The sequence below is a fragment of the Embiotoca jacksoni genome, unplaced genomic scaffold (genome assembly GCF_022577435.1).
Source record: "Embiotoca jacksoni isolate LCO1_2020_lvr unplaced genomic scaffold, fEmbJac1.0.p SCAF_23, whole genome shotgun sequence".
Taxonomy (NCBI): domain Eukaryota; kingdom Metazoa; phylum Chordata; class Actinopteri; family Embiotocidae; genus Embiotoca; species Embiotoca jacksoni.
Window position 1 is genome coordinate 6,184,973 of NW_027185374.1, and position 72,089 is coordinate 6,257,061.

General features: G+C 39.2%; 1 protein-coding gene across 1 annotated transcript; it reads left to right on the top strand.

Moving 5' to 3' along the window:
• The first annotated feature begins 16,758 nt into the window (after nucleotides 1-16,758).
• syndig1l (synapse differentiation inducing 1-like) lies at nucleotides 16,759-53,717 on the top strand. Its single transcript, XM_069158498.1, has 4 exons — nucleotides 16,759-17,311; nucleotides 23,072-23,746; nucleotides 41,433-41,570; nucleotides 50,811-53,717. Exons 2-4 carry the CDS (start codon nucleotides 23,213-23,215, stop codon nucleotides 50,967-50,969), a joined length of 831 nt encoding a protein of 276 aa, XP_069014599.1. The 5' UTR covers nucleotides 16,759-17,311; nucleotides 23,072-23,212; the 3' UTR covers nucleotides 50,970-53,717.
• Nucleotides 53,718-72,089: the final 18,372 nt, after the last annotated feature.

Genomic DNA, 72,089 nt, shown 5'->3' on the forward strand with positions numbered 1-72,089 from the left:
TAATCCTGCTTTATCAGCACAACAAAGCAATTCTAAAAATGTCAGTTGCTTTTTTATTTATCGTTCCTCTGATAATAAGTCGCAGGAAAAGGTAAAACGTGTTACAGTACATCTCCCTTTGGGAGAATGTGTGTTGAACTTGTCCCCTGAATGCTTGAGTTGAATGGGAGGGCACGTGTTCTTTCCTTTTAATACTTTTTGTGGCTGTTTGTGGGTTTCTGGGCCATTGGAAGTGCACCAAGCATGTGTCAATGCATTTGTTGTGTATGATGAATTGCTCAACTCCCCTGTTTCTAGGAGTTTAGAGTGAGAATAAAAAAAAAGAAAAATAAGAAACTCATCCATGCAGGAGCAGGGGCTTCAAAATGACTCTGAAGTGCTTTATTCACTCGGGGAAAGCCACATAGCCCCACTTTTCCTCTTCCGTCTGCTTGATTTAGTTTGTCTTTTGATTTGTTTTCCTTTCACAAATTGTAATGAACATATGAGGGAATACATAAAAGGGTAGTTTGTTAGCTTTATCTCCAGGCAGGCTCAGTGTTATCATGCCACTGATAATGCAAACTACCTCAGAGGCAAATGAAACCAATCCATTTTGTAAACCTTTTCACAGTCTCTGTGTTTGCGTGCCCACCTGACAATAGTTCATCCAAAAATAGGCTTACAGTACCCTTCACAGTCTGCTGTGCCTTTTAATAATTTGCTTGAAATCACTGTAAGAATACCACTTGTTGTTGTTGCTTTCTGTCTGCCTCTCACATCAGATGATTTTGACGGAGGTGGGTGGTTAGTAGGGAGACTTGGAGACAGCAGCAGATGCATGTAAACAACTCATCTCGCTTGCGTTTATTGTTGAAAAGCATTATAAGAGGAGGAGAGAGGGAAAAAATGAAAAACTAGGGGGGATGTGCGTGTGCATTCATTAAAAATGATTTGTAAGCTTTGTTGCCTTCCCTACTATCTGTCCCTACAGACATGAAATGCCTTCGGGCATATTACAGACACAGGGGGAGGATGTGATATATTGAATGTCCTGTCCAGTGGATCCATAGATGGACAAACAGATAGACAGGGAAGCACCAACCACCTGTAATCACTTTTAATGTACCACTACCTGCCCGTGGTATGAAAACCTGGAGTACATGCACAAATATGAAAATGTCCAGTCTGGAGCCGCGCATGCCTACAACCATCAAACAGTGGCTGTGTCCCTTGACCATTTGTCCAGACTCGCATAAATAATCATGAATAATAATTTTTTGTTTGTCTTTGATATCTTTATGAGTCCAGTCAGACCTCGCCATTTAATCACAGAGGAAACTATATTTGGCCACCTTGTCACACCATGAATTTCATCCAGGGACATATTGCCATCGTCTTTATGCTAATATTCCATTAAACTAATCAGTGTGGTGTATTAAGTGCAAGCAGACTTGTATAAAAAATAAAAAAAAAACTCCTGTCTCAACATGTTGCAAAAGAGATGAACTCATTGTACCCCATTTGTGGCTGATATGGATATAGTATTTCTAATATGTTAAATGTAACTCCCTGTCTCTTTATTCTAGCACAAGTGTTGATGTAGTCTAGTTGATTCATTGGCAAATGAAGATTGATCAGCTAATTAAAAGTTCTCATCATTTAAATTAAATTAATTTCCTTAGCTGACATGCTTGGCTCTGCCAGCCTACTCCTCACAGCTTCAGTTTTCTTCACTGTGACAGTAGTGGTAGAGTTTTAATGCATATAGTGGCCAATGCTGATTGGTTAAAGGCTGCTCTAATGGTTTGAAAAATAATCTGAGGCCAATAGTATGCTACAATTGGAAACTATTCCTTTTGGAGCGTGAACAGACCCATGTATTCACACAGTGCATTTAGCAGTCACTGCAATCACTGCATTTATCCTAAGAATGTCCTTACAGCTCTACAACTCTCACATAACAATTGAAATTATACCTCACATCCCATGAGGAATCATGACAGGAAAATAGATTTTGGATAAAACGTCTGAAAAATTCACATGAATGTGGTTCTTTTTTCGCAACACTGCCGGAAGATTGGAGCACTACAAAGACCTTGTAAAAGGTTGTTTCTTTCTTCTGCATGCTCTACCATGAGACTCTGCTTCAGCCTCACCTTCACATCTCAGATGCATTTCAAATTGACCACAAAACAGAAGTTGACATTTTCCCTCTTAATTTATCTCCCTGCACAGAGACTCCTGCCTCTTGTTCCAGACACAGAACACTAGAGGCTCATTCATTTCTGCAGAAGTATGTCAGTTCCCGCAACATGCCCCCCATGACTTAGTTAAAATGCCAAGCAAAGGAAAAAGGTACTGAAAAAACACCTCCTTTGTTGTAATCATAGACTTGGCAGATGGAGAAAATGAAAATGAAACCATCAGGTATCCTACTGTGTGTCCAGTTGGGCTGTAAGAGACTGTAGAAAATGTTTGGAGAAAATAATATGTCGGTAGGTATAGCATAAGTACCTCATGCCAATAAATCGATGATGACATCCTGCGAAAGACATAATTTTTGAATTGTTGTCAAAGTAAACTGAACATCTGTTTGATAGCAAAATCAAAGTGGTAATAAAAAATAATGATGTTTCCTGAAAGATGACAGATTATACACACCCAACAACATATTTCAGTGGTTTGACAGCTGTACAGTATCTGCAATGAAATAGAGGTTTTATTTCGGCAATTATGTTTTGATTTATTGCTAAGATTACACTTTTTGAAGCATGCCCCTGATTATTTTTGCATTCAACTGTGAACACTAGTTTCATGCTTTCAAGTCTGTAATGTTCAGCACTCTATTAGTGCTGTAACGTCAAGTCATCGATTCCATTATTCACTTCCTAGCCGTTCACCATAAAAATGTGTGATATGGATAGAATAATAGAGACTATTGTGAAGAACAAGGCAAATGCATGTGACGTCAGTGTCAGGTGAATGACTATTCGAATAGCTGGCATCACTAGCAATTCCTCCGAGGAGTGTCTGCAATGAAAACACATCTCCTCGAAAAAAAAAAAAAGGCAAAGACACAAAGATCCAGACGGGAGAGAGAGACAAAACAAATCAAACCCCAATGCCAAAAATGTTGCTGCTCATAACATCTTTTTCAAACTATTTTAACAGGCACTGTCAATCTTTATCTGTCACTCAGAAAAGCCGGCATTTATGTGTCTTTTCCTGGCTGTTGTGATTATTTTGGTGAAAGAGAAAGAGAGAGACAGAGAGGCGGGAAGAAAACACATTATTTTAGGTAAGGCTAAGATGTTCTCATATCCCCATGTGCATTTGCAGCCTGGATAAACGCTGGTGAAATACAGCGTGAGAAGACAACAAGATGATTTATACAGCCAATTTAGTCCACAATGATGTGCTGTTTTAAAAATAGCCTTACATGTAAAGCCATTTAAATGGCTTGGCTTGTTCTGGGCTTGTTCATTTAGCCTGTTCAGCGTTCCACAGCATAATGGAGCGAAAATTGCCTGCTCGGGGCCGGGCATTTTGGAAGGCACGAGCAGAGTGGCATTTTGTTGACATACATAAGCAAACATCCTGCTATTTTTGGCTGTATTTCTCTAGATCCATATTGTGCTGATTTTGGAAAACGCTATATATAACTCCAGCATCTGAAAATATGACATACACATAAAAATAGACTAAGCTCGAGTGGTTTTTGCAAGCATTGCATTCAAACTGCACAGTGTGGTCTAACAGCTGTGTGCGTGCAATATATTTTGAAAAAAACATATATAAAAAACATATATATATATATATATATATATATATATATATATATGTTTTTTTTATATATATATTTCTTGTCACCACAGTTTTCAAAGAAGAGGATAAAATAAATTATGTCTCTGATTTGTCCATCTGTTTGTCCATCTGTCCAGTCTGGTCAAGAAAGAGATACAGTGTTACTTCACTACTGGTCATATTGGGATGACAGTTTGTGTTCTTGGCTCCTAAATGACAAATCTTGATGATTTATGGTCGCCACATGGCCTTTTCCTTAAAGTTTCAAATGACATCAATATATGATCTGTTGTAAATATTCCCCAGAGGGTGGTTCATCATGTTGTCAGTGGTGGTACTTACTAATGTCTCATTTCTTCTTTCAAAAAGAACAAAATCAACCTCTGAGCATTTGTACTGTTCAGTAGCACTGAACATGGTATTAGTTGTTTGTTTAAAAGGGATTGCCATACAATTTTTATCTGACTCTTTTCCGAGGGAAGAGGAAATAAAATGTTTCCTGTTCTCTTAATACAGTTGAAATTCATTTACATTGTTTAAGTGTTTGTAGATCCGATCATCTGCAAAGTCATGCAAGAGAGACAATAAACTCACGTCCTCTCAAAACCTCTTTTTGATCTGCTTCCATTTGCCCTGTTAAAGTTACTATATTATTCCCAAACTCAACTTTTCCTGTATGTGTTTCAAATGAAAAGCCCTTGGCGTTTCAATAGACAGAACCCTTCATTTCTTAACAATCTTGTTATTGTGAACCATTTTCAGGACTGAAATGGATTGGATGAGTGATCTAAAGTAATGTGTACTATACAATAACTAAATGTTATCCAATAAATAAACATTATTGACTTTTTAATGTAAACCTGCCACCATAGGAACAGTGCTTACACACCCTTAAAAACCAGCCTCAGCTGAACTGTCAATGCGCCCATACAAACAACATTACACCCTTCATGCTACTGTATAAAAACATAGTTCATTACACATCTGTCCTTTATATGTCTTGTTCTGGTAGGTGATCTTTCATCAAGTTGTCCCTTTCTCCCAACACATGATACAGACCTTATTAATTCAGCAATGTCCAAGCCAGTATTGCTTAAGTTATATTTCTTTTGCTTGTATTCTATGCCTGTTATGGGGTCTAAGCCTGGGGACCCATGGAGGCCTTCCCGGAGCGGGATTTGAACCGGGATGAAGTCTCTCCCACTATATTGAGAAAGTTCGAGTAACAACATAGTTAATATATTATCTGCAACAAATAACATATTTGTCCAACAGTTTCATAAAGAACACTGCAGCCCTTCGGGGCAACAGCAGAGCTTTGGACTTTGAGTCTTGTTTGTCTGTATATCCTGTTCTCTCACACAGAAAATTAGTCAGAGTGTGAGTCACTCCCTGTATGTATTATCAGAAATAGTGTTGGTGCACTCAGGATCATTTCAGGGACTATCAACAATATACCCAGAGCAGGGTGGTGGTGCTGGAACACTGATAACCTCTGATTGTTATGAAATAACAACAAAACAACACAGATGAATAAATCTCCCTTATGACAAGACTAATGATTTGGCATCTGAATTAATCAACCTTCATCGGTTAAAAAAAAAAATGCATATTTATAATATTCACGGAGAGCTTTGCTTTGTCTCTGTCTCCTGAACCAGAGATGATATGCGAACAAAATTGCAATTGATTACTTTCCTTGCATATACTCAGGTTAGTGTGTGTTTTTTTAATTGAATTATGATATTGAACAGTAATGTGAAAAAAAAAAAAAAACTAAGTGTGTTGTAAAAAATTTTTTACTCAAGTCTCTTTGACTTTTATTTGAAATTTTCTTATGTTAGTGTTTAGTGGAAAAATAAGAGATCCCATGTCAAAAGATTTTCATGTTTGTGCCACTTGCCCAATGTGTGCAAGTTAAGTGGACCCACAGTATTGATAGATTTTGAAAAAAAACACAACCATATGGTTTTAGCGAGCCAAAGTAGCAGCTTCACACACACACACACACACACACACACACACACACACACACACACACACACACACACACACACACACACACACACACACACACACACACACACACACACACACATACATACATACATACATCAGGTAGCCTACCGGAGGTGATTATTCTGTGGTTTGGACATATAGGGCACCAGCAGCCTCCTGAGTCGTCCTTGCACTGGCAGCAGAGATTGGGGTCCTTAGAATGTGTTTTCTCCAACGGTTGAGAGTTCTCACCAAAACCTTGGCCAGCTCCTCAAGAAATGCATGTCTCATATGCAGCTACATGTGTTTTTGCAGAATATTACAAATGGTCAGCATTGGGTTCTTCTTTTGCTGCTGTTGCCAATCACCTGTAATTACTATGGCAACAGGAAAGTGGGGTCAAAATGAAACCTAACCGTGGGCTGTACTGAGCTACTGGCACAAACAACATAAGGGATTTTATTTTATTTTTTTAAATATAAGGACAGTTGTTTTTACCTGTTCACATGTTTGCCTGTTTTCACCCACAGTTTCCACATTTTTATTATCCTCTCGAATCTAGTGGACCTAATCAATGTGAGTCTCAGGGTGAAAAATCATTCAATCAACCATTTTTGTGCTACTAAACACTAAAAGCAGGCCCCACAGACCTTAACACTGCACATAAATAAAACATGGAGTAACCTGCAACAAAGCTCATTGTTATTTAGTTAAATAAACAATTTTCACAAAATGTGTTAATAAAATAATGCTCTTTTTTTTTAAATACACTTTACCTGAAGAAATTTGCTCCCTGGACACTGTCCACCACATTGTGAAAAGTCAACCAAGCTTCCCTTCCGTCTCCTGGCTGCTATTCCATATTTCTACCTTGCTACAAAGCTTGTTGGAAGCTGTTTTTATAGCAAAAGTAATTTACTTACAGAGCTCCTCCACTCCACACTTCAACCTTCCCAACCAACTGCTCAACTCTCTCTCAGAAAATATATAATACACTCCAGTGTTATGCATGGACCAACACAAAGTCTGATATTGTAATTTAATTCACAGAGAAAAAAACCTTGACAGCTAGATTCTCCAAGCATGGTATAGCAACCCCAAGTTAAGTTTTATTTCCTAAATCCACCTCTAGCTGACTCATTCAGTCATAATCTCAGTAGCTAGAGGGTGTTACGACTCTCTGCAAAGTGAAAGGAAATGTATTGCTCCATACCTAACCCCTCTTAGCCGTCAGTGTCTTTTGCAAAGAGATTATGCTATAAGACATGCTAAATGAAGCTTTATTTGAATTGGGCTATTAACAAGAAGCATGTGCAATCTTTTCATCACTATTAACCCCACATTTGATGTCATTCAGTTGTGAGTGCATCGTGTTAAAACTGTGACTGCTCTGCGGACCTTACAGTGATGTAAATGTGTCACAATATTAATGAATAGGGCCTCATATTTAAATATACATCATGGTGGTAACTCTGTAATACTTAATGCTATTAATTGGTTTTCACCAGGGTATTTAACAAGCTAATACAGGTATAAGCACCTCTGATATAGAACAAGTCATTTTCTGTTAAGGCAAACAGGGGAAACAAAAGGGAAAATGACTAATTATAATATATTCTAATATACTTTTGTTTAAATAAGTAAAATATCAAAGTTGGAGGGAAAATTTCTCCTAAGTAAAGCTCATATTTTTTGCATTAATGTCAACATGAGCTCAGAGCTCTGAGGTGTTTGAGCTAAAAAAAACAGTGAAGTATAGTCCTGATTCGGTGCCTTGTTTAGTAGTAATTCCGGTCTCTCGTGTGTGTGTGTGTGTGTGTGTGTGTGTGTGTGTGTGTGTGTGTGTGTGTGTGTGTGTGTGTGTGTGTGTGTGTGTGTGTGTGTGTGTGTGTGAACTCAGTTTTGGCTGGTGATTTGACTCCCTTGTCTCCTTCTGCAGTGCCTCATTGTGCATTCTGACTCATCTAGAGATTTCCTCAGATGTCTGCCCACAATGAAGGTGACTCCAATAACCACCTCTCGACACAAGCAAGGCAGGTTTGCACTGCCGGTCAGGGAACTCTTGTATTTTTCTGAAAATGTTACAAATATGCAGATCTCTTGAACCTCTACATTCTTTTTTGTTTTGTTTTTAAATGTCAATTCACGAATCAAGTATTTACAATACACTCACTATGACATACAACTTTCAATATTTACTGACATTACCTGAAATATTCTCAGACTTTTTCAAATGAATTGATACATTTAAACTAAATTCCATAGGATCTATGGATTATTATTGTCATTATTTTGTATTATTATGCACCTATATGTCTTTGAGTTGATCTGCAGGAGGAGGCTTTTCACCATAGTTTAAGTAATCACAAAAAAACATGCTTGGTTGGCAACAGAATGGAAAATGATCAACGGGGAAAGAAATACAAAGGACTCTGAAAGTATGCCCTACAAAAGTAAAAGATAAGGTTTGCATGAAAGATTTCCTAGTTCTACCCAGAGTCCAAGTTACGGGGAGAAGCACATAGTCTGTAACTGTCAAAGAGACATGTGGAAGCCAGTTACAAGTTTATAAATGTGCCTTGTGTGTGCAGGCATGTTGAATGAGCAGGATTGATTAACATGCAATTGAAATCTGTTGAGTTACTGTATATGGTTGAGCTCAAGATACCGTAATTCTTTATGTAATGCCGTAAAGTAACGGGCCACACCCAGCGTTGGCGTGGGCACATGATCGTTGTGGATCATTTTGCTGACACAGACGCAGAGATGAGTGAACAACCCCAAGCTAGACTAATTCTGCACCTGGTCCAAGAGGTGCACACGGTAAATTGTTTATTTGTTCATATATTTATGTATATTGTTGTTGACTTGCATTTATATTGACGTGTTGCATTTTTGAGAGATTGTAGTTTTGTGACATTGTTAACGTGCTAACGTGTGAACCTGTTTGGCAAGGGACATTTGCATGAAAGACTCTAGAAAGAGCTCGCAATACATGTCAACATGTTTATGTTTGTTTATAGTTTCCACGTTGTCCGAGGTGTCGAGAGAGAGAGAGAGAGAGAGAGAGAGAGAGAGAGAGAGAGAGAGAGAGAGAGAACGCGTCAATAAAAGTTCATCAAAGACATCAGTACGAAGTGTTGCCATTTTGTTGGACCAGTTTAGCTACAACCTTGAGGCACAGATGTACAACCCATGTGAGTCAGACAGGTCTGAGCAACCAGTGGGATGAATAGCAGCATAGAGTTGTGTGTCATCTGCATACACACGGATATTTATGCCAAAGCTGAAAATATTTTTTATAGGATTTTTTATGAGTTAACGTTATTCATATTTTTGTATTTAAAACTACAACTCTAAAGGCATGAAGTACCTTGAACCCTAAGAAAGGCATAATATTTAATGGGTAACTGGGTTTGATCGGTGACAATCACCCCTCCTACCAGGCCAACATAACAACAGCACTATGGAGATAGATGTTCAGTCTCTCTGCTTTTCAGCCTAAGTTTAAACTATACGTCAAACTATATATGTGTGTCAGTTCTACAAAAGAGAAAAAAAAGAAAAGAAACAAAAGAAACGTAAAAAAAAAGAAAGAAAAGAAACAAAATGAAAAAAGGAAAGAAAAGAAAAGAAAAGCATAATGTCAGCAACTTTGTTAATGTGTGTTATAGATATTGGAAAGGGATCAGTCAGTACCATGCTAGAATAGCATGTGTTAAAATGTGTTCCAGCCTCTCGCACAGAGCAGATAACATTACCCCAGAGAGATAATATCTAAAAGTTTGAATTTATTATTCAAATTTTCCACAGGGAACTGCATGAAATACCAAGTGAGCCCTTTGACTGGCATTTCGACATGCTGCTCCACTGATTATCCAGGTTAGCCAGGACTGTATTCTCTGCTAATAGGGCAAAACTGACATGCTGTTCATTAGTGGGGTCTAGTAATCAAAGGTACGCAGGCCCTCATTAAACAGTTGCCAATCATGTATCCAGGATCTTCACAAGTCAGACACTGCCAGAGCAGGGCTGGTTGAGCATTAAGGGACAGTGAAATTAAGCCTGGCATTCTGACAGGCACACTTTTTTATGATAACATGCCAAATGATACCATTAATGAGAAATTTATACCAAATATACTGTATATGGTTTCGGTTTGATTTTTTTACTTCAGTGCCGAGTCTTAATCCCAGAAGCAGTTTTTTTTCTTCCTTCAGAAGAAACTGAAGTTGATACATACATTATATGATTCAGGTCCTTTGAATAAAAAAGGAAATAAAAAAAAGGTATATTTGTTTACACAACATATTTGCATTAAGATAATTAGAATTGCAGTTTAATTAGTTGCCAAGGAAACTGTGCTGCTGCTGAGACTCAGTTTCAAACATTGATGGCTCTCTTGTTCAGTATTCACTGGTGGGTGGGTCGTATGATTGTACAGCGGTCTTTGGGGGTTATGCTCACACAAGGCTGATGCGCGGACTGGCTGGTAGTTGAAACAGTCATGGACAGGCATAGGACGACAAGCGCAAGCAGGTGGTGGAATCAAAGAACAAGAGAGGGACACTTAATAGGACACCCAAAGGCTTGCAGTGATGCAGCAGAGATGGAGTGGGTCCTGATCAAAGAGGTGGATGAGCTGAAAGCAGTCATCAGAGGGATATGGTCCATGTACATAGCCATGTATTTGGTATATACAGCATAAAATACAGTCAGGAAGAGAGTAAAATTGCTTCACCTGTAGGACTTTGCATTATTATACATCTTAGATGAGAACGCATACAAAAACATACACACATATACCGTAAGACCCACATAAGAAAAAAGCCTCGAGCCATGCCAAGAGCCGCGTAGCTTCACCTACAGGCCAACCCTGCACCTTTTTTTTTTTTACCCTCCTTTTCTATCATTAAAGGGTTTTCCAGCATACCAACCTTTTATTCTATGTTCAACTTCCAGGCAGCATAATGGGCACAATTTCAAGTGACTTGCTATTTTACTGTTATCAGTCATAAGACAAGGAACCTGTCTTGCAAGTTACACACTGTGAAGGCTTATTCCATTGGTGACTGAACAAATCTGTGATTTCTTAATTCACTTATCTTGAAAACTATTCATTACAGCAACTGACAGTGAAAAATTGCCATGCACAGTTTAACCGAGCAAACCATGTTCACTGTGGTCTGACAAGTGGCTTTGTGATTAAGAATTAGTGTCATTCTAAAAGTCTATGTCCCTGAATTAAGTGTTTTTCTTTGGGTGTTTTATGTCTACTACTGTTTTTATACACCCAAATCCATTTATCTTAACAGTTAAAAAAAAAAAAAGACATCAAAATTTGAATGGCTTTCTGCCTTTTCTATGTGTAGATAAGAGAGAAATAATTGCATATCCTCCATACAAGGCCATTTTAGAAGGGAAATTAGGGTTATATTATGACTATGATTGTAATACCAATTAACAATATCTATTAAATACTCAAGTGGTTATTTATCTTTCTATCTTTTGAGACCAAGACCCATTAAATAGCTGGAGGAAGGATGTTGAGTAGACCAGAACACTGAAGAGCTTTAATTTTGTAGCAGTCTAATAGAGAAAGAAAGAATGGATCTCTGGTGGAAAGTTAAATACTGCTGTGTGATTTTTAGAGGCAGCAAATGCTAAAAATGTCAATCTGAACAAGGAAGCAAATAACTATTAAAATGAGAGGCTTGATGGATTCCCTGTCAAGCTTATTAGTAAAAGACTAGAGACTATAAACAGAGGTTTGCTTACAAGCGTAAAAAACAATTAATGTTTGACATGGGGGCGGGCAAGAAAGCACACTGGAGGAGCATTATTGATGATTCATCTCTAAATCAAACCGTGGTCACGAATGTACATTAAAGACCGAGCTGGGGTAGAGAGATATGTCTAGACACCGTCTGCTTTGACAGCCCTTAATGCTTTCTCTCATAATCTGCTATGACTGCTCTCTTCTTATTCAAACGAGAACAAAATTCATGAAAGACCTTCAAAGTCCTTTCAGAGCAGTGTGTGTTCAGCACCGAGGATAGGCCCACTTCTAGCTTGATTATTCTCAGACCTTTTTTTGTTCTGTTTTGTTTGCTGAAGAGAACACAAAGCGTTGTTTGTCATTCTGATTGTAAAATCCAGTGAATGTTCAAACAAAGTTCAGACCTGACATTTTAATTTCTGAAGGAAATGCCCTGGATCTGCACAGGATGGAACAGCAATTAAGAAAAGTTCTCAACGTTTTATTTTGGTTTTCTTTGTGTACAAAGTTCAGAGAGATTATAATGGTGTTGATAGCATGCACGCTTTAATTCTGTCTCTCCACAGCAGAAAATTATCTTAAAGGCTCCTTTACACTATGCAATTTTGGGGTACCTACTACAGTCACAAGAGACACTTGGTAAAATCTGTGGTGATCACTCCAAAGTGGTTGTCCTAGATTGCACTGGTACATGTCCACTTATGGCCGATTTGTGGCCTTGACAACCAAAGAAAAAGTAACTTTCAGATATTCAGGACCAAGTTTTTACAAAATGCTGCAATAACCCACCTTTCCAAACCAGCCAATCAGAATGCAACAAACAGAAAACACTGGCATTTGTGACTTTTCATAAACCCCCATTTTGAGTAAAGTTTAGGGGAAGAAAAACATTTTCATAACATGCGCGTAATCCAAAGACGACAATGGAGATCACAGGCTAAAAATCACAGTGTGCTATAATGGAATGTATGTAACTGATATTTATACCTGATCTTACCTTCAGAGGAAGGTTTAAAGAGATAAGGGGCCCACAAAAACACAATCTTTTGTTTACTTTGAGCAGGTTGGGTTTAGTATGCTACAGGTAAACCTTCAGCCACATTAAGCAAACAAGGAAAGGTTAGACTGGCTGCTGGGAAAGAATTTTCCTTCTTCATTAGATTCCTCTTGTTCAGTGAGGAAAGAGCTCCTCGTGGTCACTATAACCTCCTTTGGCAACCCCATGACAAAGAACTTGGTAAAGTAAATATTAAAATGCTAGGACCGTTATACAAGGGTTGATCAAAAGGTTCCAAAACTGCTTCTGTTGCACGTAAATAGTAAGCAGTACCATGACGTGCAAAAAGCACAGGGGAGCTACAACTTCCATGAGTAAGTATTCCAAGTTTTGTCGCTTGATCATCATCAGCACCCAGGTTACACCTGTTTTTGTGGCTGATGTGGGTGCATTGTCAATTCCGCCATGCACCTGAAACCTGAGCAGAGAGTGCTCATTAAAGTTGGTGTCAAATATAGGACACTATTTCCAGTGTTCCAACCTGGGTTTCAAGGATGAAGATGATGCATCTCCTTGAAATACAGAGAATTTGATCAGGATATTTAATTGTGGCCAAGCAGAAGAAGGTCTGAGGAGAATGGCAAGGCACGGGTCTACACTTGTAATTCTGACTCTGCTTGATCGATTATGTCAAAGATTTCAGCTTCAGACATCATATGGTCTTCTAAGCCTAAATTCTTCCAGTAGAATTGACAGCTTCACAATTTCTATCACAGCAGCCATTACCTTGAGACAACTCTTCAGACTCACGGTCAGTAACTTATTCAAGAGAGATATTGCAGCTGATGTAACCAACTGTATTTTACTGCTGCATATTGTTGTTTGTTTGTTTAGTGATCCAGTTCTTTGAGTGCTAAAAGAACTGTTACATGTTTTAGAAAAATGCACTTATTCCACTTTTTAGAGAGTTAGATAATAAAAAAAAATCCTGCAGCTGATTAGCTTAGTTTAGCATAATGAACGGGTTTAGAAATCAAATCCCATGGCTGTTGTGTGGGCAGCTTTAACTGGTTAGGCTCAGGGTAAAACAGTGATCAGGTTACACATTAAAAGACAGGACTGCTGCTGGTGTGATGCTCCGCAACTTTTCTTCTCCATGAGAGGGAATAAAATGTTCACAGTTCTGTTGATCCAGTTGAAATTCATTTTTATTTTTTTAAGTGCTAAAGCAAATGTCATGCAAGAAAGCTGATAAAAAAACATGGAATGTTAAAAGTTTCCATATTTACATTAAACATGTATTAAAAGATTTACAACATCAACTCGAAGCATTGTTTTGATCCACTACTGTTTGCCCTGATAAAGTTACCGCATTTAGTTGTGAAACATCAGGAACGTGTTGTGATCGGACAATAATAACACTTTAGATGAGTAATCAACTGTTGACTGAGCGCTGGTGCACATGATATCTCTCTTTCCCTCTCTCTCTCTCTCTCTCTCTCTCTCTCTGTGTGTGTGTGTGTGTGTGTGTGTGTGTGTGTGTGTGTGTGTGGCCATACAACGGTTATTCATTTTAATTCAAGTATCTATAGTCAGTGTTAATAATGAAGAACAGATGGTCGGCCTCAACTCTATTGCCAGCAGCAAGTTTCTCCTGATAACAAGATTCTGACTGCTTATAAAACATGTATGATTTAATAACCTTTATGTAGTACATGTCAGCACAAACATATGTGTTTACATTGAAGAAATGAGCATATGAACACAATGTACACACTCATTAGACATTCAATATGTATGATATAAAGAGTGTGCAGTGCATAATAATGGACACCAATGAGCTTCCAGCATCTGTAAATATAATCATCTGTTGCAGCTTTATGAAAGGCTGTGTATTCTAAAACTTTGTTGTTCAATTGTATTCCCTTTTGTTCCTCCCTGTGAGCATCTGCTAAGAGTGACAGAGGCTGTAGATGTTGTAACTCCGGGCACGACACGGTAGATGAGCCCTCCACCTTCTACAATCATTTAGGAGAAGGTCTCGAAAGGTGACAAATTAAACCATAAGAGGAAAACGATAAAAAGGTAGGACGAGGAGGGAGCAAGGGTTTATGAAGACAAGCTACCCCAGGTCTTAAAGAATTCTCTTCATGCTTCTGCCATTATCCCTGTATGCCTGTCTCCTGTCTCGAGACAGACCTGTGCGCCGCTCAGCCCAGGGATATTAATTTTCAGCCTTAATGTTCTGTGGCAAAGGAATTGGAGTCATCTCAACACAAACAAATTGGATCTTACAGCTCATCTGCAATACGAGACATGCCTGCAGGTATGAGAAGAAAGACCACCTCCAAAAACTGGAGCAGGATAGGACTAAATCTTCTGGTTTAACAGCTTTTCAGTGGTCAAGCTGGGTTCAAAACAAGAGGAGAGAAGGGAGGGAGAAAAGCTACGTATGACATCGATGGTTAATAGGTTTCTGATGAGGTCCAGAGTGCAGCTGGCCAGTGGATCTGAATCTATTTATCAGATATGATTGCTGTAATCTTGTTAGGGAAAAAAAGGCTGAGGATCACCATATATATAAAAATAACAACTGAAATACTGAAAGAGAAAGAAAGAGAAATAACAAGCCACCGAGCAGGGTAAGCACATAGAGTAGTTTAGGAAAAATGTTGAAATGGAGGTGTGATCACAGTTTCAGAACACTCAGGCTATTACACAGCCTGTCAGAGCCTACCCCCGTCGCACTTGGCCTCTTTTTTCCTCTCCTGTTGTCCATCCTTTGCTCATCCTCAGCGACTATTTTGATCCTCTAACTTTCTGGCTACTCGTTGACCTGTTTATCATCTTGTTCTGTTGTACTCTGGTTCAAATGTCAAACGTACAATATACTGAACATGACAGGAAGGAAGTGTCAATACAAAAAATCTCCTGCTGCAGTTGCAGGAGCTTCTACTTTAAAGATCAAAATGCCAAGATTGTGTCAGGACTCCACTTACATGTTGTTAAAGGAGCTTTAGATCCCAGGTAATGATACAGATTTCCTTTGAAGTTCATTCACCTAAATTGGCCACTTGAAGTTAACATTAAACCCATGATAGAGGCTTTGAACTTTAACTGAAGGCCTTCATTTGACAGAGGGAGCATGGAATATGTCTTTTAAAAGAGATACAGCCTATAAAACAGAATATGCAGTAAATATAATAACAACACTGGTAAAATTGCACCAGTGAAAATGATGCTACACATCTGGAGTAAGTCCTTCAGCACAACAGTAGGAAATTACTGCACTCTTCAGTTTTTGTTTCCAATTTAATCAAATTTCCAATCACACGGTCAGCACAGAGCATGAAGTCAGACAAATAGACGCTTTCCTCCTCATCCATTGTTGTGTGCACTTGAGTACATGTCTGATGTACAGTACATGGCAGGGTTAGGGTTTTCACTATTATTTTTAGGCTTAGGCTCTCCGGAGTCACTATAAGAAGGGAAATGAAACACTATAAACGGATTGTTCTCAGTTTAATTACAAGTCTTAGTTATTATCACTTTGGGGAAATCTGACTTGGTTTGATCAATTTGATTGACTGGAATCAAACAACTCAACATATGCCATTATAGTTTCATTAAAATGTGTCTAAATCCGATTGGTATATATGGCCGTATGTGATATCACCTTTATACAACTGAGCCCAAACCATGTGTAATCAATCATAAAAACTTACAGAAATCTGTCATGTAGAAAAATCTGAACTGTTGTAAGTTTGTCTCAACCTTTCAGTTTGAACTATGACTTTGACTCACACAATTGCTCAAGTTTATTCAAAGAAAATCTGTTTTCAGGGCCTTTAAAATCCAACTCTCCATAGTGTCTGCTCTCTGAAGAAAGGCACAGAAATGTCAGAGACATGCCTGCATTATTGTGTTCGTTTACACTCATCAAATCAGTAGGCTCACAAAACGCATCACTTACTCTTCCATCTTCTGAAAGGTACTTTTGTAGGCACTGTGCTCTGAATGACTTTCACTGAGAGCTTACAGTCCAAACCAATCCCCATCCTGTTCACTTATCAGTTTATAACAACTAGTGGTATTTGTTGAGACTTAACGGTCACTTGTTTTTATAGTTTTTCAGGTTTGCCACACGCTTCCAAGCAGCGCCTGTGAAATAACTGCATTTAAATCAGGGAGTGTCTAAATGAGAACGTGGAGCTTTTGATTGCCTGCTGCTGCCTGGTGATGATTTACAGGACAAAACATACGCTGTAAGAGAAGATTGTCCTCGTTCACGTTTTCAGTAGTCATTGAAAGTGCATGCATGCACACCAGGTGGAAGCGGCTCGCTGTTCTTTCGCTTTGCGCACACTGCGAAGCGTTTTGGAGTCCTCATCTCCATCCGCGCCTTAAAACCTCCCCGCGCCCGGACTCATCTCTCCCTCTCCCTCTCCCTTACAGAAGATGTTTTAACTTTACAAAGGCGACTGAATTTCAGTCGGTAGCTGGTTTACTGGGGAGAGAGACCTTCATTTTTTTTTTTTATAGAGGAGAGAAATTACGAGACTGTGGCGGCAGTGTTTTGCCGACCGGAGACCTGTCTGTCCGAAATGGTTGGCTATTTCTTGAAATGAGAAAGTCTGATACATATCTTTTCCTGTGGACGACACCGTCAGCATCCCAGCCATAATGTACAGGCGAAAACAAGCGAGTGTTTGCGTCCTCCAAACAATATCTGGACTGACAAGAAGTCAAAGGTAAGGACATTTTTCATCCATTAAAGCTAAAACATCTTTCCTGTTTTCTCTGTTTTCTTTCACTAGCGCGCGTTTTGGTGTTTTAAAGCTGTACAACATGTGATCGTAATTGTGTATCGTAAATCTTCACGCGCAATATGTTTTTACATTACGCACATGTTCATATGTGAGTGCCAAATACAGTAGAAATAAGTGGTGAGCGTGTCGCATTGCAATGTGTCTTCTAGGATATGATGGAGGAGGATGTTGTTGATAAAGAACTCCACCTGCGACAGCTGGCGCAAAAATACCATTCTCTCATCTTTGTGTTTGTTACGATTGAGAAATGCTTCTGGCATGAAGTCATCAAGTAACTCTGAGCTCTGCTGTCACAGTGCGTCTCTTCTGTACAGAGATTAGTCGGAACATTTAGTCAAAGAGTGAAATCAAGATTCTTTTTTTACATCTCAAACAAAGAAACCCGACATAATTTTACATAGAGCCATAAAGAGGGTGGTTCAATGTGAATTCAAAAGAATGTCATTATTTTCTTTATTTTTTTTTTTATACACGCAGTAAGTAATTTTTTTTATCTGGCAGCTAATTGTGTCATCAATGATTTAATAGCTTAGTACAAATTAAGAGGTATGCAGCAAGGACTCTATTCACACTCTTTAACACAAACACACATATACGCACATCACTTGAGAAGACATTGACTTACATTCGTTTCCTGGAGACACCTAAACATAGGTGACATAACCTTAACCTTACTTTACTCCATACTAAAAATGTAATGCTGTATGTGATAGAAACTTTGCTTTTTGTGCATAAAAGGAAGGCGTGTCCCCATAATGTTACTGTGTAAACAGATCATTGCCCCCACAACATGGGTAGGGCAATTACACAGACACACACACAGGCATCAATCCCCTGCATCTTCTCCCTCTGATCTACCTCTGGTGTCTGGAACAATTGGAAGAGGCTCAAGTTATGCCGGTAATGATCACTGCTTGAACTGCAGTCCTAATAGAATAGAGTGGGCTTGTTTTCAGCAACTTCAACAGTATTTTGAGAAATTGTCCAACTCTGTCTGTCTGTCTGTCTGTCTGTCTGTCTGTCTGCTTGCCTGTCTGTCTGTCTGTCTATCTATCTATCTATCTATCTATCTATCTATCTATCTATCTATCTATCTATCTATCTATCGATATAATAACAAGCACTTTTCTAATTGAATGTCACAAACAAAACACAATCTAAATTCTGTTGTCTTCCCATCTGCTACTAGAGTCTGTGATCAATAGGCAATGAAGACAACTAAGCCAAAGCCTGCCTTCCACTAACAACAAACCACTCTAGCAACAGTGTACATGGCTGCTATTGACAACACCCTCCCATTGAATTATTCAAACACGTGTGATAGAGATGGTAGATTTACACATCAAGGAACACTTTCCATCATCTGACAGAGGTGTGGAAAACAGGAAGCAAAGTGATAAGAGTGTGGCTGTACACAAGAGCAGACAGGGCTCCAGAAGACTGCCGACTCCTCCGTGGAAGGGTACTTGCTGAGAGTTTAATGTTTTATCAGCTCCACAGATAGATATGTAGACGGAGGGGACAGACTATCAGCGGTGGCTGCTGACACAGGAATATGCTTCAGATTAATTTCAAGTGGATTATGACATTTTACACAGTCGCCTTTGATGATAATAGTCCATAAAAGGATCAGTCAACACGGTGTTAAGCCCATTACTCACTTCATCATTTTCTGTTGCTTAATCTGTCAGTGGACTTTCATGTGCTGAGGCCAGGAGTAAGGTTCACTGACAAATATGGTCTGGGATGTATTTGCATTATAAGTAATGAGCTCTCCTGCATTATACCGATTTGTGATCATTAATAACGACCTGGCATTGCCTTATTATGCATATTATACGCCAGCTGCTGCTTCCAAAATTAAATTACGGGAAGATAAAGTTGTTGTTGTCAAGTGCAGCAAGCAGATCTCCACATGCGGCATCCAGGAACAGCTGTGAGAGACACAGCCCGGATGAAATAGGTCGGTAAACATGGCCGACAGATAAGACACATTGGTATTCAGCTGCATGTCGCTACCGGCCTAGAGGCCTGCTTGATAATACTCGCTCTTGGCTTCAGGGTCAGAGGTCCAAAGTGGATTGGCAACGGGCTGACACAGGGAAATAGACTGTGCTGACTGGAGTCTAATGGGGTTGAAGCACACAGATGTATCAGCGTGGCTGGCATGTTAGCAGTGCCACGGTCTCATTCTTACCCTCCCGCACCTACATGCTTACAGGTTGTTCGCTAATCTATTAACCCCTTGTCAGATACCTCTGGGCTCTCTCACACAGCAGCACTGCAGCTCCCGGGCCTGAGCTCAAGCCCATCTCGGTCAGGCCGGATTGTTTTCCTCGCAACAACGATTGCGCTGCCTCATTCGCTTTCAGCCGTACCTCCCAGCTCCTTGTACCTCCCAGCCTCTGCTGTCTGCCAACATGCCCAAATGCACTCAAGCAGAGAATCACATATAAGTGTGATCTCTCTTTCTTTACCCCCCTCTTCTCTCTCTGTCTCTTTGTTACTCTCTCTTTCTTTTCCAACCACATCCACCCACTTGTACACACGTATATTTACTCATGGCTGCACATGCACACAAAGCACATACGCCCACAAACAAATACGCGCGCACACATAAACAAACAAACAAAAAAATCGATGACATTCATCCTCACTGATTCTGAGGTGTCCTGTATTGCTGAGCTTGCACTGAAATATCTTATTTACACTTTAATTCCCATTGGATGAAAAAATAAAAGCCCCCCTTTTTGTACCAACAACATGGCAGCAACGTTTTTGGAAGCATGACAACACCAAAAATATTTCTCCGAGCATCCCTAAGTAATGACATGAAAAGTAATCCGCTGTCAGCTTGTAGCATTTGTGCAGAGTTGGAGTTTTACACTGGCAAAACCAGGGGAGTACTTAGAAGAATACTTATCTGTATCTGGTGGCTGAGAGCATGTCAGAGTTTATTAGCATTTACCGGTTTACATTACATGGTCTGGCAACAGTCTATATTATGGAAACCTTAATGAAGAGAAAACAAACTATTAATTTGTGTCTTGAGGCTCTAACCATCTGACCTCACTGTAAAACTTGTGAAATCTTCAGTTGTTTGAAAGACTAAGATCCCATTTTGTCCCTTTGAAGAGCTGTGAATTTTGACCTTAAATCAAAAATGTGGTGTAGAAGCCAGCAAAAGTTGATTGTCCTTGCAGACTTGAGGCTCCCTTACAGAAAAAAAAAGAACGTGTCATGCAGTCACACGTGAAAGTCATGTGTTTTTTCTCTAAAGGCTGTTTCACGTGGTTATGCTAATAACAGCTGCACTTGCGTATTAATGCAGTGGTGATTTATTGATGTTAAAATACTATTTGTAGCCTCTTTAACTGAAGTGTATATCCTTTGATTTCCTTTGACATTTAAAAAAAAACCACAGACACTGGGTGTGTTCTGTAACAGTTGTCTTTGACACCCTGTTGGAAGCAATTAATGGAGATCAGTACAAATACCAAAAAATACATGAAATCCACAAAATCTGTTTGGATTATTCATCACCACCACCAGGGAGGTCACAGCTCATTTTCAGCAACAAATGGTCACCCTTTTGGCTGTCAGGGGTGCAGTATTTTGTTTTGACAGTTTAGCGAGGCGGATGCCACCACAGGGGCTTAAACCTCAGTCAGAGAGCATCCTGACCCCCCGAAACAACAGTGAATAACGCACGACGGCAGCACCCCAAGTAGATAGCAACCTCAGCATCGGCTCCTCTTTCGCACAAGGTTCTCTCTCTTTTATTCAACAAACTTAAGAAGAGTGTGAGTGTGCGCTCCCCGGAGCTATGCGTGGACCAAAAAGAGAGCACTGATGTGGAACAACAATGTCAGCATATTCAGATGCAGGAGGTCCAGCAGGGAAGGAACCATGAAACCTAGTTGGCTGTCCGGCGCTTTCGCAGCTTCAGGAAGTCTGGGAGCGCACGGCTTGTATTTTATTCATGGCGCAGACAACATGAAAAGTATAGCAAACAAAAATCCTACATTGGGGGGAAAATGAGGAAGCGAAAGAAAGAAAAGTGCAGCATAAAAAGTTAGCAAGGGAAGGGAGTCAGGGAATCTAAGAAGGAAGTGGTGATTATGCTTAAATTAAAGATGGGACAGAGCATGTCTCCCCTTGGGACACTGATTAAGTGGGACCTAGATGTCGTGTTCAGTGCGAACATATTCCTAGAGTTCATTGCATCACAACTTACAATTTGGAGCTCAATAAATTGGCAGAAATAAGTAAGAGACCGTCTGAATATTTTCAGTAATGTATCAATGTGTGGCACAGAATATAAGAGGCTGTGCACAATAAAGGACAAAATGTGTTTGTTCAGTAAGAGGTCTCTGACCACAATTAATCAGCGGACAAAAAAAATACGGGGAATCTTCCACGAGACGATTAGTACGCAAGTTATTAACCTGTGAACGAACAATCTATTATCCTTATCCCATCACCGCAATGCCATTTTGCATTATGTGTAATCTTGTTGTCTCCAATAGAAAATGCATTACCTTCAAGCATTTGGAAATGCAGCAGTAAGCCAGCCATACACGATTGAGGTCAGCAACCCAAGAAATAATCTGCTTTTGGCATTTCTATTTTAAATGCAGATTAATCAGACAGAGGTTAAAGGTGACAACTGAGAAGCCAAAAACTCCAGGTCATTTTTGCAGTGGGAAATAGCTAGGAGGGGAAAGAAGGTTAGAATTAATAGTTAAATGTAGATGCATTATTTTACAGCCAATCAAGGCCTGTAAATCTAGGAGAAAGTATTCGGTTTATCCTCAGAAGCACTTGTCACCTCAAGACTGACCTCTGCGGTAGCGACCCCAAAAGCAAACATCCACTGAAAATTCAGATTAATTTTAAAATTGAAGTGAAGTAAAAAATAAATTAAATATTTGTTACCATAGAAATGAAGCAGACATTGCCATCGTTTTGCTTTTTTTTTTAATTTTTTTTTATTTCTGCGAAGTAAGTGAGTAAAGTTAATATTACCATAGTGGATTTTTGTAATTTGTTCTCATCGTAAAGAAAATGTACAGCCAATATCAGATTAATTACAGTAGAAATATCCGCCATAGATTGGTGAAAATGTGGAAGATTACAGTCCTCTGAGGTTCATGGGTGTAGGAGGCTTCAACTGATGCATATCAGACAGTGAGGCTGAGGACACCTTGATGACGCCTATTAACACCCGAGCATCGTGGCGATAACAATCAAATTGGGTTCGCAGAACACACACAGACACACAGACACAACGAAGGATTGTGTGCCAAAATATTCTAAGTGGATGGAAATGCTATACTATTTTGATGTTAATACTCTGGTGTGTGTGTGTGTGTGTGTGTGTGTGTGTGTGTGTGTGTGTGTGTGTGTGTGTGTGTGTGTGTGTGAATATTGCTATATGTGTCTAGAGCTGGGAAGCAAATTATACTTAATTGAGATATCTGCAGGGTGCAGCTCTTGACATGCGGGGTGCTGTAAAAGTTGTTGCTGCTGAGGGAACGACAGCTAAACTTTGATCTGACGTGAGCATGTGTTTGGTAAACTGTTACCTGCTGCTACACGTAAAATAAAAATCCTTCTTCCAGCTTTTCCACTCGATCTAAAAACTCTCCCTCTCTCTGTTGCTGTTTGTTTCCTCTGTAGATCTCAGAGTGCTTAATGCCATTAACACCCATATCGAGGTAGACGCCCGCCGCTGAGGAGCCTATTTCACCCGTCACTCTTCTGTCTCCCTACTCTCACTGAGAACATCCTGCCACTCACTTTTTGAGCCCCGCTGTTGTCATGGAGAATCTCAGTGAGCTCCAGAACCCGCTGCTGGACAAGAACAGTAAGCACATGGTTAACGGTTATGGGGGAGAGTTCCCCAATAACCAGTACCAAGAAAACATTATTAATTACTTCGCTGGAGGAGGTGGAGGTGAAGGTGGAGGAGGAGGAGGAGGAGGAGGAGGAGGAGGAGGAGGAAAAGTGAATAATGGCAATGTAGTGAGCGGAGGAGGTTACAATACCAATGGGAAGATGAAATCTCAGCAGCTTTTGGACGCCACCTCGCTGCACCTGGCGGTGGAGGCCTTCTACAGGCCCAACTTCATCCTGTACAAGGAGGACAGCGGCAGTATCAAGGCTAAGGAATACAAAAGTGAGTGCTGTGAGACCACCTTCACGGAGAAGAAGGCGAAGGAGGTGTCCAACACAGCGGGGGCAGAAACGCCCGCCACGGAGGATCCTCAGGCGAAGCTGCTGGAGGACGGCGAACACATCAAGATCCAAACAGTTTCCTACGAGGTGGAGGAGGAGGAGTACGTGGAGTATGAGGTAAGAGAGAGAATGCATGAGTAGAATGAATGAAGAAGCTGTGAAGGCTTGTATTGCCCAGAATAGATTTCTGTAAGCTGTAGAGATGAGCCACAGAGATCATTTTTTACAATATTCAGTGTCAGATTTGATCCTTGTAATGTTGAAAAAAAAAAGTATGTAGCACTTAACTTTGACTTTAATACACGTGCCATTATTCAAAACAGAATTTAGCCAACCAAGGACATAGCCAACTCATAGTCCATACAAATGGGTTTAGTTTATTAAGTGAATTTAAGACAGCTGCTTGTGTGTCCTGGTGTTTTTCAGTGAATAGCCCGTATCAGGCTGATAATCCAGCCAATACAAGCTTGCGTACCTGTAATGTATTTGTGTGAGCATGCTTGCTTGTATTCCTGTGGTGTGTGTACACTTACATCATCACACCAAAGGATTGGGCTCAGCACCGGGATCAGACTGACATTTTACGAAGCACAAATCCCATTTGATCCACTGACCTTGGCCTCAATTCCCAACTCTAGTAAAATTCATCGTTAGATAATAATAAATCAGCCATTCCTGCCTCACAGAGGGATATTAGGTGCAACAGTACGACAGCATTAGCCACAGTATTTCCCCCCTCAACTGGCACGACCAATAGCACAAAGCACTCCAAAGGATTTAGGGGATTGGACAGGCGGAATAGGGTGTTGAGAGTCGACCAGTCTCCTGTAGCACCTAATGGACTGGCTGCCACACACCCGAGTCCACCAGAATTAACCTGGATTGCTGTGATAAACATGTAGCTGCTCCAATGCAACGTGACATGGGTATATATAGCTTTGAGGGCTCACTCAGTGTATTTGACAGAATCACTGAAGAAAAAGTCATTGGTGAAAAATGCAGTTCTTTATTTACACTTCCTCTGCTTAACTAATCCTTGGAGAATGAGATAAGAAAAGAGCAAATGACCTGCACATTTTCTGACATGAGAGTTTATTCCTTTCTACTCGTTCACTCGTAAACTCGCACACAAAAAGGGAAGAGATGAGGTGGACTCAGTGTCTCTGCACAGACTACTCGCTGCTCCTTTTAGCAGTTCAGAGGTTAAGCAAAAATATTACCATATTGTCCATATTTTTCCGCACACTTCCTGTTCATGAATGAACAAGTGCATAAAAAAAAAACATTATCAGGCCCTGCAGCTACTTTTAACATGTAAAGAGGACGATGCACAGAGGGACTCATTATGTAGCCTCCCTACAGGAGATCATGGACACCACAAAGTGCGTGGTGTCTCCACCACCCTGCCCACAGTCTGACACATTGCAAAGACATCAGACTAGAAAGCCCCTCGCAGACATGCACAGACTGGTTGGCGTTCTGCAGTACAATATGTATTCACGATGCAACGAGTCTGAAATGCATGTCGGCAAACACAGAACAGTCGTCTTCCAGCCATTTTTATTGTTTTATGTTTATTTGCTCATCTTTACATATGGCATCGTACCGAAAACAACGAGGGCAATATGTCGTTTTGTTGATATCTTTGGGAAGGTACTTTATGCAATTTTCTTGTAAACAAGCAAAAGTTAAGTGTACATTTAGTGACTCTCATTAAAACACACTATGTGTAACCATTAAGTCTAAAGCCATGTCCACAATGCTTAGTGTGAGCAGCACGTTTACAGAGCCCCAGCAGCACCAGGACTCTACTTGTATGGCCACTAGGCCACCTCATGGCACACTATGTGGTGGACTCGTGGCCAATCTGAATGTATCTCATCTGTGTTTACAGAGCGGGTGTTCAGGTGAAGTATTGATCTGTAGGTCAGCAATATTTTCGAAGCTTTCAGAGCCAGTATACAATTTAGCTCATAAAAAGCAGTAAAATAGACTTGAAAAATAAAGATATGCTTCAGGTGTATATTGCACATTTATAATGACAAGTGTCCTTGATTAGGTCTGAGCCTAGCTATCTTCGAGACACTCATGAGAGCGATGACTAAGCTATCTGAAATGAGTCTGCTGAAACATCCTGTAATTATTGGATATTTTTTCTTTCTATTCTTTACAGAGTATTTTTATTTGTGTTTTCATCCATGTTTCCTTAGCTTGTCATTGTCCTCGTCAATGCCTGCTAGCGCAATGCCACAAGTATTTGTCCATTACTGCCACCAACTGCAGCTCAGCAGAAGCAGAAGCGTTAAACTTTTGAAAAGGATCGTGATGCCCATATGCTTGTGCATGAATGAGACACACAAAATAGGGACTCACTAGTAAAAACATTGCTGGTAGCCAATAGGGTACCTTTAAAGGCCGACTCGGACTGTGCAGAGGTGTTTATGTTCTTTATTTTGTTGTCTGAGCTTTTGGTATAATGATGCTATTTACATAATTGTAAACTGCTCATTAAGGTTTTTAATCATGCCTGCAAATGCTGAAGAATATTTGACCTATAGTTATGATTGGTTATGCGTCAACTTGTGGGATTATAGCTGTATAAAATGAAGCAGGATGATTAAAATAGGAAGTTTGTTTATTTTTGCAAAGTGTCAAAGGTTACATGGACTTTCACATTTTATGAATAATTATTGTTTATTGTTGTCAAATTTGATTTGGTTTGATTTGATTTGTTCCAAGTAAACGTCAAGCATAATGCGGGTGCTCATTTCTCTGAGAATATCGGTGTACAGTGACTGTCGTTGAGATTATTCAGGGAGATTCACCATATTAGTTTATGCGATTTTTGGAAGGTAAATAAGTGTAGAATACTGTTATTGTTTATTGAAAACTTTCACTTGAAAACACGGAAGCACAACTGCACTGAATCTAATATCTTCTTCTCTCTATGAGGACAAAGAAGAAGAAAGGGATAGGGAGTGGAAAATTCCTGAGAGGAGGTTGAGACTGGGTGTGTGATGAATGAGTGGAACATTATAGGCTACCTATAAATACAGGCGATTTTCTGGTATAATTTAAGCTGTCCAGTTCTTCATAGTTGAACCGTGGTCATGTATGTGTACTGCTTGTTGGAAGAACTCTTTTTTTTTTTTTTTTTTTTTTGAGAAGATGACAGTGATATGTCATGTTTTTGCTTTGATTATGGGTTGAGTATGACAATGGTGTGGGCTGGTGAAACATTATGCAACAGGCCCTGTCAGCTTGAGACCAGTGGTACCTGGGAGGGGTGTGTATGGTGATGTGTCACAAAGTGTACCGTTAAAGAACATCTTCCTGCATGTGTGCAAGTTCTGATCACAATGACTAAATACTGTATTCAAAATATGAGGGTTTGCATCAGTATTTAAAAATAGCAAACTCCTGCTTTGCAGTCAATTCATAGAATGACAGTCATTGGCAGATTTACTTGTGTGGACAGTAAATCCACGATTTTTTTTTTCACTGCAAACTTTGTCCTACAGTTTAGTTTTGTTGACCATAAGCTGTCTAGACAGTTCTTACATTTTAGGGAAGGAGCAAGTTTTTAAGGGTCTAATATAGAAAGCTATCGCGGTTACATACTGTGCTCAAGTATAAACTGCTCTTGAAAGATACATTTCAGAGAGTCATGAGAAAGGAGTCAATGGTGTAAATCTACCTTTTGAATAAAGGCATCCCATTAGCGACCGAGCTAATTAGCTTGCTAGCTGACAGTTCACCAAACCACTGTTTGGTGTGACCCAGTCAACAGGGACATATTTCAGAGATTGAATTGCTGTTCCTTTATCTCACTCTACATCAGGTTTTTGGACTCTTTCATCCCTCTGTCCTCATTAGTGAGCTGTATTGATTTAATGAAGGAGTCAGTCAGGTGCAATGGCTTTTACCTGATTCAGCTCAACATTTTGTGTTGCTGTTTCATTTTTCACACTCATACTGCTTAACTAAATCTGCTTCTTGTCTGATGTCTAATCCATAATTATTACAATCCTGTGACGTAGAATGATACATGACTCGCCTTTGCAAATGAATACTGCACGATACATGTTATCTGAAAGGCTTTCATCAACACCAGATGAGAGAAAAATAGTCATCAGAAAGCTGATTCCCTGCTGTACTGTGGCTTTCTATGACTTCAGCAAACAACCGAAGCATATACCTCACAGGCTCTTAGAGCAGTGCATGCAGTACTCCACTACACTGATGTGATCTGTACCTGCTATCTGCAGGGTTCCTGCGATCAGGGTTACAGTATTATTGCCAACTTGGCTAAGAATTGGAGAAAGACGAATTTTAACTTCAGAGTGTTTCAGTAAAACACCACTGCGATGTATATATCGTGTATGCACAAATACAAAAACATGCATTCGCATTCTTTGGATCGGATTTATGAATTCCACCTGGTTCTCTTTTATAAATCTCAGTCACTGTGGAACTGTATGCACACACACACACACACACACACACACACACACACACACACACGCAAGCCTCATTTCCACTCCCACATTAGCCATTATTGAAATGACCTTAACAATTCAATCAAGACTTTGCCCACTTCACCTCTCATTAGAGCTGTCAGCGAGAAGAACTGCAAAGAAGTGTAGTTTAACTGATTGTGGGTCATCGGCGAGGCTCTCTAACAGCAGAACAGCTGTCTTTATGCACAACTGTTACACGCAGCTGTGTCTGTTTACTGCGTCTGTTCCTCTAATTTATCACACGTACCTGTAATTGTTGCAGCGGTATCTCACTCATCATTGTTAAACATCAGAAAGACAATCAGTGATTAATTTATAGCGCTCTTATTAAAAGAAACTTAGGAAATTAGCCTACTTCACAGTTGAGGATAAAAATACACAAAATAATGATACATTTATGAATAATAACTGGCATGTAAATGAAAATCAACTTAAACAGTAGAATTAAGGTTATAAATTACCCATTGATTGATATTTTATTGCTTTGTAGATTAAAAAAAAAAAGAACAAAATCTTGGAAGTAGGCAAATAAACAAAACAATGTTTGACTGTAAACTCACATTTCTTTGATTGTATTTTTTTATTCAACCAGCTCCACGTGCTGTGTACACACTGAGAATTGATGTACAACAGCGTTAACTAATTTAAATCCTCACCACTTCACAAAAAGGAACGTCTGGCTGATATTGCGTATCATTTTCAGAACTCATTTCAATAAAATAAAAAGTGGAAACTACTATGGTGCAATGATGTATTCTGCATTTTTCAAAAGGGTTTGTTTGAAAGGAGTTATTAAATAAAGCACATATTCTGCAATTATCAAAGTACATGAGTAAATTACAGATAGCCTCCAGGGAGAATCAGTAAAGTACAGTGGAATTTTTTTTCAAGGAGATTTTCCCCCTACCTAGGAAATTAAGACAAAAGAAATGCATTATACAAAGCAGCTCTTAATGGTTTTAATTGAAAAAAATTGATTCTCAGCTTGATTTAACCTCACATTTGTATTTTTCAAACACATTTAAGAGCTTGGTAAAAGCTGCAGGGGATAAACCTTTTATTCAAAACACCAAAACATCCAATTATCAGCTCTTGTTAAGATTCACTCTCATTGCATCTACAAAATACATCCTCTGTGTCAACAGCCTTTCCGTGACTTACATTTCCCCAACAAATTTCCTTTATTAGTTGCTCCCTTTATTACTTTTATTTTTTAGAAGAAGAATTTTGCTTTTAATAAGAAACATATCTGTTTGTATATCCTTATGTAACGCTGCTTTCAGTCTGTCACACCTTTTTTCATTAACTTGTTTTTGTTCTTTTTGAGAGGAATATTGGAAAGGAACAACATTTGTCAATAGAAGGTCTATAATGGCATGCACCAGCATTATTAAAGTGCCCCTATGCAAGGTACTGAATCATGCAAGGTACTGAATCATTCCCACCTGCACTGACCTCCATGTAGAACATCAACAGTGAGAGTTTTTGCCTTAACAAGTGACTTTACATGACAAAAACACTTCACATGTCTGTTGTGTCTGTACCAGACTGCCCAGGCAATCTCTGCTATATTAGAAAAAGCGTCTCTGTTTCAGCAGCTGCTTCTCTAAAGCTACGACCAACGGTATGTCTGCACAGTTCCCTGCTGTAATCACTAAATTTAAATACCAGTGCAGCAGATCACACAAGAGAAGTGACGTGCATTTTATATTCATGCTGTCAGAAGATTTCACAAGCATGCAACAGTGCTTTTATAGATGCTGTCAGATGGTTAACAGGTAGCATTTATGAACTGCAGACACATAAAAAAATACTGCTTTTCTTTTTTCACATTGAGTTGTCTGACAAATAATAAGAAAGATGTGAGTACAACTAAACCGCATGGACACACAATTACAGTGATTATGGAGAGAAGAAGGTATACGAAGGAAAAAAAGAAATTTTGAGCCATGTTTCTGCTGCATGTCAGCATTGACAGAGAACCTGCTGCAAACGACCTTTAGATGCTGCTGTGGACATTTATCACATCGTATGAGATATCTGCCTTAAATGGACACTGTAAAATGTAGTGACACCAAGTTAACCCTCGTGTCGTCCTTGGGTCAAAATGACCCGCAGCTGTGTTCAACCAAGTTCTATTTTATTTTCATATTTTTTTGGGATCATTGGTGACAAGGAGGCTGTGAGGGTTTCTTTAAAGAATGATGACCAATGGTCCCAAAAAATATAAAAATATAGAACTAAAATAGAACTTGGTTGAACACAGCTGCGGGTCATTTTGACCCGAGGACAACACGAGGGTTAAAGCTGGGAGGCTCTATGTGTGGGTCTGATTGACAGGAGTGGTGTCAGGTAGATCGTCTATATTCCACATGGTGCAAAGCAAAGACCTGGCAAAGTTAGTACACCTTAAAACAGAGTATTTCCAGTGGGAGTAAGGTGCTATAGTATAAGACAGACTAAGGTCTGTGCCTTTCTTCACATCGCTCATCCCGGCGAATTATGGGGTTAGTCTCAGACTGAAGGGCCAAGTGGGGTTAATGAAGCAGCAGGAATTGATTTTCCTCGATCTTCCCATGACTAACTGCCTTCCACACCAGTATCTAGGTTGTAGACAGCAAATTCTTCAAAATCATGAAGGCATTTTCAAGGCAGTGTACCGCTGCATGACAAGGCTCTGATGAGAAAATAATCATAATAAACATTTGTTCTTCTTTCTTTATTGGATTATTTTCAACACCCAATCTGACTCTTAGCCTGAACCTAGTGCTAGGCTACTAGGCTACCTACTGGTAATTAGTAAAAGAGGAAGTCATGTGACACCATCACGGTACTCATAGTGTACTGCATGTTTCCATATTTGAGAGTGTAAATGCACTTATGCACTCAAAATAGCAAGTGTAAATATTCAAGTATGCGAGTTGAGACAGCCACAGAATAAAGAGCGACAAAGTCTGCGTAAAAAGGAAGGTTGGGGGTTGTGGGCTAAATCAAAACATGGACTTTCACTCAGGAAATGGCTGTTGGTGTCCCATGTGAAAATATAAGTCAACATTTACTTTGTTAAAGTTAGGTAACATTTGTAAGTCACGTAACGTTTTTCCCTATAAGCCTGCCTCAAGTAATTTTGTTGCCTTAACCATAATGTGACCGTGTCACAGCATTAGCAATGTGTTTATTATTGTTACCATGATGACAAAGATACGGCATTATCCAACGGTCATATATGCCGTTTATAAGGGCCACCCGAACCTACCAGTAGGTTAAGTATGCCCCTCCTGGCTGATATATTTGGGGTATTGGTGTTTTCACTTTGTAACCAGATATTTCTTTACGTTACCATGACATATTTTATGTTATTAAAGGAAAATAAATGTCAGTCTTTGCCTGAAGAGACACTGTAGCATAAAACAATCTATCTATATATAATTACAATATAATATATATAATATAACATGACTGATTTATGTATCATGTGTCTGACTTGCTTCCATTTTGCTGGTGCACCTACTGTGCGTGTTTAACAATCATATGTGTATTGTGTCACTGATAAACAGGTCATGTCTCTTGTTTGGCCAAACTGCAGATCTAAAAACAAGAACAGTCCCTCTTTTCTTTCTATAAGAAGCTTACACATTATAACTAAAACATTTCAGGAAAATGTAGGTTTGTCCTGGTGGCAGCAACATGCATACATGCTGTTGTTGTTGGCATCCCTGTAAAGGTTTGAATCCCTAATATCTCCACTCTGGTTGTTTTAGCAACAATTCTGGCTCCAGGTGGAAATGCTAACATTTCCTTGGTAATACATACCACAGTTTTATTCAAAATGACATATTTATTGATCACTTAAGGCAGGAAATGTGCTCCGAGCGGCTACTCAGAAATACAACAGAAAGAAAAGAAAGAAAAATGACTAATGCAGCTTGTGTTTGTTGTGCTCTATATTGCTGCAGCTATATTTGTACTGGCCCAAATATACTTATCTTCCCAAAATGCTTAGTTGTCTTTCTGGAATGGTGGACTCTACCATTGACAATGTAGAAATATATGTAATGGCTATAGCAGAATAAACAATGAAGTAATGAACAGCATCAAAAACCAGGTTTGGTATGATGAAAATTTTAAGGATTGTTACTATTTAGACAATGCCTCCCCCGCCCATGACCCTGGATGTCTTTGATCTTGCAGTCATGTATTCGGTCCATTAAAATGTTAATGTATTTTTACCTGACAAAAAAAATAGCACAACCCCACGTCATTTCTATTTGTCTGGCATCTGTTGCACCATCTCCAGTGCATGAAATTTGCATTTATTAGTACATGTATTGTTCACAGAATAATTTGAACATGTAGTAGTGCTGCTTCTGTGCAACATTCCAATAGAAAATGGCCTCTCAGCAGCTTTACTGATTTTCCTTTTAGACCACACCAGGTTTGATTGGAAGGGTTGTCCACTCGTACTAAATCGGAGGGAACGAGGGAGCTTATGCCTTTATTTGAGCTAATTCGTGGTCATTTTGCAGTTCACTGAACACATATTGTTCCTTTTCTGAAAGGTCCGGCAACCAGTATGAGCATGTTTCATATATTTTAGCAAACTCTTTCAGAGATTCAAACATTTCTCATTTTGCAGTAAATGACAAACTGATCTCTTGGATCATTTCAATTTAGCTATCCTATGGATTGCAGAGCTTGCTCTCCTAACCGAGGAAATTTATTCCACAGCTTGCCCTGTCTTTTCCGAGCTATAGAATATTGTGGCTTCATAAAAGTGTTGGAATTTAACACATGTTAATCAATATAACTTAACAGATTCCATAAGTCACCGGTTTTTATACGTTGTTCCTGAGAAACTCTCCAATTTAATCAAGATAAAGGAAAAATGTACACTTTATTAAAGATTGGGGCATTTTTTTTCTCATTAATACTCTTAAAAATGTATAAAACATTTAATCAAATAATACAAAAATTTAAAAAAAAAAACATTCTGTCATGTTTGAAATATAATCACTTTTCCACAAGCAGCCTTGGTATGAATTCCAGACAAAATTACATACTAATCTTCTTCAGTCGGTTTGTTGTAGGGTGAGGGACCGTTTTAGTTTTTGAAAGAGCAGCTTAAGAATTCAAATTAACAAAACAAAATAAAGCATGATCTCTCTGCCTGTGGTTGCCTTCTGACATCGTTTGCAGAATGAACTGATAAAATCTCATGACTCAGCTAGAACCACTGAAATAACAGCTCGAAATGTCCTCTTTAAAATTACTACACGGTTTTTGAAAATTGTCACTTTGTGAGTGAGAACATGAGATATGACCATATTTAAAGTTGTGAAGAGTTCCAATAGCCTACGAAAAAAAAAGCACAACTGAAACATCACAGCCACAGAAGTTTGTTTAGAGCACACTTTCATCTGTAATGATCACAGTAACACCAAAGGTCCTGCAGTGGCTGTTAAGTATAGCACACCATTAGAGCAGCATGCCTGTGATGGGCTGTCCAATGCAAAATGAAGGTTCGCCCAGTGAGGACATGCCAATCAGAGTAAGGTGGCAGTCTGATAGTCTTTGCTGCCTGGAATGGATTGGTAATAAAAGGGCCATTTAGTCTGAGTCAGTGCATTAGAATAATTGTTTGACGTGGCCTCCTTCACTTCCCCTTGGCAAGTGGCAACACATAGCACAATACATCATGTAAATGGCCATTTGGACAGCCAGGGGGTTGGGTCAAAGGGAAGCAGAAAACTGAGCGAACTTGCCTTTGAGCACAGCTGATAATTGAGAATAATGACTGTTGATGAAGCTACAAAGAAATATGAGGGATTCAATTTTAAAGATTAGTTACTCCCATAAATAATGTATTTAACCTCACTGTTGTTTACGTTAATGTTGTTATGTGTTAAGCAGAGCAGATCAGTGGTAACAATGGGTTTGTATGCCTTTTATTGACAGCCATTATAACGCTCTTCATTTGCCCTGGAATTGTCAATCGGTCTTTCAAGGTATAATGTGCCATGTCTGACAATTTTAGGATCATATATCTGTGATTTCTAACCACATGAAGCCAAAATTCAGACACAATGTGTCACAATGGGTAGCAGAATGGAGCAGGGGGAGAAACACTCACCTACCACTACAGAGAATAAGAGGAGACTCTGGCACAATTGGCCATCCCCAATTATGTGATAGTCATATACATGTGTTTTTTAATTAAACAATTTGAAATAAAAGAGTCTCTAATTCTTTCTTTTGAATAAAAGCACAGTATTGTCTCTTTGCCAAACCTCACTGGTGCTGCTTTAATCCTTGCCTGAATGGCAGCTCAGAGTATTAAAAAGTGAATAATGAGAAAGATGCCTCTGTAATGCAATGAGTTTTGAGTAATATCAGCCCTTTGGGAATGATTACATGTTGCAAATCTGAGCAGGTTTTTTTTTATAGTCAGACATGTAATGATCAGTCAGTTGGATTTAGATGGATTTCGATTTTTTTTTTTTTTTCTCAAAAATGCAAAAAAAAAAAAAAAGAAAAAAGGATCCAGGCTTTTTTTCAGGTGCAGAATTGGCAGGCAGTTACAATACCTAAGGGATCTTCTGCTTTCTATCCACTCTGTCCCTCTCCATTAGTCTGGCAGGTCTGATTTGACACCTTCTCATTGGATGTGAACGTGTAATAGAACCTTGCTCTATTCCAGATTAAACGGCTAAAAGCACCAGCTAATCAATTACCTGCTAAATTATAGATGCAAGCTGTTTCAATGTAATGCAGCTGCAGTTGTAGCGACAGCGGACTTATCTCAGCATGCAGAAATGTCTTCTGGGTATACTATAGATGAAGGCTTTGGATCTGCAAACCTCAAACCTAACATTGTTTAAGACAGTTACTGCAGCTTTTGGGTCAAGTGTTATGTGAGTTTCTTTCATATGCTTAAGCAGATGAAAGCACAGTGGGTTTGTCTTTGTTAAAGTAGCCCACTGTTGCTCTACATGCTTTTGATTTGCTGCACCAGGGATGTTTAAAAGTTTGTGACATTTTTAGAATTTTCCATATTTCTGCATAAATATGGCCTAAACCATCATTTGGATTTTTGCCCAAGCCCTAAAAGTTGATAGAGAACCCTCAGGCTGAGGCAAAACTATCATACTTGGTCGTTTATCTATGCTGCTCACAGGCATTGCATCTTTTTTCTCAAGACTATAAATGACCAAGTTTAATATTTTGTCTCATTTTCTTACAGTTGAGTTATATTTATCTACTTTCTTGACTTGTGTAAAAATCTGTTTGTTTGAGATCGTATTCAAAAATATAAAAAATTTAAAGGGTTTTCCAAAATGTCATCATTGTACTGTTGAATCAAAGTTGAAACTTTCTTTGATTTTTTTCATCAATAAATAACATGCATTTTTAAGTAACTCTTTCTCTTTAATGATTTTATTTGTTAGTTGAGAATTGATAGGAAACACGGGAAAAGAGAGAGGGGGAATGACATGCAACAAATGTCCCTGGATGAACTGGGCACATTGTGATTCATGAAACCCAAAGGTTACAAGTGCTTTTCTAAAAACATGAAATATACAAGAAGCATTCAGGTTTCAAAGGATAATAATTTCTTGTTAGTTTTGTCAGATTTAATCACTGATTTCTTTGCTCCAAAACACAGTTTTGATTGTGTATTTCAACCTGTGTACGCAGCCTGATGTGAATACTAAACGTGATGTGTAGCATTTCCCCGCTGTAACCTCATTACACGAGCCTAAATTGCACACCTGTCAACAAGGGGCCACGAGGCAATGGAAAGAAAAATAACAAATATTTTGTTCATTAATTCACAGCAGGTAGTACATTCCCCAACGACTGCAATGCATGCTTGAGAGGACTGCAACATGACAAAGCTCTTATTATTGTGATCACACACTCTGTGACTGAGTGTTCCTCTGAGGTACCTGAGTGTGGTGGACCCCGTTGGCCTGCTGAGCCTGGGCACTGTGTAAATCACAAGGCCTTATTAACCATGTGGTAGAGCTAGTATTTCTTTTCACCGGCTTTCGCCTTTGTTAGCACTCTATCACAGCGCCTGATAAATTAAAAACCCTTACGATAACGCACAGTCACATCAGGGGCAATGGGCTCCTGACCTGGCATAACTTAACATGAGTATCTGGACTGTGAATACAGACTGATTGTATGTTGCATCAGGATGCAGAGGGTGTGAATAAATGTTGTCTTGTCTGGAGCTGCCTTACAACAGACAGGGAGGCCAGACGATCTGCAGATAACTTTTATGTAAAGCGAACATGCACTGTCTTTTGTAGAGATGTGATTAAATAAGTGTGATATTAAGAGGGCTCCAATGAGTGCTGCCTGTTCTCTTAGCATGTTTTTTTTGTATGGACATATGACACTGCTAAAGATTGTCTTGAAAACATGCATGTTTTTTTGTCATTTCACATAAATTCATACTCATAACAGGATTGTAAATATGCTGAAAATGTAATTTTTGTGTCGCATTGCATATTTAATGGCAGTTGCTCATTAACTTTGCTTATGAATTCAGCGAAGTAATTGAATTCCCTTTGGTTGCAAAGTAGTTTCTTTATGCATCCGGGCCTCTCCACATACTTTACCTTTGTGTAGCTGCACAGTAAAGCAATTAATTTGTGTAATCTGAACCGCAGGCTTTTGCATTATAAAATGGCTGAAAAGATAACATTAATTTCTTTGGGTGCTTTAATTTGATTCTGTGTGGTTTTCATTCGAGAAGTGTTAGCGGTGTGTAGTTTCCTTTTTTTCCCCCTCACTTACACATTCAAGCAAGCAGTTGCATTCCTCACATGTACAGGCTTTTTTTTTTTTACCATATGACCTTTGATTGTACCGGGTTTTTTTTTATGGACTCGTGGATGATGCTGCATGCACTGTATAGCATGGCAATGGGAAATTATGTATTCACCTTTTCTCTAAAGACAAGTGGCATCTAATTTAAGAAGTCAGCTCTCATATTATGAAGCTTCTTTCAAAAGCTTCAAAGAAACAAATGTAGCCTAAAGAAAGCTGTGATGTTTTGATTTTGAAATATCTTCAAGGACAATAAGACTTAGGCACTTTTTTTTTTTTTTTTTTTTGGAAAGGGTAATTAATAACATTGACAGTAGTCCAGAATTAAGTGGTAACACCAATATCTGTAGTTGAAACAACTCATATGACATGAGAGCTTATTCAAGAGTTTATCTATTTTAGTAAATCATGGACAGGAATCATCACCCTTACATCCCCCTTGGTTTAAATATGTAAACATGCTTTGCAGCATATTTGCGCATCACAAAAGAAAAAAACAAACAAATCATGTTGTAATCTGATAGAAACTGTGTACAAGCTCAAGAAGTTGAATTCAAAGATACATTAAAATTCATGTTCACACACGTATCATCATCGTACGATTACCTGCCTTCCAAGTACACACAGGAGTCATGACATTTACTTGACAGAAAATCAGGACAAAAAAATAAAAGGATTAGAGACACATCTCCATGTTTGGATTGAACAGGGCAGCAAAAAGTGAACAGTGGCGCATTCCCCGATGTGCAAAACACACAAGCCTTCTTCTTGGTTATGCCGTCATGGCAGTGGCAAAACTATCAATTAGCTATTCATTACCTGTCAGCTAGTTGTCTCATGTTGACGGGATTTACACCCCACAGGACGTAACTGAGCACAGCGGCTGCATGCATAATCATTATGACTTGCTCGTACAGTGGAGGTGAACTATTGACAACGCACCCCCACACACATATGCTCATTAAAAGTAAGGTAGAAAATTGGTAAACTAAATACAAACTCAGCTTTTCAGTAAATCTAAAGCCAATAGAGGAGTTTGTGACCTGTAACCTCCTTTGGCACTGGTTCCCAAAATCTAATTTGAATCTGACATCGATTTAGGGAAAAATATAACATGCCATTGCAGTCTGATAATTGGTGCATGAGACAGCTTTGTGGAAAGGCTGGTGGCCTTTCTTCTGAAGGGTTTATGATTAATGACCTTCCTGTACATGCAGACCTGTCTGCAGGTCTCCAGCCAACCTCATTCTTCACATATACCTGACTGACTTCCCCTGCTTCTTGAACTACACTCTCCTTGGTAACCTAAGCCAATAGGATCCGTGGATGATGTGTGTTTTCATTCTCCAAACAGCCAGGAGGCTGTGCAGATATTGTCAGTGAGCTCTAAGGCACAGCACGGAGCAGGGCTGGCTCTGCAGAGATTGCACTAGAGCGCTTGCTTAAGGCCATGAAGGCAGAATGACATTATGCACAGTGTAAGCTGCATTATGCTCATGTGTTCTGACCTTTTTTTTTTTATTTTTATTTTTATTTTTATTTTATTTTTTTTTTTATTTTTTTTTTTTTTTCCTTCAGCATTTCATTATAAGGAGGATGAAAATGTATTGACCACCTCAGCAGGGGCCTGTTTTCGCAGCTTTTAACGGGTTCATAACCACAGCTTGACAACACGGAATGGTATTGTCTGAGTGCACAAACAAATTAGAAAGGTTTTGCTGGCTTAATCCCTTTTGGTGTTTAACACACTTGTTCTGTCTTCAAGAGGTCTATTTTTGGAGAAAATCAATCTTGTATTTCCCCTGCCATCAGTGGGCAGGGCCCCCGCACATCTCAACCACCCACCCCCTAATCCCCATCATCAATCAGGCAACATGGCTGTAAGGGGTGTGGGTTATTGAAATTAATTGAAAAATGTTTCAATCCTGAAAGCAAATTCATTCCCAACGCTCTCACCCATTTACAGCAATTTAATGTTTATTACAATGCAAACATCTCTGTACTGCACTCTTGCTGATTGAATGTACTCTGGAGTGCCTGTTTATTCAAATTATTCAACCACAAATATGTACCTTTGTATTAAACTGAACCTATATTGTATATTTTTCTAGTAGTGGTTTTCATAGAATATAGCTTTTTAAAAAAAAAAAAGAAAAAAAATCACTCAAGATTCTGCAGTTGCAGCAGGACATCTTGTTTAAGTGACTGTCTGCACTGTATCCCTGTTTCATGTCTGGTTGGGGACCTTTAAGTATTGTTCCCACTGTCTATTCTTCATTTCCTACCACATGTCTGTTGTTTGCTTTGTAATAGTTTGAAATGTCCACCAAATTTGAAAAAGAAAAAGAATTCTCTGCCCTATGCTGCTGGGATTTTGCAATGCATCGTTACCCTGTAGAGGTCTGAAACAAAGGAGTAAAGGAAGTCGTGAGGCAGATACAAAGCAGGCAAAATGGTCTCTCGCTCTCTCTATCTTTGTTTTAAACACCAACACCAGCCCTCGAAAAAAACAAAAAAACAACTCTATCTAACACTGACTCGGCCAACTCCAGTCCAGACCTTATGCCAACACACACCAGGGTGTGATGCAGCTTGGCAGGAAGACTCAGAAACAGTATCCAGAGTATAAAGAGTGCCGTTATATCTACCTCGATAAAATAACAAATTGGGGTCTGGGTTAAACCATGTAATCTGTTTGTATTGGAAATATATGTCCAAGTAAAACAACAGTCACTAAAATAAAATCAGGGATTAAGAGTTCTAAACCCTCTGAAAATACATAAAAATACACATTGTATTGTAACAAGCTCTCATAGTGGCAGCCAGTACATTGATATTTTCCGTCGTTCCTGCCTCCACCTTTTAATTTCCCGATTCTCTCTGATTGAAATATCCAACATACAATTGAACTCAATTTCTTTGACACAATATATTGTTAGCTTTGATTTTTTGTTTTTTTTTCATTTATTTTCCATGTTCCACCCTCATGATCATCCTTCAAACAGGATCATGTGGGAAGGATGCAGCTTGATGGCTCATTGAAAACGTGGCCTCAATCTGTGACTCCTTTTCATTACTGGAGCTGTGGAAAATAAATCTCTGTTCTTGGTCTCGCCTTTGTTGTTGGGTAAAATCATCTGTGTTTGTGTAAATGTACATGTTAGACGATGTAGTGGTCAGAATGTACCAATTGTAGCACGCACTGATATTTCGTGCTCTAAATCAGGACTGAAAATCTGTAACCCCCTAAAAATATGCAGATGTATGAACGTCTATTGTCTTTTGCTGAAGGCATTGCTGTTCCATGGTGAGGAATGTTGCATGGAGCGTGAAATAGTTTCATAAAGCTTTAGGGAGGAGGTGTGTTTGATTCATAACTGTATCATATCTGAAATGAGGGTGCTATTTCAACCGTGTTTTTTTTTTTTTTTTGATGCCATCTGCTGTTTAGATGCCGAAATGTAGGAATCTACATATCTCAAAACTAATGAGAAACTAATGGGCCGTCACAAAAAGTCCATGAATATGAGCTGTGACATTACGTGGAAGCAAACGATCCTGCATGCGGTGACATGTTTTGTTTCCCATTACACAAATGCCTTTTTCTTTTTCGATGAGCGCAGTTTCTTTCCCCACCCAACCAACTTGAAAATCACTTCAACCTGTACACAGATTGTTGTACTGAAAACTTTTTCTTTCATCGTTTACAGCGGAATCTGCCTCAGTTCATATGTCTGTTTACTACTACTTTTTAACTAATGATCAAACATTTGCAAAAAATGCATGGTCTACAACCTTGCGAATGTCAAAGAAAACCCACCTGTTTGCACTTCTGGCGTGATGCGACTTTTCTGGACTTGAACAGTGATGTTCTGGCCCTGTTGAAACTTGAATGTTATTCAAAACATCTCGCCTGGTTTATTGCTTTTCTGAAGCATTTCAAGGGTCTTTGTTACAGATTACAGACACAAAATTGAATATGTGCTCTCTGGCCATTTCAATGGCAAAATCGTAGATGCGCCAACCAGTGCTCATAAAAACATGTGCTCCTCAGCTGCAAGCAATAAAACTTGGAATGCTTACCCGCGAGGCTTATAGTTTTCCTCCACTCCATACACGTCATGGTGCTGTTTCTTGTTCATGCTCAAAAGAGGCAGTCTCAAAACTTTTTGATTGACTCTCATATGTACAGAGGCCGGGCTAGCTGTTTCCCCCTGTCTTTGTGCTCAAGCTAAGTCAGACTAGCATAAGTGTTAATCTGTAACTCAACTACATGGATTTCCCAAAACTATTTCTGTAAACCACTTAAATTAAAAAAAAATGTCATTGTTAACTCAGCCGTGTTTGTTTACTGCTGTATCACCACTCTTGAACCGTCAAATTTGCTTGTGTGTGGGCCACAAATTGGGTGCATGTTTTGACCTGAGTTGATATTCTCTGTGCAGACGGACTGCTCCAGCGACAGCGAGAGCGAAGACAACTTCATCGTCGTCCCTCCACGAGACCACCTCGGCCTGGCCATATTCTCCATGCTCTGCTGTTTCTGGCCTTTGGGGATTGCAGCCTTTTACTTCTCACAGGGGGTGAGGCCACACTCTCACACACAGATACACACACAACCACACGCACACACACACACACACACACACACACACACACAAAGGCCACACAGACACACATATAAACACAGACAAGTAATGCACACACCCTCAAAGTTGTGGTCTGTCACACATGAATGACGCAACATCTGTTTGTCAAGGACTAACATTGACTTCATCCCCCTTAACCACACACACACACACACGCACGCACGCACGCACACACACATACACACACATTCACAGTCCGGATTTATGTATTACTCATTACCAAAAGATTAAGAGCTATTGCACATAAAAAAAAAAAAAAAGGACTGACAGCTGCCTCTCTTAATGCAAGGCCAATTTTTACTGAGCGACACGTCAATAACTCAAGGCCAATCTGTAATGGCTGCTTGATGCTCTGTAAAGAGGCTAAGAGCCTCCTTTAGGAAGAATATATGAATCACTTTCAAGATTTTATCTGTAAACTCCAAAAAAGGAGGTATCCATAATACAAAGGTGAGAGGGCCTTCGAACTGGTGGCGTTTGAATATGAACCCAATTAAAGGTGTGCAGACATATTAAAGATGGTGAGAGAAAGATTAAACCACTGGCTGAGCTGTAGTTTAAGTACATCGAATTTGAGAGAGGAAATGCATGAAAACACAGTAAAACATGTTAAAAAAATAAAAAAATAAATAAAATTGCATTGAAAAATAACTGTATAATCTGTGTTCATTTATCTTTCTGACATTCATGCACAAAAATATACCGTTTTTTTTTTTTATGTTATCAATGTCAAAGAATTAAATTTTTGGGGGTAAAATATTGCATCTTAAATCCTGAGCATGGGAGTTAGATCAATTACTGGGTTTTAGGTTGACGGCATTATACGTTAGGCTCTTGAAAATTATATTTCTTGCCAGAGATAGCGTTTGACATTGATGTAAAGATGATATTTTACATGTTCGTGACCTGAAAACTAACATCATGTGTCGATGAGTGCATGTTTACTGCCTCTGCTCTCCTTTAATGTCAGAAAATACTCACCGAGGTGCGCTGCAACCGCTGAGAAATCCATTTCTAATATGTGCCGATCTGTCATTAGCTGCTATTTCCAACAAGAACATGTGTTGTTTTTAAAGTGCAGCATGTCAAAGAATGACAAGGCAGTCAGTTCTGAAGCTGTGTTCTCGTCAGTAACATCATCAAATGGCACATAATAGGTGTTCAGTGGATTCCAGACGGATTTCCTCCCTCTTTTCAGTTCTGTAAGTGACGACGCCGATGGTGGCGTGTCAAACAAAGAGCACAGCGATCACCTCTTTTCTTGTTGCTGATCAATTCTGTTCTGTGCATCGTTACCATTGTATAAGGCAAAAACAAAAACAAATGAAAGGGTCATCAGTAGCACACACACATGCAGTGTATGTTTAGGAACAAACACACACACACTGTTCACACCACACATATGCTTCAGACGGACGAGCTTATCAGTAAATTGCTCTGCCTTTGACTATGAATTCTTATCAAAAGCTCGAGCGTTTAGCTGTCTTATCTGTGGGCGCAAGTAGTCCAAGCCAGTCAGTGAATTATCTTGTCAGGAGCTAATTTGATTCTTCCTGCGTAATTATGGGGAAGTGATGGCTGTGTTTAGGGATGAATGGTTTTTCTGCCAATCTCCCTCCTTTCGAAGGTACCGTCCAGAAGAGCTGTCAGGAGAAGATATGGAAGGAGTCTGGGATCGCTTAATTTTATAGCTCAATAACCCACTTCACTGCCCTTCATTCCATTCAGTTGTTCAGGAAGACCCCACCCCACCCACCCCGCCCCCCATGCTAACTAAATGATGTAATTCTATAGAAGTTAGTGGGATGATATTGAACATTTTTAGCAGCACACAGGCTTCTATTTTTTTTTTTAATATAGAATCATATGGTCATGGCTATGCAAGCAGTCCAGACCAAGCAACAGGGAGAGCAGAGAGCATTTTCCTCATAGACTGTATATAAAAATGGACGTCGTCTCCAGATCAGAAAATTTAAGCCAATGTGGAAGTGCCATAAAACACAATACCACTGAGGGCCACTAGGGGCTGACTCCAAAAAGCGTCAACTTGTCTCTCTTGTTTCCACAAGTTAATTTGGTGTTGTTCACTAAGTTCTTAGCCTCATCCACCCTTCACTAAGATGTCACAATGGGTTGCCACCTGGGTTTCTGTTCGAAAAATTACTCAGAGGCTAGGTTCAAAATCAAACATATTGGACATTTATTCTTGCAAGAAGGAGCAAATACATGTACACTCAAAGAAGGATGCCGAGCATTGCTCAACGTCACTCCTCTGGAGGGCAGCTTTATACAGTGTGACAAACAATAGACCGTCACCCCCATTTCCTTTGTATCTGCTTTCGTATGGTAATGTTGATTAGATTTGCAGGTCACAAGGACCTGGACACAGGACACAGGGGGAGTTGTCATTTAGATGTGGAAAGTAAAACAAAAAGGAATCACTTGCAAATAAGAGAGAAACAAAAGAAACTTTTCGGAGCCTGCTTGACAAGAAACTTTTCGGAGCCTGCTTGACCAGAAACTTTCCGGAGCCACAATGCAAACAAGAAGAGACAATATTTTTCTTTCCATCCCCTGAGCTTAACATCATATGTAAAGTCTGTCACAATGATATGGTTGGTAAATCTGCCTAATATACACAATTAACATAAAACACCATAACTCCACCCCAAAACTTTAAACTGTTTTTTCTTCAGCTTTAGTGGGTTTGCTGTCACTGTTCTCTGCCTTTGTAGGAAGTGAGAGTAGATGGAATGTAAGATTTGACAAGGGCAGCTGGAATAAAATGAAATGATATCGCATTAGCTTCCCCATTTACTCTGAGGACATTTACAAACAAACAGGTTAGTGACTGTAATGGAGTCTGTGGACGGCTGATCAATAGTGTTTTTGTTCCCACTGGAAGGTCAGACCTGGAGAGCTGCTGGCTTCCCAAGGAGAGGAATTGAGTGAGCGCGTCACCAAACACACAAGCACAGAAATAAACATGCATTCCTATCCTGCTTTAAATTGTTTGTTTACCAAAGACAGCATCTTTAATTCTGTATAATGTCTTTATTGTAAATAGTGATGCTGAGCTTCAGGATTTTGTGTTTACCGACCACGACCACGAATACCTGAGGAAAATTAGCTTTGAGCATTTGATTGGAAAGGGAAATTCAGTTTCAATTATTGCCAGTAATAGGTTGAGTGTTTTGTTTCGAGATGGTGATAATTTTTTGTTTCTCTCAGCTCTGAGACATCTGTGATGGAAAGTGCAGAGTTGAGCAGCAATTCCTTTCATGATTATGCAAATAGGACTCCCCTGAAGTTATCTTATGACATACAAGTCATCATAATGAATGAGCTGATTATTGTGAAACAGTTTACGTATTTGTGTGTGAAGGAGGTTGAGGGACATACATAAAGAAAGGGAGAGAGATTCTAGGCTTTATTTGTTGTTTATTTGGAAGAAAAACCTGTTAAGTGTACTGAATTGACTTCCGAGAGCGCATCTCAGTGTGAGTCTCCGTGCAGCTCAGGCAGAGATGTTATCTTTTTCTCTATGACACCACATTTCAATCATTTTGTCAAGGTTGTGGAGATAAAGCCTTAAATGCTTCTCAGTATTTTCCCTTCAAGGGTATTCAAGGAAAAAAAATCCTCACATTGACATATACGGTGCATTATAAAGAGCTCAACCTGCTATTGTCATCTGCTGCGTCCACATTACAGTTTATTTCTATTTGCCTTTCAGAGTCCTTTGCCTCAGGGAGGACCACAACATGCCTTCATTTGAGTTTTTAATGATGAATCATTACGAGTGCATTTACCAAATGCATCCACTGAGGAAATGAAACAACAAGCATCTGTCCTTCAACCCTGTGGAGACAACTGTCCACTGTTATATTTCTTCATATAAATTTCACTCTCCCCTTGCTCGGGTGGGGTAAAGGAGAATGTGCTTTGTCTCGTTTTGAAAGGAAATCCAAACCTAATTTCCCATAAAACCTTCATAATGCTGCTTTTGTTTCAATAATTACTGTATTGACATGGAAGCTAAAGGCCCTGCCTTGAATACATATTCCTTTGTCTAGATTTGCTAGCTGACCTTTCAACACATTCTTCTAAAGAGTCTCTCTCTCTCTCTCTCTCTCTCTCTCTCTCTCTCTCTCTCTCTCTCTCTCTCTCTCTCTCTCTCTCTCTCTCTCTCTCGCTCTAATCTGCCTCTCTTTGTCCTGGCCTATTAAGCATTGTCTTAAAAAACCTTCCTGGCGCTATTAAAACACTTGGTCCACTGTGTACCTTCCCTATGCTCAGTTTTTTTTTTCTTTTTCAGCAGTAACGAACAAACTTGATGAATGGTGAATTTAGTTTTTCATGTGCACTTTTTATATATATTATTCAATGGATAAAAGTGAGTTCTGCTAGAAAATCATGATTTTGCGATCGCAATAGTTCATGCAAATTCAACCAATATTTGTAGGAGCTTTCCATTTTTCAAAATGCCCGTGATTTTTCTGCAATAAATGTACTCAATAGAAGCTCAACGGAAGGCATTACAGGACAAAGTAAGCAAAGTATCAACAAACATAACTCCTCCACTCTCATCATCAAAACAAACCACATACCAGTTGACTAGAAAAAAAATAGCAAAACTAGAAATGTTAGGGTTTATGGGAAATGTGGTCTTACCATTAAAATTAGGCTACCAATCATCACACTTCGCTTTGTCTGTCGATAATACAATCATGTTAAATTTTAGTTTTACCGCCATATTTTGCACTTCATTTTTGTACGCAGTTTTACAAATCTGATCTTGTTTAAATAAATGTCTAAAAAATGACTCCATGAGACAACCATACTGAAGAACTATTCATCCCATTACCATAACAAACCTCTTGCAATGACTATGTGGCAGATATCCAGTGGTGCTTTTGAAGCAAATGGAGGAAATACAGAAACTAAATTAGCAGATTTTGCATTTTGCTCTATCTTTTTTTATTCTAATATTAGTGGCCAGTCAACACCATTTTATTTTCATTTACCTGAATTGAATGATTTTATAACATTGAGAAACTGCAAACAAAAAGATCCAGAACTCCAAGCCAAGCAGGGAGGGGTATCGTTCATTGTCTGTCGCAGCTGCTCTGCCAGTTTGCATGACTGTCGTGCAAATGAACAGAGAGTATGAATAATACAGTGTTTCAGTCAGGAGAGGCTGATAAAGAAAGAGGCTTAAACAGTAATTAAATTAATTTATCCGACTTAGTTTGCACAAAAGGGAAAGTTGAACGAATATGTGAGAAGTCTTAAGCAATTAGACCCCACAGTGATGTCATCATTTTTAATGGTTCCATAAGATATACAGGAAGCGCCCTCTATGGAGTTTAGACACTGGTGGTGGTGAAGAGCAATGACTAGAGAACTGGATGGATGTGAAGGTCCCACCATCAGGTTTAAGGAGGATTGCATCGACCTCACACAGAAATGACGGCTGACAGCAGCAGCAGAGAAACATTGTTTTAAATGACGAAGACTGGCTCACAGAGGTCGTGATTGGTTTAGCTGAAAGAGTAAATAGCCTCAGTCATGATTGAGTTTGAAGTGGGAAGAGAGGAGAGGGGATGTAAACCGAGAAAACAAGAAGGTAGTCCTCAGCTAACTTTCACTAATTCTTATGACTCTATGAAACTTGACTTTCACTCCATTTTTTTTTTCCTCTTTTTTTTTTTACCATCACTACTTTTGGGAAGTACAAATATACAATATAGTTGATTCATAATAGTTTTAAATCAGTCTGTTAGTTTTTCATTTAGTTTGTTTTGGACAGGATCACAGATAAAGAAAAAAAGTAAGCTGGAAATTTTGGTCTCTTCCAAGTAGCAACCCACTGTGATGTCACACCCTGGTTTGTGAACTGCCGTTTTGAGGCCTTTAGTCTGCATGTTGGCCATCGCCATATTGGCTTTTTGCTGGCAATAGGGTTGTATTAATTAAGTTGATGCTGTTTGAATGGGAGTCAATGCAGAGGTTTTCTTTTTAGCCATCCCTAGTGGCTCTCGGTGGGATTACACTTTTGCAGTCCTGGAGTCTATGTCCATTTGTATATACAGTCCATTGTCTTTCCCGTCTGTTTTGTCTCTGGCTTTCCCTTCGGTTATTGATGCCGACCGCACCTAAGAAAGGAAGAAGCCACAGGGCTAGGTAGCTGGACCAGCTGGCTTTTCTCAATGAGAAGAAGGGATGGCTCGATTGCAGAATCCTCCAAGATTTCTGTTGTGACGAGCAAAGCTTGCCGCAAAGGAATCTCGTTTGAGCCACTTTGATCCACAGTCTCTGAGCTCCTGAGCAAAAGTTGAAGGTGAAAACAAGTATAGCGCTTGTATGGAGACTTGCTTCGGTGTTTAGTTTTCTACTCACCGCCAGTGTCAGATCCAAACTCCACATCAATGCAGATGCTGCATCTAACTGAGCAGGCTCAGTTGTCCATAAGAAATGGAACCTCATCTACTTGGAGCTGTGGCTCACCTCCAAAATGAAAGGGACAGGCTTTTATAAGAGAGGGAGGCACTGACCCCGAGGCCAACCTCATCATATTCACACACATTGCACATCAGGGCCGTCATTATTAAAATGAATCCAAGAATAATGAAGGTCATTTCACACATCCACATACTACATTTCAAAATTGTGCTGGCATAAATTCAGCACAATTTTCTGACCGATGTGTACAGGCACAATAAATTATAGTTGCGCTCTAGCAACGTGTGGAGTCGTTGACTCCGCTGAATCTCATCAACCAGGAATAAACTAATAGATAAATATGGAGCCGCATTGTAATATAACAGAACACAATTAAGTTTGGGGGAAGACAATAGAGATGGAAAATAGAAAAGCCAACACAAAGTATAAATGTAACGTGCTTGTAGAGATCAAATCTACATCTAGTTTTGCAGCCCAAAACTTTAGTGTTTTGGTTAATTCGTAATTCTCTCGTGTGTTGTTTCCATCCACAGCAGGCTGTTGTTTTCAGTAAACACTATACACCGATGGTAGACTACTTGCCAAGTGACAAAAATCAAACACACAGTGAGCAATTAGCTGATGGACATCTCAAGAGTTGTTGAAGAGCAAAAAAGGAGCAGAGAGGAGAGTGAAAACTGGTCAGACACCAAGTCTCCAAATGAGTTATAATATGATATAATGTGTCTGCTATGTGTCAATGTGTCTGCTTGCTCTGTTGGCAGGAAATATTTTGCTGTCAAGTTAGACATCAGGCCATATGGTGCATGACAAACGTGATTTTGAGGTTGTCATGGTGTTCTGCCTTCTTCCCAAAACAACGAAGAACTCAACAACACAAAAAATGACAGCAGCCTTTAAATCATATATTTATTATTCATGGATACTTTGGGTTTTGCCTAAAGTTACACATTAATATCAAATCTTACATTCAAAATTTCATAATCACACTGTATGTAAACATTAAAGGCCCCATATTATGTAAATTCAGATTTTCATTTCTTTTGTATTTTAAAGCAGATTGAAGTGCTCTATACATAGTGTCAAAACGCTCAGTCCATGGAGAAATGTGCTTGTATATAGCAACAGTGCTGTTTGGGCTTATGTAAATTTGTGATGTCACAAACTCACGCTCATTTCATATGCCCTTAGCACAGCCCACTGTTTAACCCTTTATGTAGAAGCAACCATCAAGCGATCTTTCCCTCACAAAGCTAGCAAACTACAAGACCAAAGAAAACTGATGGTTGGCCTGAGTGTGTGTCACTCATGAAAGAGTCAGCCAATCAGAAGGAAGATTTATTTGTATCATTGCGCCATAAACACACAGACACAAAAACAGCCTGTTATTGGTAGAGCTACATTTTTTTTTTTAATGGTTTTTAGTACTTAGAACCACAAAAATATAAAGTAAAACACCAGAAAAGTTTAAAATATGGAACCTTTAATGAACCTTTTCAGTATTTTACATGGGAATTATATAATTTAATACTGTGTCAGACTAGAATATAAACAATTCCTTCATTAGTTAGAAATGACCAATTACTTATACGTGTTAAATGGGTATCTTTTATTATTATTCAGTGTTCTGATTGATTCTTCTTTTGTTGTGTGAGCCTGTGCAGCTGTGGCTCGGTGCCTTTTTCAAGCAACAACAAGAAAGTTCTGACACTGAAACAGCAGGGCAAAGGGCCACTGAAATAACAAGTCTGCAAGAAAAACATTGTGACTGTGCTCTTGTTGATGAGCCTGAAACAACTGTTGAGAAAGATTCTGAGTTCAGATAATTAAAAACAACAGGCAGGGTTTTGGTTTTTAGTGTTACCGTTGTTGTTGTTGTTGTTGTTGTTGTTGTTGTTGTTGTTGTTGTTGTTGTTTTGGTTTTTCACTTCTAACATCAGAACATTGGATGCACATAGAGTCATGTCAGAGAGGAAAATACATTTTGTACCATTTCAGGACTCCTATTTAATTGATGCTAATGTAATTTACGGTGTTTCACTGGCTGCTGTTTAGCAAGAAAGATGTCAGTTGTTGTTACTGTGTTCAGTGACTCACGCTACAGGAAGCCATTGTTGTTTAAACCGAATAGTTAACACAACACCACAGAGAGGAGCTATATGTGTCTATAAAGGGATGTAAAGATGCACTGTACCCTTTATTACATGGTAACTGGGTCATGGCAGTAGGGGTTGCTACCTGTAAAAAAATATATAAAAAGCCTTCATGTAACAAAGCAATGTGAGCAAACAAAGAACTGTCTTTTTTTAGCCTGTTTATTTCTTTAAAGCATACAATGGTTGTATACAAATATGTATATCCAGAGCTTTTTTATTATTATTAATTTAATGACAAATTATGACAAATCTGCTTTCCTCATATGTCGTTTGTCATTCAGTGCTTGCAGTTGAGATGACCATAACCTTCAATCCTTGACATTTTCACACTAATGGCTATTTTTTTTTAGTCCTGCCATGCATGATGTGCTCTCCTTAGTTTTGCCAAGCTGCTCGGTCAATCCTCCAATTCCTTTTTTTTCATTACACTGCCACAGAAATATGTAATTCATTTTTATTTTTATTTAGACGTCTCTCCCTCTCTGTTGAGGTTCCTCCAAACAGTATCTGGCTCTTCACTTTCTTCTTTTCCTGCATTTTCTCTCTTTTACAGACCACCAAGGCGGTGAACAAAGGTGACTTCCCACTGGCTAACATCGCCTCCCGAAGGGCTTTGTTCCTAGCCGCGCTCTCCATCACTATAGGCACCGGTGTGTATGTAGGGGTGGTGGTAGCACTCATTGCCTACCTCTCGAAACCAGGACACATATAACAGTCGCACCTTCCTTCCACACACCTCCGGGGAGCACAGGAAGGGAGCAACCGCCTCTGGGGAACGCCATTGGTCCTGCAGACTTCGAGAAAAGTTTTTAGAGGATGTACAGTCTTGTTTTTTTCCCTCCACCTTCTTTTCTTTTCCAGCCTTCTCTCCCTACAGGCCCTCTGTCAGACAAGATTATCCACAGTGACTGGAGAGAGGTCAAGCTGGAGGGCGAGAAGAGGGGGATTGGGAATAGACAAACTCTTTTTTGGGGGGTTGTTGAGACAGAGGGTTTGAGGAATGGAAGTATTCCATGTTGGAGCCCAGTTTTCATCCTATTGACTAAATGTTGGCTTCCTACTTTTTTGACTGTTATTTGGTTTTCAACATCGATACAGAAACTTTAAAGACACAAAACTGAGACAATAACTCAATCGATTATCAATGAGCCGAGGATGAGGAAGGTTAAAAATCAACACAAAGTCACTCACAAACTTAAACCAACACTATGCTGTTGTTACATGAGCTGCCGTTAAATTTGGATCTTCTCTGTGGAGTCTTGCCATCTGTAATCTCAGTTTGACACCCAGGACTGTCTTAAATAGACTGTGATCTGCCCTCATCAACTCAAAATACCAGGACTATATTCTGTCTCTGAGCTGACTGCCTCACAGTATAAAACAAAAAATGCAAGGCCACATCCACAGTTTCTTAAATAATAACGAAGCATGGCTTTTGTTTGCGGAGAAACATTTAAAAAAAAAAAACAGGACTATTGAAAAGTTTAATCAAAGAATACTACTCTGAAAGGTGGAAGATATGATTAAACATTATCAAGAAGAGAAATTGTTTCTTTCTCATTAAAATATCTGCACTGGCATGAATTACAAGAATCTCAACGGAGTCTCAGACCTGTAGTTTTCGTCGGAGAAGGTGTCCATCCATCAGAAATGTGCCCCACGAACAACCAAGAACTCACAAAATCTGCACATGTAGATATGGTTTGCCTCCATAAATGCAAATGTGCTTCATTTTTTATGTTTGTCTTTAAGTGTTCCCTGCTGTCTAAAGGCATCTTCATTAATCCTGCTTTAAGGAATGTTTATTTATCGCTTTTGGGGTAAAGTACACGTGAGGTGAGGAGATGGTCACAAATTTGGGGCAAAAGGTGTTCGGTTTCTCCAGAAGAATTTGCATATCTGGCAACACGGTGTGAAATGAAGCATCAGCAGTTCACACTGTGAGGAAGTTATAAATCAGGTAGATAATGTCATTAAAAGGCACGCCTTACATATCCTCCAGGGCTGCACATATAAACAAAGTGTCGCGGCCTGACAGCTTTGAATTTAGCTCCGATCAATTATTCTTTGCATGGCTCGAGCTATAGCAGCAGTACACTGCTACAGCTACGCATGATGGATTGGATTTAGAACTTCTTTTTGTCAGATCATAAAACAGCTTAAACTAAAATTGATTAGGCAGTGAAGGGGCTCATATTTTGCACAATACTTCCCCCCACATGTATCCCTCCAGCTAATAAAACAGAGGGCGTTTAATAATAATAAAGACACATTTTTTAAGAATTCTTACAAACAAATCCCTGAGTTTTTGTTTGAAGAGCTTATTGATGACCGATAATTTAGTTTGGGTTTTTATATTGTAGATTATCAGCCAGACGGTTGAAGCAGTGAAGCCTCAAGAGGTAACATTATGTGCTTCCCTGCGTAGGTCCTGCATTCGTCATACCTGACAGTTATGGTGCACAATTAGCGCCCCGTAATGGCTTTTTCTGAAGGAATGTGTATTCTCTGGAGCATAGCCCCAAAATAGCACAACCACATTAATTTCACTAATAAGATGCTTTTGGTGTCGCTGGTTGCTGTCAGACCCTGCAAGTAAACATCCATTTGCACATCGTGAACATTTTAAACTAAAACAATGTGAGTCGGTTCTGATGTGCTAATGAAGAGTGAATGTTCTTCCCATCGGCTTCATAAGGAGAAGTTTCCAGTTTGCTTTGCTTAAATAAAACTGCAGCTAAAACCAAGAGGTTTACTTTGAATCTCATTATCGATTTCCTGTATATGAGTGAAAATCCAGTCACCCTCTGAAACAGGCCATAATGAGTGCAGACTGATGTCGAGGTATTTATTTGAAGCCTTAGAATTCACCTCACTGAGTTTCTGGTCATCTGAAGAGCTGGTTGATGTTCTGTAAATGTTTGGTCTTATAGCCTCCGACTCCCTTCTGACCACTCGTCCCATCAGTAACTCATGAGCTACTGATTGTAGTGTATGCACACATCATGAGCATCACTGTCACCACAGTGAAAGACTCTTTCATCGCTCGGAGAAGGTTTTTATTGCTGATAATGATAAACAAGCTTTGTGTTATGTAGCGTGTCATTCAAATGATGTGTTTTTATCTGGCTTCTTTGGCAACCTGGTATTGTGCAATGTGTTACAACAGTACGTGAGTTTTAACGCTGTTCTTATTTCCTTCTCATTGTGATGAGCTACACATCCATGCAACAAAGACGTTTGCTGAATGCGTTCCTTAATGCCAGGGTGATGGTGATCTCTTTGTGTCGTGCTCTTAAGCTGAGTTAAAGAAGATGACTTTTTCTTTTGTTACATTTATGTTTTGTTTTTTTGTTTTTCCAATCTTGTGTGAAGGCAACATGTACATAGTGCAAATAAAGACATGTTCAAATGTAATGACAAATAAATCAGAAAGGAAGGATGACCTTTCTTAAAAGCGCTTTCCCCCCCTGTGATTTATATAACATTCAGCTCTATATGTGGACCCCCCCACAACCTGAGAGAATTGGCTGAGTAATTGAGATGCTTGAGTTGTTCTTAAAGCAAAAGCAAACACAGACTGAGTCATGGAGTGTGGGTGGGTTTGCCAGAAAGAGACAGAGGAGCAGCTGTGAAATTTGCACCGTTCTCGTTGCTGCATGGAGGAGAGAACATCTTCCTTTGTGCTGTCTCCATCATGGTTATTGAACAGAAGTGCAGAGCCGCACCCTGCTCCACATTTCACACAGCGAGCAACACAGGAGCACGATCGACTGACACTCCCTACACTGTGCCTTATTATAATGATAGCAACTTTCACAAACTCATTATGTGCGTTATTATTTTGTTGTGATTACCGGTTGTGGTGCACATTACCTCCAACATTGGTTCTTAACTTTATTGTCTGACACAACCTCTACAGCTAAATCGGATGAACTCATCAATCTCTTGATTGGCATTATGCAAATATGTCCTTATGAATGGATCACAAACTGAAGTAAACTATTTCCATTATTTGATTCAGCTAACAATTTACTTGGCATATTCTTTTCTGGCTAACAATGTCCGCTGCTTATCCATTTTGAGTTTATTTTACTGCATCTGTTTTAACTGTTGGTTCATTATCTTTAGCCAAGTGTTTGAATCCATTACTTTTAACTGTTTCAACCCATTAGTTGGGCTACATTAGATAACTATTTAGAATGTTCATTCATTACTTCCAGCTATAGAACCATTTCAAAAGTTCATTGCCTTTAGCTAATTATTTAAATCAACTTTTAAATTCCTTTAATCCTTTACTTTTAACGTTCTATCCGTGTTGCATTTATTATAACAGTGTGTCTTCCTCTCTGTGTGTAATCTTTGCTACCTGGCGGGTGGCTCTTAAGAGCTGTGGTCAACTGTCCCGCCGGTTTTTAAAAGTTGTGAACATTTACAAGATGTAGTGGGAGGGGAAAAAAACCCTCCTTTCTACAGTCACTTTCGTATTCCACAGTGCATCATAGTGTTGTGTCTTTTGTTTTCACATGTCCTCTCCAAGCGACAACCAACAGTGACGTCACCAATTGCTTTGTGAAGGGCCGTTCTGAAGCCTCGAGGTCGGCATTTCAGGCGTCGCCACGTGACCATATTTGGATGTTCTTGGAAGGAGTAACACAATTCCTTGTCTTTGTATTTCTTTGTTGAATGGGAGTCTATGGAGCCAGAACCTTTTTGGAGCCAACCACCAGCAGCGGTGGTATTGCCCTCATGGCAATTCTGTATTGGCCTCACTTGTTAGACCCGGAAGCTACATCCACTGCAGTCTGTGGTTCTCTAACTGAACCTGGAAGTCTCCCTCTGCTCCCTCTTCCCCTCTTTTCAGGAGAAGTTGGTGGCTTAAATAAGTTAGCTACAAACCCCCCCCCCCCCCTTAAACATTTTTTTTTCCCGTTAACATGAGAATATGGATTATGTAAATCATATCACAGTTCCTAATGTTCAGTTGCATTAGTCAGAAGTGCTCCCTCACAGCATCGTCTTTGGGAAGCACTGATCTACAACAATGAATAACTATTAACAAAATCCTCCCGTGAAGCAGCTAAACTCCTGTGGCTCAATCCGTGTGTGAAGGTGAAACATGGCTTTGCTGTGCCAGAGTACATACAGCAGCAGTGGGTGCGACTGGAGCACCAGCTGTGGAGAAGCTTTCATTACAGGAGGGTGAGAGTAAAGAGTGAGTCACAAGCGGACGTCTTTGTCAGTGAACACGCTGCAGCACAATAGCATGGAGATGCTCGTTGCGTCATCTGGGGTGAAAAATGCTCATCTAAAACAAAACAAGAGTATGCTCCACTTTTTTTTTTTTCAGCAGGATATGCTAAACAGCTGATACTCAACAGCCAACACGCAAGCAGATTGAATTAATAAGCACTATAGATCAAAAGAAGGCTGTTGTGTTTACCAGTGTTCAGTGAGTTTGTCTGGGAAAACAAGACAGTGAGCAGAAAGATATTTTTCTCGTCCTCTGGTGTTCTGTTTGATTTGAGCATGAAGGATTTTATGTGCCCCTTTTAAAAATAATTTGTGATGTTATAGATACCTCAGGAAAACTGTTACAAATAGAAGCATCACAAACTTTCAGCCATTGAGGCCTTTTTTTTTTTTTTTTTTGCTCAAAAAAGCAGCACTGGGAATCTGACTCCCCCAATTCCTCTCATCTGTTGATGCGTCATGTTTCATCATTTCAACCACCCTTTCTTGCCTGCTTTGTGGATCATGCCAAAGATTATTGTGGGAGAGAAATATGTCTGGTTTTATTTGCTCTCCTCATGTTTCTAACTGGAAGCTACAACAACATCAGACTGAAATATTTTTCTGGAAGTGCCTTTTGATTGGCTATTGTATTTTGCTAAAGGATGGTGCATTACCTTGGAAACTCCACTTTATGAGCTGTCATGCTTGCCCACACATGACAAAACCTGCAAGTCAGAGAAGTTGTGCATCTTCCAGTTATATTCGGCAGGTGGATTCAGCAAAAAGACGTGTGCAGCAGCAGCCAAACTGCGGTAAAATTTGTTTTAATTACAGTGTGCGTGCCACGTGTCCCTCAAGGGCTGTTTTCTGAGTCTGACTCCTTATTTAGCTGCCATGCACTGCAGTAAACTTGAACTCTGGCAGAACTGACAGCCCTTTGAAAACAAGACAGAGACAAGAATGGAAAAAAGAGACTGAGTTTTGTGCAGGAATTCATTGTTGTCCCAGCCTACCAAAAGGAAGATTGTGGGTGTTGTACATACCCAGAGATTTTCAATTCCCTTTAAAGGTTTTTCAGGTTTTGTTTGGGGAGATAAAGTGGCTGCAAGGCACCCAAGAGGATTTAATACCAGTGAGGAAAGCTGAGGAAAATAGAAATTGAAAAACAAGCAAGAAGCTTTCTCCCACTGAGGTCATTTTATGTTATATTCCCCTACAGCTTTAAAATAGGAACCATTTTCAAATATCCACACTTAACATATTTGATTTGGAGTGGTGATGTTGCCTTAGCTTTTCACTGAATTTCATTTTTTTTTCATGAAATTGCTTAGGGTATTGAAAAGGTTTTGGACAGATTGAAATCTTAGACAAAGAGGCTGATTTAGCTTACGTGACACAGGCACTTCATAAAAATAGCACAATGAACAGGTGCTGGATTTTTAACGTACCTTGTGAATTTGTAATACAAGCTTATTCAGGGGGAAAAGAGCTTAGCGGAGTGGGCACTGCCTTTCCAACTGAGAGGACTCTAGATTTCTCTAGAGCTCCGTACCATAAAAAAAATTAAAAAAACAAAAAGGCCTGCAGATGTTATGTTCTTTAAATGTTTTCTTCTTAGATGACAGTACTAGCCAGGCCCTGGGCTGTTTTGGCTTAATTTCCATAGCAGTCCCTCAGGCTACAGCTGCAGATCACAAAAGCATTTTGGTCAAGAGAAAACCCTTTTGTAGAAATGTGTTCCAATATCCAAACCGAATGATGCTGTAGCGCTTCACCTATTTCCAGTCTCTATTCTTAGACTCGATATTCTTTGTGGGTATATTTGCTTTTACTTATCTCTTTCAATAAGGAAACCTCAACGGAAAGAAGAAAATTATGTCTCTGCTGAATAACTCGGATGAGAAGACTGCTGTATTTGTCAGTTATTCATGAGGAAATATCTATAGGCTGAGAGATGTGCGTCAAAATTAGCTCTATTTTAATTGGCATCAGTTAAGTAAACATCGTAGTAAATATCGAATTTGTTCAGCTTTTTAGAGCTGTAAGCGTGATTTAAGGCATCGGGAGCAATTGTCTGCAAGTCAGCTTGTTGTGAGACAAAACTTGTCTATTAGATGCCGGCATTTTGATTCAACAGAAACATGAAGAATCCCTTTGTATTACATGTATGTTTACAGTCTGTTTCTCAGTAAAGCATTGGGACCATTGTTTACCTTGCAGCTGGAGTTTCTTTATGCAGGCTGTTGCTGAAGAGCTGGTGAATATCGCAGGGCTAGCTGAGAAGCTCTCGTACAGAGAAAAATCTCTTTTGTTCAAAAAGTACATGCTAAACCTACTGCTGCTGCACTGCTGGGCTCCATCCGTGACTCCGCACACCTCTCAATGAGTATAGGCGGTGCATTTCCAGGAACATTCCTTTCAAATGCAATGAAATGGATGGATTGCATTTTTTTCACATAACTTCCAAATAAGGCTTTTATCTCGCTTCTGCCCTTGCCGGTTTGTCTGTAAGCAAAGGGAAAGAGAGGGGGTGAGATAGCACAAATTTTATGGATTTTCAAGTCCTCTGGAGAAAGCCAGATAGATACCTCTGTAAAGATTGATTCATCAACTCAAAAGGAAGCGAAAGGAAAAGTGGAGTCAGAGAAGGGGAAATATGAGATTGTACAGAGAAACCTGGGTACGTACAGCTATTCAAAGTTGGTCAGAGGCAGCATCTGAAGGGGAGCATATCTTTTTTGGAAGTTAAGACTAAGTCAAAGCCGGCAAAGCTTGTATCAGTGTAAATAACAGATTCATCAAATACCATTGGCCTACGAACTGTTTGAATGGATGATTTGTGAAGTCTTTGCTTTATGTCAGTATTTTGAGAAATATTCTTATTCCGAACGCATTGAGAAAGAGGTTAGCTTAGTTTAGGATAAAGACTGGGAACAGTTGGAAACTGCTAGCCTGACTCTACACATCATTTCATCTCAGTTGCTACTAACAGTTAACAAAAGTGTGATCCACATCCATTTTCAGGATTTGTTTTGATATCAGGGGTTAGAATTTGAGGTCTAATGTTGTGCAGGTGTTTTGGTGACCAGGGCAAGCCATGTTTCACAGAAGCTGGGCGAACCAACCCTGTCTTAAAGGAGAATCGTGACACAGATTGACCAAATGGATGCACTAAAGAGAACCGGATACCAGACTTAAAGATGGTGTCCATTCAGTTGAATAAGTACATGAGCCAAATATGTTTTCTAGCTTCTGGTTTTGCATGAGCATTTTCTCCACTCGGGTGTAACAATGAATACCCTTGCATCTGTCCATTAAAACCGATTCTGAAGTACAATTGCAAGAGTTCATGTACACAAGGTGTCTTGTGGAATCATATTAGGGAAAGCAAGTAGTTTATTTTATTTTTTTTCAGCTTTAATCTTGAAATATGATTTTAATTTAATAATCAACATTTCAACTTTATTCCAACAGTTTAAAACTACTACAACAAAGCTCATGAAAATCAAATCATCAACATCAGATAATAGCCATTGAGTTAAAAGATTGCATTTTGGCAAATGCGTTCTGCCTCTTTTGCTCACCACAGGGACTGTTTACCTGCCTGCAACCAAAACACTGGTCAATATCACTTGAACTCCAAATGGGAAACATCACGCTTCCGGTACCATAATCGGTTCCCATTATTCAAGATTTTGCATTCATATGCTGCTATTATCAGTTTGTAACAGTAACAATAATTTTAAGGATGCCACAAGGAATGATTACAGACTTAAACACTGTTAGATAATCCATGTCTCAAATACACCTGATTAGCATTCTGACACACAGAACCAAGAAAAACACACAGTCATTTAAATCTTGCCTGGGGCCAAAGCACATCTCCTCATGTTTTAGCAGAAGAGAAAACTAATCTCTGTTTCCTCTATATTGGCTTTTGTGCATGTTCAGGGTTGTCTGCCTAATAAACATTTATGCTCCAAGCAGAGTCATGACTTTCAATGAAATTCAAAAGCTATCTTCCTCAGGACAAAGAGGGGCAGGGTGCGGATCAAACGTAATAAAATTGACGACTCAAAACACTTTGCCAAAAGTAATGCTGTGGGTGTATGGTGACAGATGCCAGTCCCCAGGAACTGCATTCAAAAGCCTGTTTTCCTTCCATATTAGTGATAAAGAAGAACCAAATTTAGACTCATCCTCGTGTCGACAAAATCAAAGCTTTTCATGCCACTGCAACAGACACACAAGACTTGATGTGTCATGTTGGGTTAAAAGGCTATTTCATTCACTGAAACATTAAAAAGGAATCAGCTTTGCAGTCAAATAGGCTTAGACCTGTCATAATGGTAGAGGTATGGCAGAGCAGCAGTTCATCAAAACCTGCAGTTTGCCCTAAGCAGTGATACACTGCAGGGGAAATATGGGCATCCGTTGCTTTTATGACTATGCAGTGCCAATTTGCACATGTTAATTGAGAGCAATTGAATATCTACCAGGCAAAACTGACTTTTGAATGTCAAGGCTGCAAAAATATAACTCCGGATCAAGTCAAGTCAAGTCAATTATTTAGTTATTTTTCCTTTTCCAAAAATACTTTTGCAGATCTACACCTACAAGTACAGTAAGTAGTCATTAGAGTAGTGTGGGAGCCAATTAAATAGTAGACAGGTTTCTCATCCCTATGATAAATTAGTCATACAATCTCATTAAATGTGAAGAATTATAACATGCAAATCTCTCAAGAGATAAATATGTCCACTTCTGATAACTCCAGCCAGACATTTGTCACATTAATGATTCTTAAAAGGTTACAGCATTTCAGACAATTGGCATCTGAACCTCCTCGTCTTCAGTGTGCTCATGCTTGCATGTTAACAGCATCTTCGCGGCAGTTTTATTACAGTTTCTCTCTGCAGATTAGATGAGACATACAGTGGCATGCAGTGATAGGCATCACTTAATGGGAACAGTAACACTTTGAATAATGCACCAGCCACCCACACACTTGCTACTGTCATTACCTTTAACAATACAACTGGCTCTGTAGGAACATCCCTGCAGCTGCCGCCCGCAACTTCTCCTGTTCCTGTGCATTCAAGTCATAGATTTTTCTTTCAAACATCAGTCCACCTGCAGTGTTGGCAGGTTTCAGATGGCAAACTCCATTATCTCAGCTTCAAATGGTGAACCAGGACACAGAGTTTGGTAACATTGATTTTGTACCTCATATTTGTCCCTTATGAAGGTGTATTTGTCACCCTCCTAGATAATAACCCAAGAAACAATAGGCTGCACATACACTATAAATTTTTCCAGCTGGGATAAACAATCTGGTTAAAAAAAACTGGCTAACTGCTTTGGCACAAGTCTCTTTGATTAGCAGCAGCAGTGCTCCTTTTCTAAACAAATCAAAACTCAAATTACACAAAATTCAACAATTTTGCTCAATTGTTTGAAAAAGCAAATTTCATTTCCAGTCAGACTTCCATTTTTGGAAGACATACTGTACTGTCAGTATTTGAATATCAGCAACTCAGTAAAACATCTGCGCCACAATGCCGCTTGGATCCCACAATCATGAGATTAAAGGGACGACCTAACTAGCTACATGAGTCAATGTGTGTAACTTGGAAAAGAGTACTGAGACTGTTTGACTTTTAAGCAAAGCAATATGTGATTGCCAACAATCAGCTTCAAACCAGAACCATTTACTCTGTTGTCTTGACCCGGCTCGAGTGATCATTCCTTAGAAAAGTCGGGAGGAGGAACAGGACCAAGGTGCTGTGATTACCTTCCAACCTGACATCACGTAATTCATCCGTCAGTCTACTAGATGATATCGTGTCAGTGCCATATTTTGCCTCGCTTGGTGTGGAAAGTAAGGTGCCTTAGGTTTAGCCATCTAAAACCAATTGAATAGGATCTGGAAAAGATCATAGTTTGGGTTAAAATAAGTAATTTTAACGAAGTAACGCCATGTACTTCATGTACATAAATTACTTAACGTACATTACGTGAGTTAAAAACATTGTGTTAGTAACGTACTTGTGTTACTTGCTCATCCAAAACTCTGCAGCTCGAGTATTAACCAGAACCAAGAGCAGAGAGAACATCAGTCCAGTTCTGGCTGCTCTGAACTGGCTGCCTGTAACACACAGGGTTGACTTTAAGGTCCTCCTCCTCACATAAAAAGCTCTTAATGGGCTCGGACCGAGTTACATCGCTAACTCTCTGAATCAGAATCAGAATCAGCTTCATTGGCCAGGTATGTTTACACATACAAGGAATTTGACTCCAGTTGGAGCTTCTCTCTCTCTCTCTCTCTCAGCGTGCAAAAAACAAAAACAGACAGACATAAATAGACATATTATACATAAATAGACATATATACAGATAAGAAACAAATATATACATATATACACCTAAACAATGGTACAATTGCAGCTAGTGCAAATGGTGCTAATGCGGTTGGGTGTAGTGCAAAACGTCCAGTGATGTTGAAGATGTTATGTGTTGTGATGGCCTGCGGATAAAAGCTGTTCTTGTTTCTGGTGGTCTTGGCGCATCGTGCTCTGTAGTGCCTTCCAGAGGGGAGGTGCTGGAACAGAGGGTGTCAAGGGTGGGATGGATCTGCAAAGTTTGTATTATTATTCGTATTATTAGTAGTAGTATTATTAGTAAAATGAATACAGTGACTTTTGCTTCCTCACGGATTTGAAGTCCAACGTTTGTTCCACCCAACCACACTCGTCATCACTCAGACTTTGTTGCTCTTTGTACTTCAAATGTGCACGTCACATGACCTCCTTCTTTAACCCCTGTCATACATGCAAGTTCTTTTCACTAAACGAGGCAAAACGTGACACTGACACAGTGTGTGAACTGACGGGTGTATCACATGCACTGACGTGATACCCGACTGTTCCATTAGGGGGATATGCATGAGGCAACGTGATAAAAGTGATGGAGCTGGATACTTCAGTGCATCCATAGCAGAGAAATAAAGACAGAGACTGAAAGCAATGAAGACAAGACCGAGGCCACCAAGGCCGCCTGACAGCAGGTAGTGATTTGCTGCCTTCCCACCGACTTTCACATTGTTGCCTTTGTTACTAATTGACAGTCAATTATCTCCCAATGACAGCCCTGTCCAATGGCAAGCCAGTGTGCGTGAAGGCTTTGTTGACATCCCCAGGGCACAGCCAAGTTTACAAGGCTCAACTCCAGTGACAAAACAATCATGCTTGTTGACATCCTTCCTTTCTCCCTTGAACATCAGGAAAAAAAGGCCCATTGTGTGAGTGATGTCAGGGGGAAGATGGGCCCAAACTGCAGGAGGAAGAAAAATGTGCTTTTAAATGAGTAAAAGAGGCTGATTGCAGGGTGAGTGATTGCGCTTGATTATGTTTGACAAGAATGGGTAGTGATGAGGACGAAGAGAAAGAGAATGGATGTACTCCTTCTAAAATTTTAGGTCTTGCCATGTTTGAAAGTGGACTATTCAGCTGTGTTGAGTGAGAGACCAGGTTGGACAATTGTGCTGTGGGCAAAGGAATCCAGCTGTTAGGGTTATTGAAGAAAAAACTCTTATTCCAGGTCAAAGGGTGCCTGTGAAGCGTGGTGACAGCAGAATCGATGTATTGACGGTGTTGCAGCAGCAGGATCGCAGCAGTATAAAGCACACTAACACAACAAGATATCAGAGAGATTCCCAGATGTTGAGCCACAGTGAAAGTGTGTGCACGTGAGAGAGTGTGTTTCTTATGCTCAATGTATCGGTTGTGGTCCTTGAGGCAACGCTCAGGTTTCAGCAGATCTCAGCCGTTGTTGTAGATGGCTTTTTTATGCACGGCCTCATCTTCCATCATCGATGGGAACAGCTTGATAAGGGTGTGTGCTCGGCTCGGTAATGAAAAGACACGCTGTGTGCTCCCAGGTAAAGAGAGCTGTCGCAAACACCCTCCAACACCTGTCCAATCAGCCCACAAGACCGAGTCTTAAATGTTTTCCATCAGTGCCGCTGGTGTTCAGGAGCTCTGCGCTCACAGGGAAAGACTAGTAATTGGCTTCTGTTTGTCCTAGTCTTATCAGTGTATTACTTTCATGGATAACTTGGAACTAATTAATCGGGGTATGGAGGAAGGAATGGGATTTGCCTTTCTCTGTCGCTCTCTTTCATTTTCTTTTCATTTTCTTTCAAACACCAAATCTTCTAACAGAGTTTAGTAAGCCCTTTTGGAACAGTTGGAATACAGATATGGACTCAGAAAAGTGGTCGAGATAAACACTTTCAGTATTTCCTAATTTAAGACGCTTTGTTTTTACACACATAATCCCATGTTTTCATCTCACGCCCCTTCTGCTTTTTTTTACGTTTACAATATGTGTCTCCCAGCTGCCCCGCAGCATTTCGCTCTCATTTCAATGCAAAATAGCAGAATTGTATACTAAAGAAATCAAGCTATTTTAAAATAATTGCTTTGATACAATCTAAGAATTTCATCTATGAATGCCCTGGGAAGTTCTTTAATGGAAAGTGACTGAGTGTTGTTAAACAATGATGCAGAATGTGCTCTCACAATCCCATTGTTTGACAAATGTAATAAAGAGCAGCGATAGGACACAAAAAGACTCACAGCATATCCTCGAAAGAAGGCTGAAATTACTATCCCTGGTGCTTTATTATAATTTCACAAATCCCACAATTTCTTGTGATTATTAACTGAATCAAATGCATTTTTTTAGGGCAATGTGTGATATATTTGATGGCTATTCTCCGTCATGTGGCTTGTCAGACTCAATCCATGTTTTGTACATTGGTGTGTTGCAATCAATATCAATGAATAACCAAAAGGAATTTTAACCTTAGCCTCGCGATCACAGTCATAACAGGTCTAAACACTGCAGAATTATTTTTCTTGTTCAGTAAATCAGACTTGCCTGTTCTTTTCCCACTGAGCTAACCCGATAAAGACACCATGACCCCGACTCCACGCTGAACCTCGAGATAGACATGTCTACTATCGCTGGATTGAACAGAAGCCCTAAAGTTGCCTTGGGAGGATGCCTCCTCTCCTGGCTATCTAAAGGCTTCACAGCCAACATACAAGCTGTTGTTTGTATAACTGTCCATAAGCTCCTGCACCATAAAATATGAACAGCTGATGGAAGCCTCTCGAAGCGGCTATAATTTCCACATAAAAAGCTAAAGTACACACGAGTGATGCATTTCCCAGCATCGCGCCTTGTTGAAACTACGGGGGTAAACTGTTTGGTACAGGACATTTGGTTCAGTATGAGGTTATCTCAGTGAAATTCCACCTGGAACATTTCGGCATTGCACTCGTTCTATATCAGCTACAGTATTCCATTAGAATTAGCCTGAGCGGACAGGGTGGGTGCTGAACTCACCCTACACATTTTAATCAACCCTCCTGCACAGCCACAACCTCCTCACGTCCAACAGATCAATTGACCAGCCACCACGAAGAGCTCACGTTAAATCTATGTATGAAGCCCAAGCACGTTTTGTTTTTTTCCGGGAACAATTTAAGTAAAGTTAGTACAAGGTAAGACGGTGGTGTCCAGGGTTCTGGCCATGTCAGCGAGCTTTATACTCCAAATGATAGTAACAAAAGGATGGAGCAAAGATTACTGCTGAGGTGGTGAACCTTGTTACTGTTCAGCAGGGAAGCCTGAAGAAAACTTTCAATATCTCCACAACTGAAGATTTAGCCGTGGTGTATTATTTGCCTTTGGCTAAATGTGGGTGGTGTACTGTGTGTTGCACCATGCCATTTTTAAATGGTCGAGTTAAGTCTATATTTTACTCAGTCAACAAATCCCCCAGCCACACATTTGCACTGGGTTGACATGTTGTTCTATAACAGCAAACATGAGCACTGTAGTTTATTTTGAGTCAATCCTCCAAATACTGTACTGCAGGTTTACTGGCCAGCACACCACATAAATAACTGAAAACACTCCCCAACAAATGTACAAGCTGAAAGTCGACAGTGAAAATGACACTACTTTAAATTTATATATTTACATATAAGGGGTAAATACAGCGTCACTAATTTCTCTTGGTTTTATGTTTCTAGTCAGCGTAAATCAAATGCTATTTCCAAATAATTGCACTTGAGGAAATGCAAGCCTTACAGAGATCTTCTATTATTTAACAATCAGGGAACATATACGGGATATAAAGCTCTTTGACACATTTCTTTGGTGGTGAAATGGATCCTTGTGCTTCTGCCTAGAACGAAACGCTTCCACTACAAATCTATCACTTGACTAGCAGCCCGTGGGAGATCCGTCTTGTCATGTTTGTATTTTACCCCCTTTCTCTCTCCGCAGCCTCAGAGTGTGTGGGAGGAGTGCGTTAGAACCTTGCATTAATGCCTCGTGCTTTCAAATGGAAGCCCGTCGACTGGGGATGCACGTGTGTTTCATTTGCTTGATATCTAACTCGGAAGGAGGGATGGGAAGTGTGAGGATTAGCAGACAGACAGACAGACACACAGCGAGGAGGTCTGTCTGGCTGTGTTGACTCTGTAGGATCCCAATAGACTCTCTGCACACGTACTTTGGGGCCAGAGGGTAGAGAGGAGGCGGCTGTTGATGTTTGAAAACATACACGTGCCGATATGTGGACTCACGGTGCCCGCTCATACTTGCACATTCGTACTTGTATTTATGAACGCCTGTATGCACTCACATCATTGCTGCTGATGCTATAATAGACTCTATTAATTTTAGAAGTAGCACGATGTCAGATTTTTCATGCCCTTCATGATATTAAAAGGACTGGAAAAGAAGCTTCAGAAAAGCAGATTGACTCCCACCTACAATCTCAGTAAAAACACACTCTTGTGTGCGAAGTTAAAAAGTTAATTACACGTCCTCCATAAAAACAAACTCAAAAACATTTCATGATTAAGATCGCACATGTTTACATGTGGACCGTTACTCTATATATGCATCCTTTATTCACCAGTCCATCTTTGTCTTCAGTCAGCTATGTCATCAGTTCTGACGTCGTATTTTGGACAACATGCTATTGAATGACTTTTTGGTCATATTTTGGACGACATGCTATTGAATGACTTTTTGGTCATATTTTAGACGACATGCTATAGTATGACTTTTTGGTCATATTTTAGACGACATGCTATTGAATGACTTTTTGGTCATATTTTAGACGACACGCTATAGTGTGACTTTTTGATCATATTTCAGACGACACGCTATAGTATGACTTTTTGGTCATATTTCTGACGACATGCTATAGTGTGACTTTTTGGTCATTTTTCGGACGACACGTTATAGTATGACTTTTTGGTCATATTTCGGACGACATGCTATAGTATGACTTTTTGATCATATTTCGGACGACACGCTATATATAGTATGACTTTTTGGTCATATTTTGGACGACATGCTATTGTATGACTTTTTGGTCATATTTTGGACGACATGCTATAGTATGACTTTTTGGTCATATTTTAGACGACATGTTATAGTATGACTTTTTGGTCATATTTCTGACGACATGCTATAGTATGACTTTTTGATCATATTTCAGACGACACGCTATAGTATGACTTTTTGGTCATATTTCTGACGACATGCTATAGTATGACTTTTTGTTCATATTTCGGTCGACATGCTATAGTATGGCTTTTTGGTCATATTTCGGTCAACATGCTATAGTATGACTTTTTGGTCATATTTCTGACGACATGCTATAGTATGACTTTTTGGTCATATTTCTGACGACACGCTATAGTATGACTTTTTGGTCATATTTTGGACGACATGCTATTGTATGACTTTTTGGTCATATTTCTGAACGACATGCTATAGTATGACTTTTTGGTCATATTTCTGACGACATGCTATAGTATGACTTTTTGGTCATATTTCTGACGACATGCTATTGTATGACTTTTTGGTCATATTTCTGAACGACATGCTATAGTATGACTTTTTGGTCATATTTCTGACGACATGCTATAGTATGACTTTTTGGTCATATTTTGGACGACATGCTATTGTATGACTTTTTGGTCATATTTCTGAACGACATGCTATAGTATGACTTTTTGGTCATATTTCGGTCGACATGCTATAGTATGACTTTTTGGTCATATTTCGGTCGACATGCTATAGTATGACTTTTTGGTAATATTTCTGACGACATGCTATAGTATGACTTTTTGATCATATTTCAGACGACACGCTATAGTATGACTTTTTGGTCATATTTTGGACGACATGCTATTGTATGACTTTTTGGTCATATTTCTGAACGACATGCTATAGTATGACTTTTTGGTCATATTTCGGTCGACATGCTATAGTATGACTTTTTGGTCATATTTCTGACGACATGCTATAGTATGACTTTTTGATCATATTTCAGACGACACGCTATAGTATGACTTTTTGGTCATATTTTGGACGACATGCTATTGTATGACTTTTTGGTCATATTTAGGACGACATGCTATAGTATGACTTTTTGGTCATATTTCTGACGACATGCTATAGTATGACTTTTTGGTCATATTTCTGACGACATGCTATAGTATGACTTTTTGGTCATATTTTAGACGACATGCTATAGTATGACTTTTTGATCATATTTTGGACGACACGCTATAGTATGACTTTTTGGTCATATTTTGGACGACATGCTATTGTATGACTTTTTGGTCATATTTCTGAACGACATGCTATAGTATGACTTTTTGGTCATATTTCGGTCGACATGCTATAGTATGACTTTTTGGTCATATTTCGGTCGACATGCTATAGTATGACTTTTTGGTAATATTTCTGACGACATGCTATAGTATGACTTTTTGATCATATTTCAGACGACACGCTATAGTATGACTTTTTGGTCATATTTTGGACGACATGCTATTGTATGACTTTTTGGTCATATTTCTGAACGACATGCTATAGTATGACTTTTTGGTCATATTTCGGTCGACATGCTATAGTATGACTTTTTGGTCATATTTCGGTCGACATGCTATAGTATGACTTTTTGGTAATATTTCTGACGACATGCTATAGTATGACTTTTTGATCATATTTCAGACGAAACGCTATAGTATGACTTTTTGGTCATATTTTGGACGACATGCTATTGTATGACTTTTTGGTCATATTTCTGAACGACATGCTATAGTATGACTTTTTGGTCATATTTCGGTCGACATGCTATAGTATGACTTTTTGGTCATATTTCTGACGACATGCTATAGTATGACTTTTTGATCATATTTCAGACGACACGCTATAGTATGACTTTTTGGTCATATTTTGGACGACATGCTATTGTATGACTTTTTGGTCATATTTAGGACGACATGCTATAGTATGACTTTTTGGTCATATTTCTGACGACATGCTATAGTATGACTTTTTGGTCATATTTCTGACGACATGCTATAGTATGACTTTTTGGTCATATTTTAGACGACATGCTATAGTATGACTTTTTGATCATATTTTGGACGACACGCTATAGTATGACTTTTTGGTCATATTTTGGACGACATGCTATTGTATGACTTTTTGGTCATATTTCTGAACGACATGCTATAGTATGACTTTTTGGTCATATTTCGGTCGACATGCTATAGTATGACTTTTTGGTCATATTTCGGTCGACATGCTATAGTATGACTTTTTGGTAATATTTCTGACGACATGCTATAGTATGACTTTTTGATCATATTTCAGACGACACGCTATAGTATGACTTTTTGGTCATATTTTGGACGACATGCTATTGTATGACTTTTTGGTCATATTTCTGAACGACATGCTATAGTATGACTTTTTGGTCATATTTCGGTCGACATGCTATAGTATGACTTTTTGGTCATATTTCTGACGACATGCTATAGTATGACTTTTTGATCATATTTCAGACGACACGCTATAGTATGACTTTTTGGTCATATTTTGGACGACATGCTATTGTATGACTTTTTGGTCATATTTAGGACGACATGCTATAGTATGACTTTTTGGTCATATTTCTGACGACATGCTATAGTATGACTTTTTGGTCATATTTCTGACGACATGCTATAGTATGACTTTTTGGTCATATTTTAGACGACATGCTATAGTATGACTTTTTGATCATATTTTGGACGACACGCTATAGTATGACTTTTTGGTCATATTTCTGACGACATGCTATAGTATGACTTTTGGTCATATTTCTGACGACATGCTATAGTATGACTTTTTGGTCATATTTCTGACGACATGCTATTGAATGACTTTTTGGTCATATTTCAGACGACATGCTATAGTATGACTTTTTGGTCATATTTTAGACGACATGCTATTGAATGACTTTTTGGTCATATTTTAGACGACACGCTATAGTATGACTTTTTGGTCATATTTTAGACGACATGCTATTGAATGACTTTTTGGTCATATTTTAGACTACACGCTATAGTATGACTTTTTGGTAATATTTCTGACGACATGCTATAGTATGACTTTTTGATCATATTTCAGACGACACGCTATAGTATGACTTTTTGGTCATATTTTGGACGACATGCTATTGTATGACTTTTTGGTCATATTTCTGAACGACATGCTATAGTATGACTTTTTGGTCATATTTCGGTCGACATGCTATAGTATGACTTTTTGGTCATATTTCTGACGACATGCTATAGTATGACTTTTTGGTCATATTTTAGACGACATGCTATTGAATGACTTTTTGGTCATATTTCAGACGACATGCTATAGTATGACTTTTTGGTCATATTTTAGACGACATGCTATTGAATGACTTTTTGGTCATATTTTAGACGACACGCTATAGTATGACTTTTTGGTCATATTTTGGACAACATGCTATTGAATGACTTTTTGGTCATATTTCAGACGACATGCTATAGTATGACTTTTTGGTCATATTTTAGACGACATGCTATTGAATGACTTTTTGGTCATATTTTAGACTACACGCTATAGTATGACTTTTTGGTCATATTTTGGACGACATGCTATTGTATGACTTTTTGGTCATATTTCTGAACGACATGCTATAGTATGACTTTTTGGTCATTTTTCGGACGACACGTTATAGTATGACTTTTTGGTCATATTTCGGACGACATGCTATAGTATGACTTTTTGATCATATTTCGGACGACACGCTATATATAGTATGACTTTTTGGTCATATTTTGGACGACATGCTATTGTATGACTTTTTGGTCATATTTTGGACGACATGCTATAGTATGACTTTTTGGTCATATTTTAGACGACATGTTATAGTATGACTTTTTGGTCATATTTCAGACGACATGTTATAGTATGACTTTTTGGTCATATTTCGGACGACATGCTATAGTATGACTTTTTGGTCATATTTCAGACGACATGTTATAGTATGACTTTTTGGTCATATTTCGGACGACATGCTATAGTATGACTTTTTGGTCATATTTCGGACGACATGCTATAGTATGACTTTTTGGTCATATTTCTGACGACATGCTATAGTATGACTTTTTGGTCATATTTTAGACGACATGTTATAGTATGACTTTTTGGTCATATTTCTGACGACATGCTATAGTATGACTTTTTGATCATATTTCAGACGACACGCTATAGTATGACTTTTTGGTCATATTTCTGACGACATGCTATAGTATGACTTTTTGTTCATATTTCGGTCGACATGCTATAGTATGGCTTTTTGGTCATATTTCGGTCAACATGCTATAGTATGACTTTTTGGTCATATTTCTGACGACATGCTATAGTATGACTTTTTGGTCATATTTCTGACGACACGCTATAGTATGACTTTTTGGTCATATTTTGGACGACATGCTATTGTATGACTTTTTGGTCATATTTCTGAACGACATGCTATAGTATGACTTTTTGGTCATATTTCTGACGACATGCTATAGTATGACTTTTTGGTCATATTTCTGACGACATGCTATTGTATGACTTTTTGGTCATATTTCTGAACGACATGCTATAGTATGACTTTTTGGTCATATTTCTGACGACATGCTATAGTATGACTTTTTGGTCATATTTTGGACGACATGCTATTGTATGACTTTTTGGTCATATTTCTGAACGACATGCTATAGTATGACTTTTTGGTCATATTTCGGTCGACATGCTATAGTATGACTTTTTGGTCATATTTCGGTCGACATGCTATAGTATGACTTTTTGGTAATATTTCTGACGACATGCTATAGTATGACTTTTTGGTCATATTTTGGACGACATGCTATAGTATGACTTTTTGATCATATTTCAGACGACACGCTATAGTATGACTTTTTGGTCATATTTTGGACGACATGCTATTGTATGACTTTTTGGTCATATTTCTGAACGACATGCTATAGTATGACTTTTTGGTCATATTTCGGTCGACATGCTATAGTATGACTTTTTGGTCATATTTCTGACGACATGCTATAGTATGACTTTTTGATCATATTTCAGACGACACGCTATAGTATGACTTTTTGGTCATATTTTGGACGACATGCTA

Excerpts from the sequence above, each read along its gene's own strand:
- syndig1l (XM_069158498.1), top strand. The coding sequence starts at position 23,213 with ATGGAGAATCTCAGTGAGCTCCAGAACCCGCTGCTGGACAAGAACAGT. Across the intron at positions 23,747-41,432 it reads AGGAGTACGTGGAGTATGAG|ACGGACTGCTCCAGCGACAG; the intron begins GTAAGAGAGAGA and ends TTCTCTGTGCAG. Across the intron at positions 41,571-50,810 it reads CCTTTTACTTCTCACAGGGG|ACCACCAAGGCGGTGAACAA; the intron begins GTGAGGCCACAC and ends TCTCTTTTACAG.